General features: G+C 46.7%; 1 protein-coding gene and 1 long non-coding RNA gene across 2 annotated transcripts; both read left to right on the top strand.

Annotated features, from left to right (window-relative positions):
• The first annotated feature begins 16,373 nt into the window (after positions 1-16,373).
• Positions 16,374-23,025, top strand: MED10 (mediator complex subunit 10). Its single transcript, XM_017863348.1, has 4 exons — positions 16,374-16,600; positions 17,730-17,813; positions 20,531-20,633; positions 22,355-23,025. Exons 1-4 carry the CDS (start codon positions 16,479-16,481, stop codon positions 22,451-22,453), a joined length of 408 nt encoding a protein of 135 aa, XP_017718837.1. The 5' UTR covers positions 16,374-16,478; the 3' UTR covers positions 22,454-23,025.
• A 7,183-nt stretch (positions 23,026-30,208) lies between these two features.
• On the top strand, positions 30,209-42,644 carry LOC108522891 (uncharacterized). The gene is made up of 3 exons (XR_001883636.1): positions 30,209-32,034; positions 41,089-41,329; positions 42,172-42,644. It is a non-coding gene; the product is annotated as an uncharacterized LOC108522891 (long non-coding RNA).
• Positions 42,645-71,238: the final 28,594 nt, after the last annotated feature.

Below are 71,238 nucleotides of genomic sequence, written 5' to 3'. Positions count from 1 at the left end.
TTTTCATGGCTTATCCATTTTTCTTTTTCCAGGGTATACTTTTTGTCCATTTTCTTATATGTGTAATGAGGGGTTGACTGACGTCATTTATCATAGCCTCCAGTTCTCCAGTTCTCCATTCTATGTTTCTCACAGATGCCAGTGGGTACAGGTGAAGAAGTAAGTGCCATCCTGTCGATGTCTTCTGGGCGGACCTTGTATCTTTCAGCATTCATTATGAATGTCTAACAACTGGGGTCGTAGAGAGCAATTGAGTGCAAACTAGGTGCTTGGAAACCTTTGGACGCCTTGGACACAGCTCTAGTTACCTGCAGCCCCTTTTATGCCTTGCTGGGGAAGCCTGGACCTCTGCAGAAGACATGGGTGAACATGTGGAAGCCACCTGTGACTCTCAGGCTCTGTTTCCCGACTCTGGTCTGCATCTCCAGTATGGAGGCCACAGGCACCCACCTTTCCCCCACTGGGCTCAATTTCAAGTCAATGTCCTACAGGAGTGCTTCTGACAGGTGGGGCCTCCTCAGCTGCACACTCAGGCAGGCAGGCTGGTAATTGTAAGCTGAGCTTCTGGTCTCTGCATGGGAGAAGGGCTGCACTGGTCTCTGAGTACCTGCACAGGTGTCTGTCTCATTTCTCTTTTTCTCTATATCTCTTCCTCTTACAAGAAGCAAGATAAGGTGGTTTCCCTTTATTTATTTACTTTTCTGGAGGCTACAATTACAGATTTAGAGGGAAACTTGAGATGAAAAGCAAAGCTCCCCTGTCCTTTTATCCCTCACCAGACACAAAGCAACTTAGAGTAGTGGGACTCCAGCTGCATTTCTCAAGAGGGCACTATTGGCATTTGAGGGGGACACTTCATTGTGTAGGAATGTCTCATGGTGTGTGGTGTCCCCAGGGTCCAACCTACCCTGTGCCCACAGAGTTACTGTGGTGGGCAGAAGAATCCCTCCCTACCAGCCAGCAAAGATGTCCTTCTCTTCAGAGCCTGTGAGTGTGTTAGGTTCCATGGCCAGGGCAGTTAAGGCTCTGAGTGGGATTAAGGTTGTAATCAGTTGACTTTACAGTAAGGAGGTGTAGTAGTCTGTTTTCACACCGCTGTAAAGAACTGCCTGAGACTAGGTAATTTATGAAGAAAAGAGGTTTAACGGACTCACAGTTCTGCAGGCTTAAGACGAAGCATGAGTTGGAGGCCTTAGGAAATTTACAGTCATGGTAGAAGGTGAAGGGGATGCAATGACCTTCTTCACATGGTGGCAGGAGAGAGAGAGAGCGAGGGGGAAATGCTACACACTTTTAAACCATCAGATCTTGTGAGAACTCACTCACTACCAATGAGACCAGCAAGGGGAAAATCTGCCCCCTTGATCCAATCACCTCATACCAGATTCTTCCCTTAACACATGGGGGTTAAAATTTGACATGAGATTTGGGTGGGGCCACAGCCAAACCATATCAGGAGGTTATGTTGGATTATGCAGGCAGACACGATGTAACACAACATTCCAAGGGCACTTAGAAAGCAAGGGGGAGGCAGGAGAGGTAAAGTCAGAGAGAAGAGACGTGAGGACAGAAGGAGAGGCTGCAGTGGTGGGATTTCTAGCTTTGTGGATGGAGGAGGGGCCAGGAGCCAAGAAATGCAGCAGCCCCGGAAGCTGGGAAAGGCAGGAAGCCAATTCTCCCCGCAGCCCCCAGAAGGAGTACAGCTTTGCAAACAGCTTGATTTTAGTCCCACGACACTTACTTCAGACTTCTGACCTTCAGAACTTATGGACTGAGTATTTGTTGTTTTAACCACTGCATTTGCAGTAATTTGCTACAGCAGCAAGAGCAAGCTGGAGAACACAGTTATCCAGGTGTTGTGACACCAAAAATACACCCCCTCACCTTTCCTAACGATGCCTGGGTGAGTGGCGATGCCCATGAAGAGACGTTTTGCTCAATGTTGCGAAGGTAAAGGGTGAGGGAAGGATCTGGACAGCAGGGATAGAACGCCTTTGTTTGGCCATGCTGTTAGAGTACCATAGGGATTTGATGGCCAGGGGACACCTCAGAAGCAGCAACAGGTACAGTATTGAGTTTTCAGGTAAACTAACACTAGAGGAGTTATTTATCCAATCAGCCAGTCAATCAGTAAATACGTATTGAGTACCTTCACTGTGCTAATCAATGAAGAACAAAAAGAGAAATGACAGTCCCTATCCTAGTGACATCCCTGAGGGAGACACCCAAACAGATACTGATACGACAACCTGGGACTTTATATAAGGGTGACTACCAACATTGAGTGCTTGATGGGGGCCAGACACAGCACTCAGTACTTCACTCGCATCACCTCCAAGAACCCGAGAAAACAAATGGCACCCAAGTGGTAGATGTGGGAGCCATGATGCAAAGCCAGGTGCATTCATGCAAAGCTAAGATGCTGTAACAGAAACCTCAAGTGTCATCACAGTAGCTAACAAATGGGGATGCCGTATTCTAAGTGTTTTACATTTATTACTTCATTTGATTCTCACAACAAGCCCAGGTGATATGTGGACTCAGTGTCCCCAGTGCAGCGAGGAGAATTCTGGGGCGCACGGAGATGAAGTCACTTGCCCAAGGCCATAGAGTTATTAAGTGGCAGGGCTGGAATTTGAACTCAAAAGGTGAGCCCCAGGTCGCTGATATACCCACTATGTCATACTATTGATATTATCTTCCTAACTGTCCTAAAGCATTGCCTTGTTTTTCTGTCACTCAGTAGTTCTGAGATAAGTGATCCATTTAGGTGGAGAATCTCTGCTTCACTGGGCATTCTAAGATCCATATTCCTTCCAAACCATTGCTCCTCCACCCTCAGGGGCTCTACTGGCTGATACAGTTGCCGCTGGTGACACATAACTATTTTAATTAATTTAAATACATTTAAAGACAACTGAAATTTCAGTTCCTAGTTGCACTAGCCATAGCTCAAGTGTCTAGTGGCTCACATGTTGGACAGCAGACATCTCAGAACACTTCCATTATTTCAGAGTGTTCCACTGCTCTGGGGTACTGTCACCTGCCTGGTGGGACCAGTCACCAGCACATCAGGGGCAGCCTGAAGAAGATGCACCTGATGCCTCATGTTCCCACCCCTGAGCAGGTATCCATCATTCCTGCTCCCATCCCTTAGTCCAACGGCCACAGCTCACTTCAGGGAAGCCTAGGTGTATTAGTCTGTTCTCACACTGCTATAAGGACATACCTGAGACTGGGCAATTTACAAGGGAAAAAGGTTTAATTGACTCACAGTTCCACAGGTCTGGGGAGGTCTTGGGAAACTTATAATCATGGCAGAAGGGGAAGCGAACACATCCTTCTTCACAAGACAGCAGGAGAGAGAAGAATGAGAATCGAGTGACGAGGGAAGCCCCTTATAAAACCATCAGATCTCATGAGAACTTACGATCATGAGACTAGCATGGGGAAAACTGCCCCCATGATTCAGTTACCTCCCACTGAGTCCCTCTCGCGACGTGTGGGGATTATGGGAACTACAATTCAAGATGAGATTGGCAGGGGGACACAACCAAACCATACCACTGGGAAATACGGACAGTGGGCAGCCACGGGTCTGGTTTCACTTCCATTTCTATGACAGAAGGACAGAGCGGGTTTCATTGGGATGCAGGCAGTAACACTAAACACACTCTGTCTAAAGGTGGAGACTGCTCTCAACCTCTAGCAGATCCTCTACCTCTCAGGAGGGAACAGGGCCCAGATTTGTCAGAGCTGACCAGGAAGCTATTAATTCTGCCTAAGGCAGTAAGCAAAAGCTTCACCAACATGCTGACATTTATTTCAGGTTTCCCCAAGTAAAGGAGAAGTATGGAAGAGGACTTTTAAGTGAGAAAAGAAACCACCTAAGGCAAAGAGGCGGGATTGGCGAGGGCCCCATGAGGCTCTAGGACACTGGTCAGTGGGAAGGTGGTATCAGGTCAGGTGGTAAGGATTTAGAACTTGTTCTGAGGACCAGCAATTCTCAAAGGAGAAATGAGGGCTGCAGAGCAGCTTCCTGGAGGTCGACTCTTTTCAGACTACCTGTCCCACCCCTCCGAGAATCCTTTCCCTCTGCCAGGGGCACATGCACCCGCTCCTCTCCTCCTGCCCCACCAAGAGAATTGGGGTAACAGAGTGAGTACATGGCCATGTGGATGGGGCTATGCAGAGAGGGGATTTTAACATCCCTGGTGTAGACAGCTGGGTGATGTCAGGAGGTTTTAGGTTGAGGAATGACATCATCAAATGCATTTTTAGAAGAAAGAGCCAGCTTCCAGCACAAAAAGGAGAGCTTGGCTTTGTGCATTTGGGGTAGAAACTGATAGAAGGAAGCCACATTTACCAAATGCCATCTACATTCCAGGTGCCATGCGAGATGCTCCACATGTCAATAGGCACGTTTCTTCTATTTCCAGGGGGAGAAATCTGATGTAAGGGAATCCAGCTGGGATCTGCTCACTCTTCACAGCGAAGTGAAAACTGATGTTGGGATAGTAGCGAGAGAAAGTAAGGTGTTTACGTAGGGCCCCAAGCAAGGAAAATCAAGCATCTCATGTGTAAGACCCAAACTCCCAGATGGCTCATAGGCAAGGGTTTTTAACAACATGGAGGCAGAGGTTCCAGGTAAAGTCATGAATCCATATATGGAGGCTATACGTTGGTTTGACCTAAAAAGGTAGGACAACTCGAAGTTGGGGGCCCACAGGGTATGGGTGGATTTAAAGATTTCTGATTAGTGATTGGCTAAGGAGGCAAAGGTTTGTCTAAAAATGTGGGATCAGCAGAAAACAATGTTATTAGATTGGTACAAAATTGCAGGTTTTGCCATTGAAAGTAACAGCAACAACAACAAAAAAACAACAAAACTGCAGGTACTTTTGCACCAAACCGATAGCTCTAGCTTGTGGATATGACGTCCCCCAGGCCCCTTAGGAAGAAATTTAGAAAAAAGAACAGTAGCCAGAGTTTAGTTGTTAGTTTCCCTTAATTTGAGGTCTGTGTGTTAGCAAATCTGTTTGGTGGGGGTTCAGGTTTTTGAAAAATAACTCAGGGACATATGTTAAGGTGCCATTTTTAGTTTTTATAGGGAATAACATATCTCCTGACTAGCTTTTTTGGCTACTGTTTTAAGCTACTATTATCTTTTGTTAATTCAGTTGTTTATTTTCAGGGTGAGCTAGGTGCCTAGAATTTTTCAGGAAGGAACTTGTGAGTTTTCTGTATTTCTATGTTGAGCGGGGGATGACCTGCAGGCCCCTAGGAGGAGTCCCTGCTCTATCTCACTGAAGACCAAGGCAATTCTAGAAATGGCCCAAAGTCATATACCAAAGAAGTACTGGGGCTGCGTCCCTTCCTGGCCATACCTGAGCTCCATTTTAGACAGCCAGGAGGACATAAGAAATGCCATTTGGGGTCACTGAGGGCTTGATGTTGTCATGATTTCCTTGGTGGGAAAGTACAATGGCTCTAGTTTCAAACACTGTCACTTATGAATTAAGTAGAATGAATGCTGCATTTATTTATATTGTAAAAAAAAATTATATTGTAAAAACAAACCCCCCTGCCCAAACCCACCACTCAACTTTTTGGCTTAATAAGTTCAGTGAACTCATTATTTCTTACTGCAGAAGCAAAAATTGTCTCATTTGTTTGCTGTGGTAAGAATATGAAGCCTGAAGGATCAGATAGTCACCTCTACACCCTTTCTTGGCAAAATATTTACCCAAGTTTCAATTTATTCATGAGAAGATGGGGAGCAATCATACCCAGCCTGGGGGGGGGGATTGTTCTTGATAATTATGTTTAATATATATAAAATACCTAGTACAATCCTTGGATTTGGATAGGTTGTCAATAAATGGCATCATCATCATCATCATCATCAATCATCATCATCGTCATTGTTGCTTATCCTAATGTGGCACCCACGAGAATGCATCTTTCAGATCTCCGTCGATAAGGGCAGAGTTAACCAAGGGCCCTAGTGCTCTCCTTTGAAATCTATTGTACTTTTTGCCCCCATGGGTTGCTCAGCCAATGACTGAGTGAGTGATGCAGGAAGGCTAAGGTTTGTCTATTCCTAGGGACTCTGCTGGTGAGGGATTTTGGTTTAAGTACTTCTCAGTGGTCTTATCAAACTCTCCTTAGAACTGTACCATGGTCTAAGATGCTTCTAGACTCCCTTTGCTTCCTCCCTCCCTCCCTCTCTCCTTCCTTCCCTCCCTCTCTCCCTCCCTTCTTTTGGGATCAGACCTGCCTTTTGTTCTGATGGTTCTTCCAGCCGTGCTGGTTTCCTTTTTCTTTCACATGCATTTATTCTAAGAAAGTTCTTGTTTAATCCCATCTTGGGATATGCTCCTCAGAGGATGTGGACTAACAAAACTACAGCCACTTTCTATAAAGTGAAGGAGGTGAGCCAGTTCTCTTGTCTTGGGTGTTAATAGCCAGGTCTTTGTTCAAAGCTGTGCAGATGTCAGTCATGTCCCCTCTGAGCTTCCATCCTCCATAATGAAGAATTTTCATATATTTTTACTTAGTTTTCTGAAAAAGCTGCTTTATTTTTGCTTATTTCAGATGCTTTCTGCCAGACAGCCTCCTGGTTATCCATCTTTCTTGATCAGAACTGTAGCAGGTGTTCCAGGCCTGCGTGCACCAGGATTTTCTGCAAGGTAAGACTTTGTTTTCTGGGTCATCCACAATGAGAAGAGCATATTTGAGAAGACAAATTGAGCATAGCTCATTTCTCTTTGGAGTGTTTAAGACAAACTTAGACTTCAGCTGAATGTCATTAATTTTTACAAAACGCTATGAGATAACAGGGCTTACACCGTGTGCCGAAAGACCCAGGAGGGTGAAGTTGCTATGCAGCCTAGAAAAGTTTGTATTTCTATGCTTGTGTGTACAATTTGCTAAGGAGTTAGATGTCTTACCTTATCCCTATTTCTGTAATGCTGTCCTGCCCTCTCTTTTGAGCTTGTGACAATTTGTAAACAAACAAACAAACAAACAAACAAAAAACCCGATAGTGAAAGTCAACTGCATACTGACATTTGCTGATTGAGTCACATGCTAATCTCTATTAGTGTAATTGCATCTTTTTGCTTTTTAAAATTTGATCACATGCATCACACATAATTCCAGGTAGAGCTGCAAATATTCCATAGAAAGGAAAACAGAAAAGAAGAGAAATCTTACTGCTTCTCAATGCTCGTTAGCATAAAAAAAGACACAATTTCTATTTTTTTGTTGCACAAGTCAGACACTCTCATTGGTATGTGAATCTAATAGAGTGAATGGGAAACCTAATTTACTTGAACATTCATGTGTCAATGTGGCTTTTGAGGAAAAACAACGTCAGCATTTTCTATCAGATGAAATTATTCTGTCTCCTAATTCTGTATTTAGGGAAACTTTTTTGGCTTACATTTTACCATGTATGGTTCAAATTATAGTAGCTTCCTTTAGGGTTATGCAGAATAAATGGGACAGTCTATAATCTATAAAATACGTTCCAAAATGGCAGATATTGTCATCAGTATGATCATGACTATCATCATCATCATCACCATCATCATCAAACAACAGAGTTGCAAATCTTCCCTTCTGGTAGAACTACTAATGTGCTGAAAATCTTCAAAGTGAGAAGCAGAAACCAGCTGTTTCTTCCTCTGGGTGGGAGAGCTACATTTTTTTTTTTTTTTTAAACTTAAGCTGAATCTGGCTCTTAGAATAAATTAGAATGAATGGCAAAACATGTTCCAAATGACACCACTAAGGGCTTTGGGGTGCTGATGGAGCAGGAATCGTGTGAATTGAAAAAAAAAAAGGTAAAGAAGAAGGGAAAAAACAGCCTTCAGATTTCAAGGTCACGAAGTATCAGAAGTAAGGAAATTTCCTAGTGGCAGCTCATGTCGACTTTGGAGGGAAAACAAGGTGACAAAATCTATAGTCAGCAATGCTCTGTAGGCTTTCTGCACACGGCTTCCTGGCCGACCTTCTGACTTACTGGAATTTTCCAACCTAATTTCATTTACACTTGGAGCCTGGAGTGTTGAAATGTTAAAACGTTTCTTATAAACAAGCCAACAGTATTTACATTGCTAAATAAAGGGAAAGCAACCATTATCTAGCTGTTTGAGTAAAAGGGAGAATCTCAATGTAGGTTTTTTTTCTTTTTTCTTTTTTGAGACAGAGTCTTGCTCTGTCTCCAGGCTAGAGTGCAGTGGCGCGATCTTGGCTCACTGCAACCTCCGCCTCTTGGGTTCAAGTGATTCTCTTGCTTCAGCTTCCTAAGTAGCTGGAATTACAGGCACCTGCCACCACACCGGCTAATTTTTGTATTTTTAGTAGAGACAGGGTTTCACCATGTTGGCCAGGATGGTCTTGATCTCTTGACCTTGTGATTTGTCTGCCTCGGACTCCCAAAGTGCTGGGATTACAGGCATTAGCCACTGTACCTGGCCTCAAGTAGGTTTAAGTGGGCTTGGGATGCTTTCGGTTTCAGCAGAGAACAATCGTCACTGGAGTAGTCATTGTGGACAACTGGGAGATGAGTGCTTTAGAAACTGGAGCTGATGGTTAATCACAGGGACCAACAACATCATTATGCTCGTTATGACCTGGTCCTGAATTAACCATCCCATGATCACAATACAGACAAGTACTGCTGGTCTTGAGCAGAGAAGGAGGGGTGTTACAGTTGAGTTCTGTCCCCTCAAAAAAAGATATGTTGGAGTCCTGTCCCCCAGTGCCTCCGAACGCAACCTGATTTGGAGATGGCATCTTCACAGAGGTAATTCAGTGAAAAAGTTCAGTCATCAGGGTGGTCTCTAATCCAAACCAACTGGTGTTCTCGTGAAAAGGGGAAATTTGGCCACAGAGATGCACACAGGGAGAACACCACGTGATGCTGGACATGCAGAGGAGGAGGGATGCTTCTGCCAGTCCAGTAACACCAACCACTGCCAGCAACCACCAGCAGCCGGCAGTGAGGCCTGGAACAGGTTCTCCTGCGCGGCCTCGGAAGAAACCAACGTGGCCGACACCTTGCTCTCAGGCTGATGAATTCCTGTTGCGTAAGTCATGGGTTTGTGGTATTTTGTTACCACCCCTACGGAACTAATAATACAAAGGGCCTGATGATCATGGACACAAAGAGAGGTAACCAGGCAGGGTGGAGGAGGGTGAGGGCAGCGGCACTGAAGAGCAACCCGGGGTGGCCTTGCCATGGACTACATCCACCTGTGCAGGAGGCAGCAGAAACAACTCCCCCAGACCCAGAAACACAGAAGCACCTGCTTTTCTACGTGATTTGGCAAGCACAGGGCTGCTAGGCTCCAGCCCACAGAAAAGGACTTCCCAGGTAGTTACATCACGGAAGGAAACAGGCAGCCTTGGGTTTCCTTCTGCCCCTCCCTCTGTCTCCTTTCTCCTCAGCCTTCAGGTAGTCCAAAGCCGTTTATTGAGCTAGTTCCTATGTCTGGGGCTCTAGGGTATCTGTGAGATTAGATGCCTGTCCTGGAATGCTGGAAATATAAAATATAGCCGGGAAGCTAAGGCATAAAATGCCCGGGAATGTTAATGATATTTCAGGAGGCACAAAAATGTTACAAAAGGCAGACAAGAGGGAGGACCGAGACGGCAGCTGAGTGCTACTCCGGGGACTGTGTTTGCACCAGCCAGCGTCTGCTCTGCGGTGACAGCGAAGGTTCCAGTTGTGTCCAGGACTTTAACAAACACGTTCCTGAAGTTTCATTACTGAGTCTGATGCTTTCTCTATGTTCTTAGTAGATAAAACATCTTTCATCAGGTTTAGAAAGTTCTTTTTTATTCTTAGTTTTCTCAAAGGTTTCTATTTAATTTAATTTAATTTTGTTGAGATGGAATCTCGCTCTGTCACCAGGCTGGAGTGCGGTGGTGCGATCTCGGCTCACTGTAGCCTGCACCTCCCGGGTTCAAACGATTCTCCTGCCTCAGCCTCCCAAGTAGCTGGGACTACAGGCGCATGCCACTATGCCCAGCTAATTTTTGTATTTTTAGTAGAGATGGGGTTTCGCTATGTTGGCCAGGATGGTGTTGATCTCTTGACCTCGTGATCCACCTGCCTCGGCCTCCCAAAGTGCTAGGATTACAAACGTGAGCCACCGCGCCCGGCCTCTTTTTTATTTTTACATCATGATTTGGGTTCAATTTTATTAATATCCAGTGTCTACTTAAAAAATCTACCTGAGGTATTTTATGTCCTTTAATCCTTAACAGACTGTTATAATAATGGATGTTATGATATTTCATAATTCATGCAATCCTAGGAAAAGCACAATGGATCATAACTTTTTTCCCAATGTGATGGGCGACAGGTGGTATTTTTCAAAAACAGCTTTGTGAAAGGAAAATAAATCTTGGGACCTCTGGATCACTAAGCCAAAGGAAAAAGCCAAGCTGGGAACTGCTTAGGGCAAACCTGCCTCCCATTCTATTCCTAAAATAGTAGCTACTAAGATTAAAAAGCGACATACCTCCCTCACAAGGAATTTCCCTGTGGACAAAAGACAGACAGAACTCAAAGTTGCCCTCTGGTCACTGAGGTAAATGCATATCTGATTGCCTCCTTTGGAAAGGCTAATCAGAAACTCAAAAGAATGCAGCCTTTTGTCTCTCACCTACCTAAGACCTGGAAGCTGTTTCCTTGCTTCTAGTTGTCCTGGCTTTCCTGGTGGAACCAATTTGATGTCTCATGTCTCCCTAAAAAGTATAAAACCAAACTGTGCCCTTGGGCCCATGTTGTCAGGACCTTCTGAGGCTGTGTCAGAGGCGTGTGTCTTTAACTTTGGCAAAATAAACTTCCTAAATTGACTGAGACCTGTCTGTCTCAGATATATGGTGTTCACAGCTTCAACAAGGTCTCTCATCTCACCTGCTCATCTAGCAATGTGACTTCTCACTTCTTCCACAGGGAGGACAGGTTATGTTCCCTCCCTGGGGATCTAAATGTGCCCTGGCTGTTGGGGGACTTCCCAGGCAAGGTCATAAGAGGTGGTGCTGCTTTCACCTGCTTCTCCTGAGCTCTGTGTTCTTGGCACCTGCCACCATCAGGAAGGAAGCTCCCAAATCCCAGGGACACACCCACGTGGAGGGGAAGTGTGGTCGCCAGCCCACAGCCCAGCTGAATGAGCCATTGTGAAAGTAGGTCCTTCAGCCTCCAGTGAAGCCACCTTGGCCCATGTGACACAGAGCAGAGAGAAGCTGTGAATGCCATGCACGGGCCACATTGCAGATTTGTGGGTAAAATGAAGGACTGAGGTTGTTCTAAGCCATTAAGTTTTGGCGTGGTTGGATATACAGCAATAGATGCCTGATGCGTGACAACTGATCTAATTCTGATAGTATTTAATACTTTTGTTATCTACTTTCATAAGGAAGATTGACCTATATTTTCTTGTATTGTCCTTGATGATTTTCATATAAAAGTTGTAACAGTCTTTCTAAATGAGCTGGGATGTTTCTTCTTTTTCTAGTCTCTGAAAGTATCTGGGTAAGTTTGAAATGATTTGTTCTTTAATGTTTGATTTTTAAAGAATTAGCGTAAAACACTGTCAGCGCTTATGTCTCCTCTATCTTTGAAAGAGATTTTTGCCTACTGGCCAGTTTATTGAAAGACTAGGAATGATTCTAATTGTTTATTTTTCTTAAGTTAATTTTTGGTAGTTTCCTAGAAAATTGTTTATATCTTCCAAGCTTTCAAAATTATGAACACATAGGTTTCACCCTCACTCATTTATAATACTGTATGCTTTTCTCTTTTAGCTCCTTTCTCTTCTTCTTCTCTGATGAGACTTGCCAAAAGTATATCTACTTGACTCATCTTTTCAACAATCAACTTTTCTTCATTTTTATCTTTCCAGCTTCTAATGCAGCTGGACAGAAAACTAATGCAATCGTCTTCATTTTCATCAGTGTGTCTTTGTCACTCCTTTTTCTGTATTTTTTGGTGCCTGTGATTTCCCTTTTGATTCTTTTGATTCCTATTCTTTGAGTTGAAACCCCAGTTTATTATTTCCAGGCTGTTTTCCCTCAAATTATTCCTTCAGGAGCAAAGCAGAAGTTTGACAAGGAATTCCTGTCATTTAATTCCAAATGTTTTATAATTTTCCTTTTAAATAGGATGTCCACGTAATATATCAAGCACGTTTGACAGTGAGTAGAAGAGTGCTATTAACAATCACATGACAACAGACGTAACTGGGTCTTGCCCATGCTCAGATGCATGTACACTCATGAATTATTTAGAGTGTGTTTTGATTTTCAAATATGTATGTATGTGTAGAAAATGAATAAATTCATAAATTTCTACTCTAATTAGATTGAGGTCAGAAAATCTGGTCTATGTGATAGAATTTGAGTTTGCTGAAACTTTCTTTGTGGTCTAGTGAATGGTCAAGTTTTTGTAAGTATTTCAAATATGCTTGGAAACAATCTATTCTACAAGGGTCAATCTATTCTACAAGATTTTTCACCGATCACAATTCTTAATATATTATTTAAATCTTCCATATTCTTCTATGCTTTTTGGCCTGCTTGATTTATTGTTTCCTGATAGAGGAAGTCCAAATCCCCTGTAATCATTACAGATTTTGAATATTTCCTCATATTTTGTCAATTTTTGTGCTAGATATTATGGGACTATGTTGTCAGTTTCTTATAGGTTAATAGTATTCCATCTTTAATGAGTCTTCTCTTTACCATTAAAAGCATCTTTTTTGGCCAGGGGCAGTGGCTCATACCTGTAATCCCAGCACTTTGGGAGGCCAAAGCGGGTGGATCACGAGGTCGGGTGATTGAGACCATCCTGACTAACACGGTGAAACCCCATCTCTACTAAAAATACAAAAAATTCGCCAGGCATGGTGGTGGGAGCCTGTAGTCGCAGCTACTCAGGAGGCTGAGGCAGGAGAATGGCCTGAACCCGGGAGGCGGAGCTTGCAGTGAGCCGAGATCGCACCACTGCACTTCAGCCTGGGCGACAGAGCGAGACTCCATCTCAAAAAAAAAAAAACAAAAATGAATAAATAAATTAATAAAAACATCATTTTAGTGTTTCTTTATTAATTTTTATATGCATTAACAACTTTCTTTTGGTAGCCTGCCATATATTATTCTATCCTACCTCTTTATTTTCAACCTGTCTATAAGTTTGTTTTTGGTGTGCCTTTGAAAAGCAACATAGCTAGATTAAAACAACAACAAAATGCTTCCAATTTGATTCTAATCTGGGTGTGGATCCTTTGAACAAACAGTTAAATCTGTTAACATTTACTGTGTTCACTAACGTTATGTTTTTAGTGGGGAAGACACATATGTAATGACAGGGAACGCAGTTCATGATACACTTTTACTTAATTTTATTTTTAATTAACAAATAATAATTGTCTATTTTTACATGGTACAGATGTCAGTGGCCTTTGACAAATGCCAGAGCAACTCTGTCTTGAATAGGAGCTGGGTAAAATAAGGCTGAAAACTACTGGGCTGCATTCCCAGATGGTTAGGCATTCTAAGTCACAAGATGAGATGGGAGGTCAGTACCAAATACAGGCCATAAAGACCTTGCTGATAAAACAGTCTGCCATAAAGAAGCCAGTCAAACCCCACCAAAACCAACATGGCAACGAGTTCTCACTGCTATACTCCCACTAGTTTACAAATGCCATGGCCTGTCAGGAAGTTACCCTATATGGTCTGAAGAGGGGAGGCATAAATAAGCCACCACTTGTTTAGCATACAATCAAGAAATAACCATAACAGTGTGCAACCAGTAGCCCTAGGGGGTTCCCCGGCCTATGGAGTAGACATTCTTTATTCCTTTATTTTACGAATGCACTTGCTTTTACTTTACTATATGGACTCACCCTGAATTCCTTCTTGCACAAGATCCAAGAACTCTCTCTTGGGGTCTGGATTGGGACCTCTTTCCGGAAACAGAGATATCTCTTTGACACAGTGATTTCAATTCCTTTGCATATTGTAAAATAAATTTTGGGGCTTCCAAATCACTAAGCTAAAGGGAAAAGTCATGCGGGAAAATGCTCAGGGACAACCTGCCTCCCATTTTATTCAAAGTGATCCCTTTGCTCACTGAGATAGGTGCATATTTGATTGCCTCCTTTGGAAAGGCAAATCAGAAACTCAAAATAATATAACTATTTGTCTTTCACCTACCAGTGACCTGGAAGCCCCCTCCCTGCTTTGACTTTTCCCACCTTTCTGGACAGAACCAATGTATACCTTACCTTACATATATTGATTTATGTCTCATGTTTCCCTAAAATGTATAAAACCAAGCTGTGCCCTGACCACCTTGGGCCCATGTCATCCAGACCTCCTGAGGCTGTGTCATGAGTATGCATCCTCAACTTTGGCAAAGTAAACTTTCTAAATTAACTGAGACCTGTCTCAGATATTCGGGGTTCACAGTATATACTCAGAAGTAGGACTGCTGGATCATATGGTAATTCTGTTTTTAGAGTTTTGGGAAACTTCCATACTATTTTCCATAAGGGCTGCACTAATTTACATTCCCATCAACAGTTTACAAGGGTTCCCTTTCCTGCACATTTTCACCAACACCCATTATCTTTGGTCTTTTTGATCATAGCCCTTCTAACAGTGTAAGGTGACATCTCATTATGCTTTTAATTTGTACTTCCCTGATGATATGTGAAGCTGAGCATTTTTGCTGGTCATTTTTATGTCTTCTTTTGAGAAGTATCTGTTCAGGTCCTTTGCCCATTTTAAATTTCTTCTTTTTTTTTTTTTTTTTGCTATTGAGTTGTGTGCCTTTAATTTTTGCACTTTATTTTGTGCATTTTATTTTCCATGCTTGTTCTGTATTTCTTTATTCCCTCCTTTTCTTGCCTTCTATTGAGTTTTGTTTTCTTTATTCCCTTCCTCCTCTCTACTAGTTTGGGAATTATATATACTAGCAAAGAGATACCCTTACGTTTTTAAAATAAATACTTACCAAAGTCTAAGTTTCATTAATTATCTATCTCTTTCTTACTTATGAAATTGAGAAAGGCTATTCACTCCATGTCGCTACCTCTCCCTAATAACTTTAAAAAATTTTTATTTGTCCAGTATTTTATTTCCACCTTTTTTTTTTTTTTGAGTCTTGCTGTTGCCCAGGCTGGAGTGCAGTGGTATGATCTCGGCTTACTGCAACCTCTGCCTCCTGAGTTCAAGCAATTCTCCTGTCTCAGCCTCCTGAGTAGCTGGGACTACAGGTGCACGCCACCACGTCCGACTAATTTTTGTATTTGTAGTAGAGACAGAGTTTCTCCCTATTGGTCAGGCTGGTCTCAAACTCCTCACCTCAGGTGATCCATCTGCCTTGGCCTTCCAAAGTTCTGGGATTACAGGCATGAGCCACTATGCCCAGCCTCCACTCGTTTTATAATTCCCTAAAGTTAATTGTTGTTAAATCAGGAGAGAAGTATTTTATGTAACATTTCTGTGTATCAGCCCAACCTATCATACCAACTGGAGTGCCCTGATTCCATAAGTTTGGCAAGACCCTTACCTTGTCTGGGTTTCCATTTCTGGTCACAGCTGACAGAGGCTCTGGAGATTCATCTAGAAAAGGAGCTCCCTCACTTTGCCTGTTTCTAGGCACTGAAAAGTACAGGCTACAAATACATTCAGTAAAAGAAGAAATCACTTGAGGAACTCAAACAGGCTGGAGAAGGTATCAGCTATCACAGGAGATCGGGCAGGAAAGTTTAGTTTCTTAAACATAAGAGTGAAATGATCTAAATTGAATTTCAGTGAGATGAACAGCAGTTTACTAAAAGCTTTGTGAAGCAGGGGAGGTTATTTTCAGAGACAGGGCAACCCCATAGGGTGCTGTTTGGTCAGAATTGGCCCGAGGAGGTGAGACCCTGACCTAGGAAGGGAGCAGGTGTCCGGGAAGCATGGTTAGCAGCAAGAGGTAGGGGAAGTGGCCGCCGATTACATAGAGGAAAGGAGGCACGCCGGCGCTGATTCGAAGAGTTCTGGTAGAGGGGCAGGGAGACTACCGTCATTGGTCCTTCATGCAAACTTTAGGATTTTCATCCATGTGTGTGTTGCTTGAAGATGCTGCATTGCACGAAGTCTTCAACTTCTCCCATGACCGAGACAGATCTGATGTGAGTGCAAGCAGTTAGTACTCGGCCCGATGCGCGCGGAAACCTCCTCCGAAATCCATACCGCATCCCGGAAAGCCCTCCCCGCCCCGCACTTAGGCCCCGCCCCCAACACGCCCGTCCCGCTAACCAGGCTCCGCCCCCAAGAGCTCGCCCGCGCGCCCCCAGAGGAAACGGAAGTCGTATCTGTCAGGACGGAAGCAGGAAGTGGGAGCGAAGGGCCACGCCTGCTGCGCAGCTGGCTTAGGGTCTGTCGGTGGGGGTCGCGCCGAGGCCATGGCGGAGAAGTTTGACCACCTAGAGGAGCACCTGGAGAAGTTCGTGGAGAACATTCGGCAGCTCGGCATCATAGTCAGTGACTTCCAGCCTAGCAGCCAGGCCGGGCTCAACCAGAAGCTGTGAGTGGCGGCCCGAGGTTGCCGGCGTCTCCCCAGGGCCTGGCCCGGCAGCGTGTGCTCGGGGAGCGGGCATCTAGGGAGCCAGAGCCGAGCCTGACCGCTGCTCCTGCCCCGCCAGCCCTCTGGTCTGGTCTCGGAGCCCGGGGCGCCTTTCCTGGCTGTGATCAGAGGGCGGGGCCCGCGCTGCCGCCTGTTGCCAACCGCCTGTTTCCCAGTTTGCGTTAGAGGAACCTCTTTGAGGCCCCTTTGGAGACGTAATCATGGCCATATGATATATTTTCCGTTTCCCTATGAAGTGAATCATGCTTTCTTTTCTAGCGTCTCCCCTCTCATGTGTAACCCCCTCCCAGCCTTTTCCTCCCGGAGCTCTTCTGGGAATTCAGTCCCTGTCCCTAGAAGGGAGGCAGGCTCCACAGTGAGTGCGCGCCCATTTAAGGCCTCAGAAGGTGAGGCTCCGAAGCCACCTGCTGCATAGGCCTGACAGTGGAGGAACTGGGGGGGAGGTGGTGCTGAGAAAAGTTGCAGACATTTATTATTATTATTTCTTGGCACCCGCCTTGTGCTGCTCATGGTGCTAGGCCCTGGGATGGAGAACAGGCAAATGCAAGTACGGCACTTTCGAGAAGGGCTTTCTGTGGGACGCGGACATAGAAAATGTTGCAGCCGAGGTTCCATACCCAGTACTATGGGAATAGCCAGGCCAGTCTGCCTGTGTAGGAAGGCTCCAGAGAGGAGAGGAAGCTAAACCAGACAGCATGGCTTTGTTTCCCTCAGACTTTCTGAGTATAGTCCGCTGCCCCATGTGTTTGCTGAAACCGCACACACAGTCATACGCAGTCAGGTAGTTGTTTTGGAGAGAAGGTTCATATTTTTCACCAGGTTCCTTCTCCATCCCCCTTACTGGAAATTTCTAGTTGAGAAGGAAAGTAACAAATACGTAAGGGTATTTTGTAACTGTAACTGTGTCCTAGGAATCCTGTAGCTAACCAAAGAGGTGAGAGCTGTGTGTAACCCGCACAGGTGTGAGTAGAACTTGTGTGGAGCCGCAGTTGGCTGGGTAGCTCTGTGGGTGGTGCTTATGCTGCCAAGTGAAATTAACCAGACGCCTGTGTTTCTGCCTTTCCCCCAGGAATTTTATCGTTACTGGCTTACAGGATATTGATAAGTGCAGACAGCAGCTTCATGATATTACTGTGCCGTTAGAAGTTTTTGAGTAAGTAACATTCTTGGTATTAGTCTTGGGTATAAATCTTGTTCAGTTGTGGTGTGGTATCGTGACTTCTTCATCACTGACATTTGAGTGCCTGCTGTGTGGTAGGCACAGCCTGGGTGCTGGGGATGTGCCAGTGGGAAAAAAATCGACAAAAATACCTGCCCTCATGGAAGCGTTCTAATGGGATTACAAAACTAAAAAAAGTATCTCCTTAATATTGTATTGTTGAAAAAAAGTTACATGTAAAAAAAACTTATTAAATATGTGGAAAGCATCATAGGTTCTCAAAGTCCTGCTTAGGCTGAAGAACAGCCACAAAACTTCCTTTTTTCCTTAAGAGGTGAAAATTCTTATGAGGGTTATATTGTACGTTTTTTAAAAATGGCAGCCAGAAGCAACCTGAAAAGCAGTCTTGTTTGATGTTCCCAAACTGCCCATGGAATGCTAGTTCTGAGAGAGGAAAATATCTGTTCTGTTGAAGGAGGAAAGAAGGGTTTTTATTCTAAGCGTGTTTGGGGAGGCTGCTCACTGTTTTCTGTGGGAGAGTTGTGTGCACCTATCTTAGTAATAGTCCTGAGAACACATACAGGAATAAGCTTTTAGGTTTTTGAAATCCAGGTTTTACCACATTGATTTGGTCACATCTTTGATTTCACACGTGAAGGAGCTGATAAGTAACTGCAATAAGTTGTTTACCTAGTAAGTGTCAGAGTTCAGACAAAACCCCCGGACTCATACTTTCTTGACCAGTGCAGAGCAGCCTCTCCTTGATGGTGCTGGCTTGGAACAGCAAGAACATCCTAGTATTTGTTGCAGCAAAACTGCAAATGTAAATCACTAGATTTCCTTGAGCCGTAAAGGGAAAGAGTTATGGTTGTTTTCCATCCCAAAAGGTCAGGTACAAGTTCTAGCTATAGTGCCTACAAAGACAGGCACAGAGGTAGTTTTCTTGGTCTCTGATCTTCTGTTCACCTGCTGATGACTTTGCCACATGTTCCTTACCTGTGCTCAGTGGGCACCACTGAGGTCTCTGACTTCAGGTGGGATGAAGGTCTTGCACCTGAGACAGCTCCAGACTCTTGGCTTTGGCTTTCTGAGTCCAGGAATACAGAGCGCCCTCTTTTGTGCTCTTCTGATTATGAGTGCAGGGGATGCATATAGTGACAAGTGGCAAGTAACTACTGTGTCTTCTGAAGCAGAACAAATGGAGACTGATGTGAACAGATTGCTTAAGGGCAGAGGGAAGTGCTAGGCACAGGTATGGATGAGATTGACCTGGGGTATCAGGAAGAGTATGCCAGTGAGCCCTAATACAGAGCAGATGCTGGGAGTTTAATCTGCAAATCGATGGTCGATGTCTACCCAATGTGGAAGGAATTCCCAGGTCCCAGTGGCCTTTGCAGCATGTACGTTTTCATATACACCAACTGTGTCTTTAGCTAAGATGAAAGGAGCTTGGCCCTTATCTCCAGGACTATGTGTGTGGGCAGGAGTGGGTTCACCCTTGGGTCTCCAAAGAACCAAGTCTGAGCAGGATGTCCATGGTGTTGAAGAAACGATCGTTAGCTGACACGGTTAACCTTATTCTGTGAGCCTGTCAGGTTTTTCTTGAGAAATGGATAGGTTTTGTTTAGAATTAACTGTAATTTTGCCACATTACATTATTTCAAAACAGTGAAATGAAATAGAATTTCCAGAACTTGTGATGTTTTATCTTTTGCTGTCTATCAAGGCTACTTTTATACCATTAGTAATAACTTAATGATATCTTTGTTCTGAAGTGATTATGTATTTTTGGCCTCAATTATAAAAAACGAAAGTAGAGTTAGTTTTCAGTTTTTGTTTTTTGTTTTTTAAATAATGAATGATTCAATTTAGTTGAATTGTAAGGATTTCTTTAGGGTACAGAAATAGGCAGGTGGCCTGCTCTTGGTAAAATATAGATATTGATCTAGGTAGTATGTTTAATTAAATCTTCAGGATACTGAACATAATGTCTGGGGGAAGTGTCAAAAATTCTAAGTAACAGTTTTATACTGTTTAGAAATAATTGGACAGAATGTCTCTGTTATATTTAAGTTACTTAGGTGTATTTAGTAAAGTGGTATATCAAGCCTCCTCTTCTTTTGAAAGCAGTGGAACGGTTTGTAAAATGATCTTGGGGCCGTCAGGGCTGGGGCTGTTGTGCTTGTAGTTCTCCTTTCCTTTTCCCTGAAGCTCCTCCACAGAGGAGGAGGGGCTTTGCCAAGCAGCGGGGCTGACCTAGAGTGGAGGCTGCATCGTAGCAGGGTCCTCCTGTGTCACCCAGGCCCAAACCCCTGGATCTCATTTAGTTTTTTCTTTTATCAAGAGTTGCCTTACCATACAAGCTGCTCTAAGGATCAAAAAGGTAATAAATTGCATGAACGAATTTTGAAAAGTGCAAATGCTAAACAAATGTAAAGTGGTAGGTATGGCTTGTGAAGCGTGCTTGGGTTTGTAAGTGATCATTACTTGATTTTATGAGCTGTTCATGTTATCAGAAGTAATGAAATCAGATTATCTGTACTTGTGTAAATGAGGGAATCTTAATTCCCCTGGTTCCTACACTCAGTTTTGACTAAACAAGGCCATGTGCAGTTATATATACCTGACCTTTTTCCCCCTATATCTTTCAGAAAGCTGTGAGAATAGGTGTCAGGCATGGGAATGCTAACTGAAATGTATCATGTTTCCAGATATATAGATCAAGGTCGAAACCCCCAGCTCTACACCAAAGAGTGCCTGGAGAGGGCTCTAGCTAAAAATGAGCAAGTTAAAGGCAAGATCGACACCATGAAGGTAAGACTCTAAGGAGTGTCAGAAATACACTGGGAAGAGATGCCTTCTCAGTGAAATGTGGTTAAGAGACTCATTTTTTTCCATACTTGCTAGAATATTGACTTTCATAACTTTACACATTGAGATTTCTGAATTGTGTAATAGGCAGCAAGTAAAATTAGATATCAGCTGTGTAATAGCATAAAAAGCATACACTAATCTTACTCTTAAGAAAATCCAGGGTAATTTTTGTGATTGCTAGTTCTCACTGGCTGTGATCATTTTCATTTTTTTAAGATGCACTTTTATTGCATTGATACTTTCTATTTCTGTAGTAATTCCTACTGTTGAAGGCTTTCTCTGTAGTCGTTGTTCTTTGGTTTAGAGGATTCTTGAATACTAATTTTTCTCTTTGTCCAGCTTCTGGCTTCCAAACTTCTTTTTACCATATCCACTGTCATGAAATTCTCCAGATCACTTAGTTTTTCTTTGCCTTGATGAGATATAGAGAACTGTCTGCACTTGGACATTAATGTATAATTTGTTCTTAAATTGACTCAAATGTAATTCAAATTGGTGTTTTGTTTATTTGGACTTAGCGGCCACTCATTTCTGTTGGCGCCGTGCGACTGTTGCCATGTGTGGCAGGGACCCCTGCCTGCCTCTCCTCCCGGCTCACACCATGTGCCCCTTCCTCCTCCCGGCCATCCACGCCGGCCTGGTTTTCGGTTCTGGAATACATCCAACCCTTTCATTTGTGTTCTTTTCTCCTGCCATTTTCTCCACCTGGAGCTCTTCCATGTTCTCTTTGCACAGGCGACTCTATCCTTCCAGTCTCAGATGATTTCAGCTCTTCAAAGAGGCCTTTGGGACCAGCCTTTTCTAAAGCTTCTTTCCTTGAGAATGCTGGTCAAGATTTACCCTTTAATTTTGCTTTTTCTGTTTGTTCTGTCTCCTCTATCAGCTGCTTGAGCTCCAGGATCACAGAGGACGTGAATGTGCTGTTCCCACTGATGCCTGTTGCCAGACTAGGACACATGTGCTCAGCCATGGCTAATGTGCGCAGGCAGGGATGGTCACACAGTGGCCTCTTGGCGCTCTGGCCAAGTGGAGGAGCAAGGGGAGGAGCTGTCAGAAGGAGACCTGTCTAGTCACAGGCAGGTCACAGGCCTTCCAGAATCCCATCCAGGCGATCCCCTCCTGGTGGTAAACAGCACACATCAGAAGTAGTGTTTTGTCATAGTTGTTCTTACGGTGCCCACAGCCTCATCTCTGTTTTGTCCATTTGGGATTGAGGAGTTGTTGAGTCCAGTGTCACCTTCAGAGCCTAGTGCACTCCTTATCAGTAGCAAGGGCCAATGGTTTTGATTGTTCTGTTTCACTTGGCAAAGCCGAGTGAGAATTATATTTGCCAGCAGAAGCGTCTCTCTCCATGTGAACACAGCCACTGGGCCACAAGGGACGTGGATTACAGTTCCAGCAGGCTCTTGTCACACTAGTGCCTTTGGGCAGTACAGAATCATGCTGCTGGTGGTGATGTCTGGGGCTGTGCAGTGTCGCTTCCTTTTGCATATGTCGCCATTGGTGTCATTTCCTCTCTGAGACCAGTGGAAGTCTCAGGTCAGTCCCGTGGCCCTGTATTGCTTAGTGGGCCATGTGTTTAAACTTCCAAAAGGCATATTTTAAATAGTTATTGGAGTGTTGATGTGAAGAGCTCCTTTGATAATGTATTTTCTTTGTAGAAATTTAAAAGCCTGTTGATTCAAGAACTTTCTAAAGTATTTCCGGAAGACATGGCTAAGTATCGAAGCATCCGGGGGGAGGATCACCTGCCTTCTTAACCAGCTCACCCTCCCTGTGTGAAGATCCCCCATGACTGCAATGCGGCGTGAGGCTGGGACTGCGAGCACTGACGCCACCTTTCTGCTGATGTGGGACTGGGTCCTGGGCACACCCCTCAGCCCCTCTGTCCTCATTGTTTGGCCTCATGGGACGGAGGGGCTGGAGGAGAGGCGGAACTGTGCCCCAGCTGTTCCAGCAGCTTGTCCGGTGTCAACTGGCTCTCAGAGTGCTGACCCCTCGTGACTGTGGGGATCATTCTCTCTGCGGGCAGATGAGGCGCAGGAAAATAGGCTTGGAAATGTTCGATATGATGGGTAAATTAAAAGTTTTACAACATTCTACCTAATATTTTTCTTTTAATGTACTCTTTCTGTTCTATTTTATTATGGTGTCAGAAAGCTAAAACGACTAGGAAAATTTTTTTAGAAAAGAAAATTGGTTTAATGTGGGAAAGTACTTAAATTGGTATTATATTTTACGTTTTCAAGTATAGTGCATAAAGAATGTTTTGAATGTAACTTTTTGTGGATTTCAATTAGACATGCGTACATTAAACTAAGTATGTGGCTTATTCCATGTAATTATTTTTGTAATATTTTTATAATATAGTACAATGTGTCTTGTAAACAGTTAATTATTACTTTCCCAGAGGGTTGGTAATATTCATAAGAAAATTTGTTCTCCAGGCATTTAGGAAGAAAAAGCTAAAGCAAAATGCTGAATTCCAGTTTTTTCTACAACCCCTTTCCTAGGGGCCATAGAACACCAATTTATTGATGCTCTCGAAAGGCGCCCTGCAGGGCTGTGTTTCAGCTTCAAAGTGTGCTTACAGATCCCGAGGGGCTTCTGTGAACCTGCAGGTTGGGATTCACAGGTCCGGTGGGCCTTGCAAACTGGATTTCTCATGAACTGCAGGTGGCGCTGTTTCTGTGACCTGTGGACCACCCTTGGAGTTGAGGCCCTAGTGAGGCCTGTGCGGAGGTTGGCCTGTAGACGCCTGTGTCCGAATGGTCTGGGCAGGCTTGTTTGTAAGGTAGGGCCCTACTTCAGACCTATTTAGCCGCAGGCTTTAGGATGGGCCCTAGAAATCTGCATTAGTCTCCTACGAATGATCCTGAACCAGCTTTGATCCTAGCCAGGGCTGCCAGAATAAAATACCACATTCTGGGTGGTTTTAACAACAAACATGTATTTTCCCACAGTTCTGGAGGCTGGAAGTACAAGCTCACAGTGCCTGCAGAGTGGGTTTCCCCGAGGCCTCCCTGGCTTGCAGACCTGCTCGCTTTGTCCTCACGTGGTCGTTCCTCTGTGTGCGTCACGGCCCTGGTGTCCCTCCTGTGTGTCCTAACCTCTTTAGAATCTAAGAACACCAGTGAGATGGTATTAGGACCCGCCCGAAGGACCCATTTTTAACTTAACTTCTTTGAAGACCCTGTCTCCAAATACAGTTGCATTCTCAGGTCCTGAGGTTAGGGCTTTGACTCTGGAGTTTCGGGGGGATGCACCTCAGTCCAGAATTCTCCCCAGGAGGGTTGTATTTACCAAGAGTCAGGGGCCAGGCCCCTTAGGAAGTTGGTCCCTCGTTAGCAGTTCTGTTCTCTCCAAAACAGCACTAGAGAAGGACTCCTACCCCTACCAAGGAGAGGAATATCTGCTAGAGTAGGGGAGTCCCCTGTCTGGCAGATTCGGGTGCCTGCAGTCCCTGTTCCGCCTTGTTTTTCCGGCATCAGGATGCTGACTGTTGGCTGCTGCACGAGGGCCATATGGGCACGCGGCTCACTGGGCTCTTCCCACACACTTCATCTGCATCAACTCACCTGGCCCTCACCAGCCCTGTGCGGTCTGGCTTTCTTTATATTACCGATGTCGACGCTGAGCATCAGGGCTTAAATAATGTGTCCAAAGCCCTGTAGCTTCATTTCCCTCTGTGCTGGTTCCTGCTGGATCCCGCGTGTCCACAGTTCCCTCTTCCTGGGCTCTAAACATGGAGGATGAGCCAGTAGTGGGGGCTGTTCTACATATCCTGGGACTGAGTTATTCGGGTGGCATCAGGCTGTTTTAATACTGACGTCTGAGCCTCGGGAAGAGGGGGTGACTTAGCTAGAGATGCAGCCAGTGATAGCCCCACAGCATGATGAGTCTGCTGACCTAGGCCCAGCGGGGGCGGGTGTAGCTGTCACACATTATTCTGGAATATTCACCAGTCTTTTTGAGTAAAAGTTTGGGTATATGGATGCACTGCCTTGGAACTCCTAACTGTCATCAATGTGTCTGATGACACCACCACAGTGGGTCGCCAGGGAATTAATAGGTGCTGAAGCCTTTCGATCCTGTGACAGGCCACATGCCTCCTAAGTTCACGGGAAGGTCTCCTTTTTCCACCCCACCTACCATTACTGTTAGTCACAAGTGCCCATCACTTTCAAATCCTCTGAATTGCTGAGGAATCTGCTTAACTCACAATTCATGTCAGTGCGAGAGTGCTGGAGGGTTCCAGGCCGCATCTGATACTCGGCGAGGCATGCTGTGACTGTCTCCGGACTTCCTTACAGGGCTGTCCATCCGGAGGAGTTTGGGTTCAGGTGCACACACCTGGCTGGCCCTTCATCCCTTCCTCTCAGAGACCTCGTTTTGGTTAAAAGAATGATTGCGAGAGCCATCCTGGGGCGGTATCAACAATTTGAATCAGCTTCTTCACATCACCCCTGCCCCCCAGTTCGTTCCAATCCCTGCTTTGCTTCTCATCTCTTCCCCACCCCTTTTCCTCCAGACACAGATCAGGCGAACAGCCCCGGGGCCCACTGATTTTTGTTACGCCCAAGGACACCACTGACCACCACGCGGCAGGTACGGATTCAAACAGGGCCTGAACCTGTATCACTGTTCTAGATAATCTGTGCTGCCTCTGTGGGTCAGAATGAAAAAGCAAAAATTAAGCCCCACCTTTACACAGAGCTAGAACATTCTTTACCTTTTTGGGTGTACAGTCAGAAGTGTTCATTACAGAAAACTGAAAAATATAGCTACGAAAATCTCCTTATTTCTGCCCAAATTGTTATGATTGTGATTTTCATCCATCTAGATATCCTCTTGCACAGATGCGCACACACACTGAACAGCTAGATGTGGAATTATTACTATGCACATGAGTTGGTAACCTTTGTTCTTTTAACAGGATGCCATGAAATCTGGGCAACTCAAACTTCCTCCCACATAATTTTAATATTAGCATGCCATTAATATGTTAACAGCAGACGTGTGGTTATTTACATGCTGGACACAGCTTAAAGCACTTTCTATGCATTGCCTCAATTCCCACAGTAAACCAGTGAGGTTTACAGATGAGGGACCTGAGGCGCCTGCTCAGGTCACCCAGCTAACGAGTGGGAGAGCTGGGCCTGTGCCTACCACGTCACAAGACCGTGTGACTCTCCTGGGCTTAGTTCATCAGCTCCAGTTGGGTACCTGTGTGCTTCACAGTTCTTCACTAATAGGAAGTTAATATATTTGACCATACATCTTCCACTTGTTCAATTATTATTTAGGGTAAATTCCTGGAAGTTGAGCTATTGGAGTTACACTTGATTAGGATTGTAATACCTCCTGTCTCTATTGCGCGCAAGTCCTGAAATAACCAGGTGTTAGTTACAAGGGAAAGTGCTCATCTTTGGGGAATATCAGTATTGTCACTGAATAGTTTGTCAGTTTTCTGTGTTCTTTTTTTATTTCCATTTTTTGAATCCTATCAAATATGTATGAATGCCTTATTAAAATATTTCTACAGTCAGTGACAATACAGGCGCTGGCTACAAACAAGGTCACATGCTTGCCCTGTATAGCCAGGTGAGCCTGCTCTGTTTCCTGCCCTCACCTGTACAGAAGTAACCCAACTGTGCAAGCAACAGAGGTGCCATTGCCCTAGGGGGATTTGACAGAATATACAGTCCTTGGTCCTGTTAAGACTCAGGTGACGTTAGGTGGCAGATGTACCACTTATTAAACTTTTAAAATGTACCACAAGCCTAAGAACTTACAAAGGAAAAGATCGATACATTTGGCTATATAGCTGTTAGAAAAAATAAATAACATAAGGCTAAAAACACCATAAACTCAAAAGGCAAAAACTCTTAAGAAAGATCCTTTTTTAAAACATTTTTTTAAATAGAGACAGGGTCTCACTCTGGCCCAGGTTGGAGTGCAGTGGTACAATCATAGCTCACTGTAATGAATTTCTGGGCTCCGGGGATCCTCCCACCTCAGCCTCCTGAGTAGCTAGGACTATAGGTGTGCACTACCATGTCCAGCTAATGTTTGTTATTTTCATTTGTAAAGATGAGGTCTCACTGTATTGCCCAGGCTAGTCTCAATCTCCTGGCCTCAAGTGATCCTCCCTCCTTGGCCTCCCAAAGTGCTGAGATTATAAGTGTGAGCCACTGAGCCCAGTTGTAATACTTATTATTACGTATCACAAGGAACTTAATAACTGCTCTGCAGAGCTCTTTCACAAATAAGAAAAATAACGCAGCAGAAGAATAGGCAGGTGTTAATTTTTGCATCGTTTATAAAGGAAAAAAGGCAATAACTTGAATGTCCGTGAACAATGGCTTAGATAAATCATGCTTTATCCATTTGCTGGATAACTACTGTGTGACTAACATGAACGAATGAATGAATGAATGAATGAATGAAGATCTGTGTCCTTTGATACAGAAAGACGGACGAATATGTAATTACAAAACACGTTTGTTAATCAACATTAGCTGAGGGTCGACCTTGTCCAAGCTCTCTCTGAATGGGTTTCTCCAAGGCAGACTTCTGCCTACCCGTGGCAGAACCAGCATGGAGCTTATTAAAATGTTGAATCTAGGCCCCATTCCAACGAGCACAGCTTCCAGAGAGCCCTCTCTTTCCTTGACTTCTAAACAGCATGTTCCAGCAGAGGTTCAGGGTTGGGTTCCTCGAGGCCTCTTTCCTTACCCACCCTCTCCCTGGGCAAGCTCATCCATCTGCTGGCACCAGTTACCATCCTGTGCTGAGATTCCAGGTTTATAGCCCCGCCTACATGAGTCCTACACTTCTGTAACCCAGCTTCCATTTTTTTAAATTTTTCCTCTCTGCTATTCCCCAGGAACCTCAAACTCAGTGTCTCTAAAATTACACAGATACCTTTCCCACCCAAGTCTCTCTCTGTGTCTGCCTCAGAAAGTGGCATGAACTTTTATCTGGTCATATCATCTTTGCCTCCTTTCTGTCCCTCCCTCTTCCCCTGGCCTGGTATCATTGCCATCGCTAAGTCTCCTAAGTATCCTATTTCCTTGTTTTTATGTATGTATGTGTGTATGTATGTATGTAGGTATGTATGTATTTATTTATTTTCACTCCAGTCATACTCGTATTTCATCCTCCCGGTCCACCACACCTCCACATAGCTCATCTCTTTACCTGGCTCACCTGTGCCCACCTTTCAGGTTGCAGTGTAAAAGTCATTTCTGTTACCTCACCTTCTCTGACACCTCAGACCAGGGCTGGTCAGTTTGTCAAACTCTCCTTTGACATCCAGTAAGTATCAAAGGTAACTCTCAGAGTTACGGAGGAAGTATCTGACCTTCAAGACTATAATCTCCTTAAGAGCCTGGACCACACCAGCCTTGTCCACTACTATACCCTGGACTTCTCACAGTGACTGAGACGTCATGGGTACATATCAATTATTAAACAAATGAATGAGCAAACTGATGGATGCATTTGGCCTCAAATTCCTCAAATTCTATAACACAAGTAAGTCTGGGTGTTTCAAGAATCAGAAGCAGTGTGTGTCTTCTTCATTGTACCAAAAGATTCTCTTCTGTTTCTTGGAAGAAAAATAACTAAATGACACAAAAAGGAAACAAATGGCATGACTTGGTGATAAGGAAGAAATACTGTGGGTGGCAGTGGGAGTCACCCAGCTGAGAAAGCCGGAACTTTTACAGATGGCCCTGGCATGCACACACTTCAGCAGAACTCCGGGAGTGCAGATCCTCCGAGGGTAGGACAAGCTGCAGTGTGCAGGACCACTAGACCATGGGGCAGGAGTGGTGCGTGCATAGGTGGCTGCCAGCAGGAGGCATGGGGGGATTTCTGTGTCCCCAGCAGTGTCACAGGAAGCCCCTGAGGACGCTCTCCCAGAGGAAGACTTGAATTTCCTCATTTCCCAGGTGGAGGTCAGTGCCCCCTTCCTGAGCTGGTAAGTACAGGTTCTCTGCGGAAGACACAGACACAAGCTCCAGCTTGTCATTTATACACATACAGTTTCAAAACCACACACATACTGGGCTGTTTGTTTTTGGTAAGTGCCTGGCAAACACAGAGATGGGGTGCATGTGCCCATGTAATTTTAAATGCATTGGAAATATAGAGGAGGCCAGTTCTAATTTGAGGACTGTCTGGCCGCAGTGATTTATTGTACACAGACCTGAAGCGTCAGCACACTGCCGTGTTGGCACAGATGCAGGTGGCATCATTCTCGCAGGTTTCTTGGAGACTAGAGCCCTCTGAAGTATAATACCCTGCTTACAAGCAGACCGAATGGCACAGCGGTTCCGTCATCAAGCCGATTGCTAATCCAGGTGTTTTGCAGGCAGAACATGATAATTTTGAATAAACTTGATAGCAACTCTTTTTTTTTTTTTTTTGAGACGGAGTCTTGCTCTGCCGCCCAGGCTGGAGTGCAGTGGCCGGCTCTCAGCTCACTGCAAGCTCCGCCTCCTGGGTTCACACCATTCTCCTGTCTCAGCCTCCCGAGTAGCTGGGACTACAGGCGCCCGCCTCGTCGCCCGGCTAGTTTTTTGTATTTTTTAGTAGAGACGGGGTTTCACCGTATTAGCCAGGATGGTCTCGATCTCCTGACCTCGTGATCCGCCCGTCTCGGCCTCCCAAAGTGCTGGGATTACAGGCTTGAGCCACCGCGCCCGGCCGATAGCAACTCTTTAGTATCAACATAAACCCAGCCTTTCGGGGCTGGCTGACTGGCCACGGGCGTGTGGCTGGTCAGGGAGGGGCCGGGTGTCCCGCAGGATCCTGTGACTTACAGCCCTGCGCTCCGTCCACTTTGATACTGGAAGGCTTGCACACACCATGTGTACTCAAATGCTGAAGCTGAGACTTAATAAAACATACCTCCAAAATAGTCATGAAGTCTATGTGGGTTGAGGTCCCCGAGCTGACCCGTCTGGGGGTGTTCTCTTACCTGGGTGGACACAGCTGGGGACCCAGCTCCTCCAGCACTCTCTGGAGCCCTGTCAAAGCCCAGGCCTGCTAGGCAATGTCCCTGTGGTTGCCCTGATGATCCTGCCGTCTGAGGCTTGGCCTCATCACAGGGCTTGGCTCTGGAGGCAGATGGAGCAGCTTCGATGGCGCCACTGCAGAGGGCAGTGCCAGCTGCCATTATCCTCGGGAGCCCAAGATCAGCATCTCCAACTCTGTGGAGAGACCCTGGCGCTGTTCCACAGGAAGGGGTGTTGATCACCGACTCTGGATCGGGCACTGTGCACAGGTTTGAGGGATGGTACCTCGTTTATCCCCAGACCCACCCCACTCACAGAGGGAGCCAGGGTCCCGAACTGGGAAGGGACGTCTCCAGGGTCGGCCAGCTGCAGCCTGGAATTTGCTGGGGTTGGGGGGAGGGGGTTCTGCTGCTCAGACTACCTTGGGTCATTCCATCAGACAGAATGTGCTAGAGGTGGAGGGGAGCGGGGACTGAGGGAGATGGGGAAGGTGACTCGCCTCGTGCTCGGTGATAGATACTAGGTGGGCTGTGCTGTGTGTGCTGGTCTCACCTTCAGCTTGCGGGAGCTTTGAGCACGTCACACCCTGAAGTCACTGGGGCTGTACTCATTGCTGGTTGGGGTGAGCAGTGGAATGTATTGGGATGGTCGTTCAGGCAGAGTGTGAGTGGGAACGCAGGTGCCAAGGTGACCAGTAACCTCTGCATGGAAGATGCCATTTCTCCCAGCTGCCAAAGAGCTGCATTAGGAGCAGGGACCTCATGGAACCCTGTTTTGGTTCCTCTTCCAGTCTCAGATTCCCAGTTTTGTTTAGAAGGCACCTCTAAGTTATAGAGCTAATTCATTTCAATACAACAATGTATATACACACGTATGTGTGTATCCATATGTACGTACTTATAAGCTCCGCGTGCAAGCATCTGTGTGCGTGTGTGTGTGTGTGTGTGTATGTGTGTGTGTGTAGTCATCCAGTCTTTTAGGGACTTAGGGATAAGGCAGGGCAATTGGGAAAGTTTGCAGATGGTAGCCTGAACTGGGTCGAATGGTGCTTCACCCAAATCGTGTCCACCTGAAACCTCAGAATGTGACTTCATTTGGAACTCAAGTTTTTCCTGATGTAGCCAGTTAAGTTAAAACTAGGTCATACTGGATTAGGGTCAACCCTAAGTCTAATGACTTGTGTTCTTATAAGAGAAAATAGAGACACACAGGAGAGCATGCCAGGTGAGGACAGTGGCCGATCAAACTGATGCACCTGCAAGCCAAGGCACCCCAAGGAGCTCCAGGGTCACCGGAAGCTGCAAGAATCCAGGAGGACCCTGCCCTGGAGCCTTCCAAGAGAGCACAGCTCTGCTGACACCTTAGTTTCAGACTTTTCCCCTCCAGAACCACGAGAGACCAAATTTCTGTTCTTTTTAGCCACTAAGCTTGTGAAGATTTTTACAGCATCCCCAGGAAAATGATATAAGCGCCCAAGGATGGATGAGGTGGGGATGGTAAAAGGCACATGCTGTAGAGAGCTGCAGCCTTGGGGAATTTGGGCACCATTGTGGTAAGCAGGTGCTTACTCAAGTCTTCAGCTCAGACACTGCCCGGCCCTGGCAGCCCAGGCGAATGACCTGGGAGGCGGCTCCCAGCAAGCTCCCAGCCCCAGGAGCCCCTTGCTCAGCCCATGGCCAGATAGTGGACCTCTCAGTGATGGGCTGTGCTGCATGCTGAATCACCAGCCACTCTTTCACTTCCCAGCCTGATATGGGGGCTCCCGACGTAGGCCTTACCTGGTTTGGCTGGGTTCCTGAGGCCTGACCTGTCTGCAGCTCAAAGCCATGCCTGATGGTGGAGACCCTGTGCTACAGCCCATGGTCCCGGCCGGGCAGGGGGAACTGGCAGGCATCAGTTTCGGGCCCAGCTTGGCCCCTTCCTTGCTGTATGGCCTGGTGGCTTCTCTCAGCAGGGGGCACTTCTAGAGTAGGGAGAACAACCTCCCAGTGTTGATAGAAGGAAGGCATGTGCTTACACGTTTACTCTCTGTGGTGCCGGGGACATGGTAAGTAATTGATCAGCCAATCAATAGCAATCAGTCAATAAAGGGCCACTTTGGTTATTCCTGTCTTTGTTTTACTGAGTTTGATTGCTAGTCTTGGTTCCCAGAGCAACTGTCTCATTTTTTTTTCTTTTCATTTTTTTTTTTTTTTTTTTTTTTTGCACATTGCATCTTCTAACATGTCTGCCGGACCTTTAGCCCTGGTTCCATGAAGATGGGGATGAGGATGGTGATGCTGAGAAGTCTCCCAGGCACGGAACAGCACGCTTAGGTGAGCTCATGCTCAGGTCAGTTTATTATTTTCTTTCAGACATATAGAGAAAGGAGACAGATTAGCCATTACCTCGATGTGGGTACGGACCAGTTGAGGTCACAAGATCCCCGTAGCTGCGGTCTTCACAGCACAGCCATTATGATCATGAGAGCAGGAAGGAGGTTGGCTTCATCCTGCAGCTGAGCATGAAGAGGAAATTTGGAACAGAGGCTGGGAAAACAAGGGAGACACTGGTGGAATATTTATTTCTAGCTTTATTTATAGCATCCTTTGCTCAGAATCAGAAATCAGCAAAGCAGCAGAGAGGTGGGGCTGCCCCTTGAGTACCGGTTGTGGCTGGGGCTCCTCTGGTGCTCAGGCAGTCACATGTCCCTTTGTTTTCCTTCATGGCCCTGCCCTGTTCTGCTCGGCACTGGGTCTGCTTGCCTCTCCTTGTGCAGTTGGCTTCTTGGGGTTTGTGACCATGTTACATTCTACAAAGCCATTTACTTACCAACAATTCAGGCAGTCATGTAGGAGGAAGGCAGACTGCTAGGATCCTTCTTTCAGGGGGCTTTTCTGCCTTTGCATTTCTGTTGGGGAATCGTATTTCCACTTGGGCTTGTGCTAGGATTTTCATGATGCATTAAAAGCATCTCTGTTTTCCACTATCGTTGAAGTTTTCCAGGTTTTTTTTAGGAGTGAGCAATCTTATGCGAGATAATAACATCCATCATACCTTAAAATTTAAAAAATAATTTTACATAACTTATCTCAATTTAAATATGCACTGAAAATAATTATAAATGTGCATTTATACATTTATTTATACACATATGTATACATATGTGTTGTATTTTATTTTAGTTATGATTGTCCTTTACTGTTTTACGTAGGTTTGCTGCAAATTAGGAAAGGTTCAGGTGAGAGTGAGATGCAAAGACAGAAATTAATTTTTCTCCTGCAACAACAATGCGAAGCTGTCTGCCCGGACAGCAGTAGCTCCTCACAGACATCAACCGGGACCTAAGCTCACCAGTCTGCTCTGCCATCCTCAGCATGGGCTCTGTCCTGACATTACAAGATGGCTGCTGCACCTCCAGGCATCATGTTTGCATTCCAGGCAGGAATAACATAGAAGAGGGAGGGCAAAGGTTGATGGGCAAAAAGATTTCTCCTGTGGAAGCTTTGCCATTTGATTCTGGAAGGGCTGTCTTTCTCAGGGACTTCTGCTCACATCTCATGGGCAAGAATACTGTCGTATGGCCCCCCTGATTACAAGGGAGTCGAGTGATCTTAGGTTTAGCTCTTACAGTCCTTAGAACAGAGGCAGGCAGGGGCAGAGAACAGAGACAGGCAGGGGCAGAGAACAGAGACAGGCAGGGGCAGAGGGCATGGACAGGGAGCAGGAGCTCTCAGGCAGCCGGTGGGGCCTGCTCTGGCACCTTCAGGATGAAGGACGGCCTGGATTTCCATTCACTGGGTGCTCATGTTGGCCCTTTCCTGTAGAAACTTACTTTGTCAGAGTGACTTAAGGCTAAAAATTGAATTTCATGTAAGTAAATTTAAACCCTAGATGCGTCATTGTGGGTTTTCAAGTTTAGTTCATCTGAGGAGCGCAAGGCCCAGCATTGCACCTCACTGTCTAGACAGAGTTTGGAATAAGAAACAGCAGCCATTCACGCAGGGCCATCTGCAGGCTCCCTCTGGGAGTGCTGAGGAGCGGCATGGATGGTGACCGTGCTCACCAGAGGTTTCGTCCGGAAGCTGCAGATGAGCGGCTTTGTCCATGGCCCTGCCCACATCCACGGCTGCTGCCTCCCTGGCTGGCCTCACCTTTGCCCCTGCCTGGAGTAGCCTTAAGTCAGGGCATGGATGCTGGCAGGACCAAGGTACACAATGGAACTGGAAAAGCAAGCAGGAGTCTTCCCGTTTCTCCAGGTGGGAGGATTCCCGAGTCTCCAACTGGAGTCCTGGGAGGCACAGCCATTGTCGGGTGCCACCTGCAGCTGCGGGTGGATGGGTTGGGGAGGCCTCTGTCTGCTGTGGCTGCAGGACTCGCAGGTGTCATCCTCTTCAATGCATCACACCTGGTTTATTTTCACCTTTTCATCGGCCATCATCTGTTCCTAACTTCGTGTTCCTCTTCTCAAGGCTGGGGGAGGTGGCTGGATGCAAAGACGACCCTAGGGCCTGCCGCATCCTGCCTCCTCCTTCCAGCTCTCCCCCTCTCCTTCCTGCCCAGCTTCCTCTTGAAAATGCCCTGAGCCCTTTTCCTGTGCCTTTCTCAGCCACCTGCCTGTGGAGGGGCTGCTGATGAGGAAGAGGTGGTCCCTTCCCTGCCTGCCCTCCCATGCTCACTCTGCGTGTCCATCTCATCAACCCTCCAGAGACCCTTCTTTTTCTCCCGAGATATGTTAGGGGAAGAGGCACATAGTTTAAGGTGCCCTCTGGGCAATCTCTTTTTGCCCAGCGTTTATTAATTTACAGCCACATGCAGCCTAGAGTGTCAGAGTCCCAAAGGGATGTTAACACAGTCGTCCATTGATTTAATCAAAAGCAGCAGCTGGGGCCCGGGGTGTGGTCGAGTTATGAAATTAAGACAATGCAACACACAGGATGGGCCTTTTATGCAAACTGTTGGTCTGACCGCTTAAAAGTTTGGGATGTGAGTGAAAATTGAATGTTTGTCCTCAGATGTGTATCATGCCCCACTGTGAAACTAATTGCATTTCAGTAGCACGTGGAGGCCATTATCATTGCTATTATTAATAACCACTTATTAACTGTGCACAGTGTGCAACCAGAGAGCTTACTCAGCACAGAGCCCTCCCATACAGAAACCGGGCATACACAGGATTGATTTGGACCTGTTTTTTATTGCTGCTCTTGTTAAGCTTAAATAGTCTTTTGTTTGTACAAATGTTATTTTTGTGCAGCAAGCAGAAGCAGATAGCGTATGTAACACTGCTGTTTCGCACACTTGTTTTTCCTGGTGAAAAATGTGAATGGTGCAGAGCATTCCAGACCCAGCCTCAGTGTTTGTAACCACGCACATCTTCCCAGGCAAACCAGATGCCCTCTACGCGTATATTCAGGTGCTCAGAAAAATACATAGAGGATCGCATTATACACACCCTTCAGGGTTTTTCTTTTTTCGCTTGAAATACCTTTGCAAATCTTTGTCAGCAGGGGCAGGGCTGGCAGGTCCGTCAGCGGCGCCCATGGCATGGAGGAGTCGCATGTGCCTAGACTCTATGATGCCAGCAGTGCCATGGGGTACGCCATTGTTCATGGTCCTCAACTGGCATCTGCGGAGTCCCTTGGGATTAATTTCTTAAGATGGAATTATGTGTACTTAAATGTTGCTAATTATTACCAAACTGCTACCCTAAAAAGTGGCACCAGTCAGCCCTCCCAGAAATGGCACGGGGAAGTGTCTGCTTTGGTTCAACGTCATGTTGCTGAGCTCTCAGTTCTGTGGCCCCCTCTGCAGAGATGGACCACTAAGGCTGTTTGTTGAGTGTCCTTCTAGACCTTTTTATGTATGCCACATACATAGGCATGCTTGTTGTGTCTCTCCTAATTCTCCTCAATGGCTGTGACAGCTTCTGCAAACTGGGGCCCAGGAGGGGTGGGATCACCTGTGCGGTGCGGAGCTTGGAGCCATAGTTGCAGGGAGCTCAGGAAACCAGAGACCGGTCCCCTCCAACCTGCCTGGTGGGACCCCTGCTTTCCTATGGGGACACAGCAGCAGCGTCAGTGAACAAATTGAAAAGAAAAGACTTTTCCTTTGTGCAGCCATTAGCAGAGGAAAACAAATGCCAAATGGCTTTAAAATAGGGAGATTCCCCTGGATTATTTGGGTACCCCCATGTAATCACAGGGGTCCTTAGAAGTGGGAGAGGAAGGTGGAAGAGGAGACTCACGGGGAGCCTGAGCACAGAGGCGTGGTCAGAGAGACACAAGGCTGTTGGCTTAAGAGGACCAAAGAATGTGGGTGGCTTCTAGAAGCTGGAAAGGCCAGGGAGCAGAAGTCCCCCCACCCCCGCCAACCCCGTGCCTCCAGGAGGAACCAGCCTTGCTGACACCTTGAGTGTAGCCCAGGGAGACCTGCTTTGGAACTCCTAACCTACAGAATCCCAAGATGATAAACAACTAGTGTTGTTCTAAGCTGCTAAGATTGTGATGACTTGTTACAACAGCAACAGGAAAGGACCACAACAGGTCTGCCTGAAATAGTCTCTTTCGACTCCAAGGCCATTCACTTTCCACCAGCCAGGGGTATCTTGGTTTCAGGAAGAAGATGAGATGTCATCAGATGGTAGCCTGGAGCTCACACAGGGCAGCCACATCCATTTGGGCAGAGAGAACCCTTTCTGGAATGGCTTTCTGTTGGTGATGCCTTCCAGGATGGCCATGGGGCAGACAGGAAAGAAGGGAGAGCTTTCGGTCCAGGGCAGTGGGGTCCCTGCCGTCACAGGGGTTGGTGCTGAGGGTGGGGCATGTAGGCACCAAGGGCAACCTGTTCAGTGAGCAGCCCAGCAAGCAGCAGCAGCATCCAGGAGACCCCAGAGGCACCTGGGGTGAGGGCCTGCCTGGGCGTCATGGCTGCACACAGTGGCTCAGCACCAGCAGAGAACCACCAGGGGAAGAGGGTCTCCCGTGGAGGAACTTGGTGCCTCTTGTGCCTCCCTAGTAGTTGTCACACAATAGGGACCTGGGAATGTCCCAGGGAACGACACACTCCTAGCTCCACTTGGCCAGTTTTTGTATTTAGAAGGGTGAACTCTGGGAGGACCTGCTCTGAAGGATGCAGTGATGTCACATAGACCGAGTCTGTGAACTTTCAGGGGTGAAGGATTGGAAAGCTGCCTTTCTTTGGCTATTTCACAAATATACCCAGATAGTCTAATTCCCATGGCTCAAGAGTGGTGATGTATTACTTTTCAGTGAGCTCTGCAGACCTGGGTGCAGAAAGCACTACTGCATCCTCACCTCTTCTCTGAGTGTCCCCTTCACACAAGTCGGCCATCCTCTGAGTTCTCACAGGGAGGCTGCTCCCTCTCTCACCACTGAGGCATGGCCCTCCCTGCTCCGCTCCCTGCAGCCTTGTCCACACGCTCTCCTTCACCCTCTGCCAGACACACAGCCCGTCTAAGCCCATGTCCCATCGCTCTTATCCCTGACCTACAGGACCACTCCCTCATTCCCTGAGGTTCTGGGCCCTGGTCATGGTGTTCCTTTCATGTTCCAACCTGGCACCGTTTTTAAGTCATTGGTCTCCTTGAGGATAATCTGCCAAATGCCTGGTTTCTGTTATGGGACCTCCTCACAGCACTAACCACCTTTTCCCACAGCTCTAACCATGCCGTGGCCTTCTTCTCCTGTGGCTGGACCCCCAGCCTGTCTCCCCTCAGCCTCTGCCTCCTTCTCCCGAGGCTGAACCTCAGCCTGTCTCCGCCCAGCCTCTGCCTCCTTCTCCCATGTCTAGACCTCAGCCTGTCTTCCTCCAGCCTCTGCCGCCTTCTCTTGAGGCTAAACCTCAGCTTGTCTTCCCCAGCCTCTGCCTCCTTCTCCTGAGGCTGAACCTCAGCCTGTCTCCCCCCAGCCTCTGCCTCCTCCTCCCGAGGCTGAACCTCAGCCTGTCTCCCCCTAACCTCTGCCTCCTTCTCCCATGTCTAGACCTCAGCCTGTCTCCCTCCAGCCTCTGCCTCCTTCTCCTGAGGCTAAACCTCAGCCTGTCTTCCCCAGCCTCTGCCTCCTTCTCCTGAGGCTAAACCTCAGCCTGTCTCCCTCCAGCCTCTGCCTCCTTCTCCCATGTCTGGACCTCAGCCTGTCTCCCTCTGGCCTCTGCCTCCTTCTCCCATGTCCGGTCCCTCTGCCTGTCCCCCTCCAGCCTCTGCCTCCTTCTCCCCAGGCTGAACCTCAGCCTGTCTCCCCCCAGCCTCTGCCTCCTCCTCCCTAGGCTGAACCTCAGCCTGTCTCCCCTAACCTCTGCCTCCTTCCTCCCGAGGCTGAACCTCAGCCTGTCTCCCCCTAACCTCTGCCTCCTTCTCCCATGTCTAGACCTCAGCCTGTCTCCCTCCAGCCTCTGCCTCCTTCTCCTGAGGCTAAACCTCAGCCTGTCTTCCCCAGCCTCTGCCTCCTTCTCCTGAGGCTAAACCTCAGCCTGTCTCCCTCCAGCCTCTGCCTCCTTCTCCCATGTCTGGACCTCAGCCTGTCTCCCTCTGGCCTCTGCCTCCTTCTCCCATGTCCGGTCCCTCTGCCTGTCCCCCTCCAGCCTCTGCCTCCTTCTCCCCAGGCTGAACCTCAGCCTGTCTCCCCCCAGCCTCTGCCTCCTCCTCCCTAGGCTGAACCTCAGCCTGTCTCCCCCTAACCTCTGCCTCCTTCTCCCGTGTCTAGACCTCAGCCTGTCTCCCCCCAGCCTCTGCCTCCTCCTGAGGCTGAACCTCAGCCTGTCTCCCCCCACCTTCTGCCTCCTTCTCCCATGTCTGAACCTCAGCCTGTCTCCCTCCAGCCTCTGCCTCCTTCTCCCATGTCTGGACCTCAGCCTGTCTTCCCCCAGCCTCTGCCTCCCTCTCTGACTGCCTCCACCTGCCCAGCCTCCTGGGTGAGCCCCCACTGCGGTGCTTTCCGGCCCCCATGGAGGCTTCCCATTCATTCTTCTTACTACATTTTTGCTCCCTAGCATTCCCTCCATCCTTAGTGCCTTTCTTACCCAGGTAAGATTCTGTGGCTCTTCATGTCATTCCTTCATTTGAGCATCCTCAGTTCCCTTGCCCTCTTCCCTGTCTTTTAGAATTCACTTGGAAATGTCCCAGCTCTGATTAAACCCATTCATCTACCCTGAGTGAACATCGCGGGAGACAGTTACACAGCTGGCTGAGGCTCACTTACGATTCATGACTGCAAACCTCAGAAGGGTCTCAGTGAGGCCCGGAAACCCGGCCGAGTGGTCCCAGAAACTTTGCTGCCCCCGACCCCACATCTCTGAGGGCCTTTTCGGGGGCCTGAGGCGGCAGGGAGTCTCCCTTCCTGGTGAAGCCTCTTGAGCCCGGGGAACCCTTGGCACCACCCGGGAATGGGAGCTGCCTGACGCTCAGGCCCTCCCCAGCCTGCTCTGACTTACTTGGCCTAAGAGAGGGGTCCAGGCAGAATTCGATTTTACTGTTTAATTTCCTCATTTCATTGAAGTAGAAGAGTGGATCTGTTTCCTGCCGCTGCTTTTACAAATGAACACAGACATGGTCGCTTAAAACAACAGAAATTTATTCTCTCAAACTCCTGAGCCAAGTGATCTGCCCGCCTTAGCCTCCCAGAGTGCTGGGATTACAGGCACGAGCCACCTGGGCCCAGCCTTAAAAATTTACCCTGATAGTTCTGGAAACCAGAAGTCTGAATTCAGTGGGACTGTGCTTACTCTGAAGGCCCCAGGAAAGGATCTTTCCTGCCTCTTCCAGCTCTGGGTGCTCCAGGGGCTCCTTGGCTTGTGCCACGTCCCTTGAAGCTCTGCCTGTATCTTCACACGATCTTCTCCAAGTCGCCGTGTGGCCTTTTCTCTGTCTTACAAGGACGCCCTCATTTTATTAGGTTTCCAGCCCACGTGGATAATCTGGGATAAATTCCTCCTTTCAAGACCCTCACCATAATCACATCTTCTGGCATATCAGGTAGGGCTGACTCTCATTGTAAGAGATTCTGGGAACTAGTTGCAGAACTGTGTTTTATGGGGCCCCCATTCAGCCCACTACAAACAGATAGAAGGGAAGTGAAGATTCTAAATACATTGCTCAGTGAATCGTCACAAATGAAACATATCCAGGCAAACAGGATAGAGGAAGGAGCAGCACCCCTCCCACATCCTGCAAGCCCCTCGTGCCTCCCACCTGTCCTTAACCCCCATTCCGACAGCATGCACCTCCTGCCTCTGAACAGCACGGTTTTGAACCACACATACACCGAGCCACACTGCGTGCGCTTGTGTGTCTGCTTTTTTTGCTCACCATTGTATGTGAGCAAAACCCTTTTGTTGTGTCTAGTTGAAGCTTGTTCATCTTCATTGTTGCGGCATAGCTTTGACTGTGTAAACACGCCACAATTAGGAATCCATTCCATTATAGGTGGGTGCTGGGTTGTTTCTAGTTTTTGGCAACTACGAATCTCGCTGTGGTGATGATGTGTGGATTTCTGTCTTTGGGTGCACACACATACGCGTTGCTGTCGTGTGCATGTCTAGGAGCAGGGTTGCTGGGCCAAAGGGAGATGAGTTCTCAGCATCAGTAGATGCTGCAAACCCTGCTCTGGAATGGATGAGTGAACACTTTCTCAATAGAGATGAGAGCTGGTGTCGCACTCCCTTACACGCTGGGTGCTGCCTTTGTCACGTCAGTGGTTCTCACATGTGCAGGGTGTTGCATGGCCCTGTGGGAGATATCAACCATGTTTTCGTCTATTTACTGGCCACATGGCTATCCTCTTCTGCGTAGTACCTATCCGAGTCATTTTCCCATTTCTTTGAGTTGTCTGGATGTATTGGATTTTTCTTGTTGATTTGCACAAGTCCTTTGCCAAATGCATGTCTTGTGAATGCCTTCTCTGTGGGCTGACTTTTCTCTCTCAGTGGTGCCTTTTGGTAAATAATAGTTCTTGTTTTAATGTGGTTCAATGTATCTTTTTCTTTCCTTTCGTGGTTTTAGTGCTTTTATTTCTTCTCCCACATTTTCTTAAAGTTGTATTATTTCACCTTTCACGGTGAGACTTACAATCTATGCGGAATTAAATTTGTAAATGTGAGGTCAGGATGGGGGATACGTGTGGATTGCCCCTGATATTTAGATGCACATGTGGGACCTCTTGCTGCCTTTTGTCTATCTCTTTCTTTGTTTTGAAGACTCTCCTTTTCCTGAGTGTCCCAGGGCTGATTTTGTATGGGTGGCAGTGGGAGGGCAGGAGGAGGAGGAAGAGGGGCTGCCGGCTCCTGTGTCTTTATTCCCAGCTCCCTCCGGCCCAGCGAACTCTGGTCTGGTGGGCAGCAGACTGGCTCCCTCACTTCCCTTACTTCTCTTCCAGGAAGCCCATCCTGGTCTTCATTCCGCAAAGCTGCTTTCCTGTTTGACTTCAGCCACACCCTCCCGCCACCCTCCTCCTCTGCCTGCCAGCCCCTTGGCTCTCCAGGGAGTGCGGCTCATGGCTTGTCTCCCCATTGATCCTCCTTCACCTCCTGCCTGTGTCTGCTGTGTCTGATGACGAGCTCACCTTCCTGACTCACTGTGAGCGCCCGCCCTACCAGCCCTGCTGATGCCGGAGCACCGTGAGTTTCCTCTGCCCTCCACTGTGCCGCACGGTGCAGCCCATCATCGCACTTTGCTTGCCTGGAGGTCTGCGAGCCTTCTCAGGGGAAGGAGAGGGCTTTTTCCCCTTGGCCTCACTGTATTCATTGAATTGCATGAAATTGGATTACTCTCCAGCATTGCCTGAGTCCAGTGTTGAGAGGAAGTAGGTGAATTCCATCCATGAGGACAAGGGAAACTCTTTGGACATGTGTTTGTAAAGCTACCCTGTCTGGTGTTTTCATTGGTATTTGGTCCAACACGTGCCATAAGCTTGTGTGTTCCCTGCCGCTTTACTGAGAGGAATGCAGTCCCTCCCAAAGTCCCCCACACTGGCCAGCCCAGAAGTGTCATTCCCAATGTGAGTAATGAGCGCTTCCAACCCACCAGAGAAATACTGCCCTCAAGATGAAGGGGGAGCCAGGTGTCCTTGGCTAAAGAGACCCCTCCCTGCCCACAGTACCATTTCCATGGCTGTGGAGGAAAGCGTGGGACCACGGCCTGCTCACAGGCTGGGGAAGGTGCTGGGGGCATGGGTCCTTTGGACCCCTTGGTCTCTGACAATCGAGGGATCTTGACTCCATTCGACACCTGTCCGGAGGAGGCAGTGCCCTGTCTCCTCTTGTCCCTCTCCAGGTGCCACTCGTGGGTACGGCAGGCCCCGTGGGTGATGCCAACCTGCTTGCCATAGGAGGAGTGGAGAAGAGTTATCCTGCAGCTGTGCTGAGGGTGTGCCGGCTCGGTTGCTGTGGGATGACAATTCAGGTCCTGCAGAGGAGCGAGGGGCTGTGCCCAGAGACTCCATGATACTCTTTGTCCTCAGGAACTCCCTGGAACGCGATGGCTCAGGCCGGAAAGTCTTCCCCCAGAGGAGCTGAAGTGATCACCGGCCAGTAGCGGAGCACAGTGCATCAGTGTGTTCGCTGGCCTGGGTGTCCCTGCTGAGAGACCTCCCTGCTGTTGACCCAGTGACACCCTGACATTGATCCTGTAAAACGAAGCCTGGGCAGAATAGCAGCAAGGACAGCAGCAGCAGCAAGGAGCTTCCTTTGCCTCTTTCTCACACGTGTCCTCCGAGTCTGTCTCCTCCCCTTCCCGCCCTCCCTCCCACCAGTTGCTGATATTATTTTAGGGTTCTAGCCATAAAAGGAAAATAATTTGTGAACAACCAAATTCCATGCCTAAAGAATCATGTTTTCACAGTACAATCATTGCTTTTTGGAGTGATGGGTTATATATTAAATGGTCAGGATTATTTTGAGACAAAAATGAAGGTTAATTGAATGAAGCTTAGTATTAAATAGCTTGCAGACGTCTTTTTAACCTATGAAGTGGTGGTCTGCTTTTACTAGAGGGACAGCTTGACCAGTGTAATGATTTTCGAGCCACACAGACAGGCAATATGCCATACATAATTGCATAATATGAAAGAAAAATATCTATTTTCCTAGCACTTTATAAGACAAGTGTGTGCAGGAACCAGATTAATGATATCAGACTGGCTAGTTCTACTTGATTTTTTTTTTTTTTCTTAAAATTTTAACATACATATTTTCTACTTCTCAACTCTCTACCCCCAAATATTAATATAAATGCTAGACAAGATACACGAATTCCCCAGCGGGTCCATTTTGCTGCCTCTGGTTTAGAAAATCAACTTTTCAGCGGGCAAGATGGCAGCGCCACTGTGATATACTGAGGTTTGTGTGCATGCTTCCTGCCTCGCCTTCCTGCAGCAGGTGTGGGAAGTGTGTGGTGTTGAGGTCAAAGGACCCGGCAGGTCCATGTGACTGCTCAGGTGAGGCTGGACCGTCTAACTTAGGGGACTTGGGATCACGTCCACGCCTCCTTTCATGGGTGCGGGACAATACTGTGGTTTCTCACAAGGACGCACCCATCTGCAGATAAAAGTGAGGCAGTGAACGTGGAATTTGCTCATGGATTAGGGCCTGGTTTGCTGGCCCCTCCTGGCGGCTGCCCCCACCCACCTGTTTTCCAGCTTGGCAGTGCTGAGCAAGGTGTCGCTGGGCAAACCCCTTCAGTGCCTGTGGAAGCCAGAGGGAGTCTCCTGTGCTCGGCGCCAACCTTGGAAGCAGCTTTCAGAGTCCTCAGAGGACCCTCTCTGGGGACCACACTGCGACCGCCCCTCCTAGCGCAAGGGCATTTATGAACTGCTTGATAAAAAGGTCAGAGCGATTTAAGCTAAAATGGAAGGCCCTGCTGCAGCTGAAGACCCTTCTGAGGGGGAGATAAGCCCGCTGTGAAATTAGAATGTCAGCGGGAAAATGGGATTCAGAATGCTTTAAAGCTGAAAAGCTCCTTAGAGACTTTGCACCAGAAGCCCTCATTTTCTAGTTAAGAAGACTGGAGCCCGGTGAGACGGAACAGGCCCCGCAGGGCAGAGCTGGGGTGGACTCTTACACCCCTGAGTCCTGACTCTCGGGTCTTCCCACGACATCGGTCTGCATCAGGAGGCAGAGACTGGTTAGATGTTCAGCTTTCTGTTCTGGGTACGCCTTTTGGCAACCTGTCCCCTGGGAAAGAAGCAAACGGTTTCCCCCAGTTAGGAGTGGATCCAGCCTCCTGAAGCTGAGGACGGGGAACCCCTGCCCCCATAGCATGCTTCTGAGGTTCAGATGGGGGCAGCCAGAGATTTGGAGGAACATAAGGAAGAAGTGGCAGCAACTAAAACCTCGGCAGGTGGCAGAGGCCTCTCTGCCTGGAGCCCACTGCAGCAGGAAGCCCCAAAGCCACACGGAACAGTACCTCCTGCCCTCGGCCCCTTCCAGGGAATCGAACCAGCTTCCCCGCCAACCTGGCCCTTGGCTGGAGCCCTGCTCTGCCCTGCCTCCTGCAGCCCCCCTCCCCCCACCAAGCACCAGGCCTGCTACGGGTGGTACTGTGTCCCCCACAAAGACATGTCGAAGCCCTAACCCGTGGTACCTGTGAATGTGGCCTTATTTGGAAATGGGATGTTTGCAGATGTCATCAAGGTAAGACGAGGTTATACTGGTTTAAGGTGGGCCCTAAGCCCATGAATGTTGTCCTTACAAGAGGAGAAGAGACCCAGAGACAGCACAGGCGGAGGGAGACGTGAACACACACAGCGAGAAAGCCACGGACGGCAGAGGCAGAGATCCATGGGATGCGTCCACAGCCAAAGGGCTGCAGGGCTCCCAGCACCCCCGGGAGCTGGCAGAGAGACCGGGAGCAGATTCCGGATTCTCCCCCAGGGCCTCCAGCCCTAGCACGGCCCTGTCAACACCTGGATTTTTGACATGAGCCCTCCAGAATTGTGGGGAATACATTTCTGTTGTTTTAAGCTGCCTGGCTTGGGGTAGTTTGTACCGCAGCTGAGGAGATGAACACAATGGCCTTCAGAGTCCTCACTGAGAGGCCCCTGGCGATGGCTCCTGCTGTCCAGGACTCGACCGCAGCAACTGCCTGATCCGCCCTCATCCCTCCCTCATCTCATTCCCACTCGCATCCACATCTATCCTTCTCACCCTGCTGCAGTGGCCTTGTGGAAACACACCACTGATCATGGCCCCTGTGCTCAACGATGCTTGGAGGCCAACTTGGCCACCCAATTACAATTGCGCAGCGTGGCCACGTGCCCTCCCTGGGTCTGCCTCATTCCCTGGGCCTCCCCAGGCCCTCACGTGGCCATGCTCTCCCTTCGTTCCGCAGGGGCCACTGTGGGGTCAGGTCTCAGCATCCCCCCGCCTCTGTTTCTATTATCAGGAAGTCACTTATTCCCTGTGTTGCTAGCAAATATCTGCCCATGTTTTCACATTCGAGCTGGCCCCCTTCCTGCTCTGTGAAGGTGTGTCTGCCCTCTTTCTGACCCTGGAGGGACAGGGTCCTCTTGTCTCCAACCTCCCGCCATGGACATAGATGTGTGAGCCCCTGTGCAGGCTCGCTGCCCCTCAGTGGGCCGCATGCCCTGTGGTTCCCCGGAGAACGTTTGTGTCTGAATGTCTGCTCAGTCTTGCTGTTTAATCACCTGCCAGGAGAGCGGGCCGACAAGACGCAGACCGCAGGAGCATCAGAATGCTGTGTTGTTAATGGATTTCATAAACAGAAATCAGCAACCTTTATGCTAAGCTTTTTTTTGAAGGCGTGCTGGTTATCATTTGAGGGAAATAAACTGCTGCAGCATACTTGTGCTTACATGAGAAACCATTACCAAAAAATATTATAAAGGTGCCAAATTGTCCTACCCCTGGCTAGAAATCCCATCGAAATGATATTAAACTTAATTTTAGCAATATTTCTATTAGAATTAGAATAATTACAGAGAACACTATCAAAATATACCTTCATATTAATATATATGCTACATTCTTTTGTTACCAGTGATGCAGTTAATGTTCTGGGTAGAAAAATCAACAAGCACATATTTTGAGATGGTTTATCTAGCTTGTGAGGTGATACACGGTAGATTTAGCAAAGCGAGCAGAATGTATTTTCCCAGACATTAGAGAGTGTTATTTGCAGTTTCATCTCCATATTTTCTGGGACTTACTTTTCTGCAGTAGGAGCAAAGTTAGCATTGAAAGCTGGGAACCTTTCTTCTGATGGTTTAGGAGAAGTTCATAATTTGGTTCGTTTATTCATTTTTTTTTTTTTTTTTCTGAGACAGAGTCTCACTCTGTTGCCCAGGCTGGAGTACAGAGGTGCAGTCTTGGCTCACTGCAACCTCTGCCTCCCAGGTTCAAGCAATTCCCCTGCCTCAGCCTCCCAAGTAACCGGGACTACAGGTCGGGCCTGGTTGGTACTCGGATGGGAGACCATGTATTCATTTTATAAGCAATCATAATAAAGACACATGGGGATGTGCAGTGACCTGGTTCTGCCCCGCAGAACTACTCAGCATGTTTGGGAAGGAAGATGCATTCAGAAACTGCCCTCCAACTTCTCCTTGGCCACTGTGCGAGTGTCTTGATGTCACTCCAAATCAGCATGGAAAGGCCAGCAGTGGAGTCCGGGTGGGAAGACTGCACCTTGTGCTGGACACTGGAGGATGTGGAGGCTGGAGCTGCTGCAGCAGAGAGGGATGGCACCGAGCAAGCCACGGCAGGTGGGCAGATGGGGGCAGGCGGGTCAGTGGGTCTCCTTGAGATGCCATATTTGCAGGCTTGAGAAGTTGAACTTGAAATCCATACTTGGAAAATCATCTTGCAAATAGGTACTAAAGAAATAATTATCCTGCCCTTGGGGGGGCCCTGAGGGATGAGGAAAGGGAACCTGGAGGAAGGATTTTGTAGAAAACTTTAGCTCATGCAGTTGTATAAAATCCAATGGAAATGGAGGGGAAGAGGAGACATTCGTTCTTACAACTGCTTTTTCAAAAAGCTCTTTGACATCGTTTAGGTCATTTCAGAGATGCGCGAGCCCAAGCCCGCTCCATCACTACTGAACATGGAGTGGGTGGAGTGAAGGGCACAGAGGTAAAACATGACTTCGAGATGTTTGGACTGGAACCCAAGGACAGTGTTGGTGTCACTGACTGGTGAGGACATCGGTGGGAGAAACGATGAGGCGTGAATCTGGACACCTGCCACACTCAAGCTCTTCATGAGTTCAACTGGGAAAAATGCAGTAGATAACGTGGTAGCGTAAAGGAAGTTTCCGGGGACTTCGTGTAGGGATTTGGTGGTAGAAGATCAGAAGTTTTGTCTAATTTATCTAAACCAAATTTTAAAAGGCAAAGATAAAGCCTATAGAAAGATGCAGTTTAATTTCACAATTGGGAAACTGAAGTTATTGTAAGTTTTGGGTTCAGTTAGATTGAAAAGTTTACTATACAGAGTATCTTTCCCTTTCCTGCCTCCCTCCTTCCCTCCCTCCCTCCCACCTTTTCTCCTTCCTTCCCTCCTCTCACCCTTCCTTTCATCCATCCATCCATCCATCCATCCATCCATCCATCCATCCACTTTTGTACTTACTGGAAAATGAGCCTATACATTTAGAGTGTTTGCATGTATCTCCTGTAGTTTCTGAAGTGAAAAAAAAAAAAAAGACTCAGGGGAAATAGCGTGCTGCCTGGCAGAACTGGCAGCTTCTGTTCAGAAGGCAGAAGGGCAAAGTAACTGAGGTTCCTGGGTGGTGTTTCCTTTCTCCGTGTGCAGCCACCCCTCTATATTCTTCATCTCTAGGGGCTTCACATAGCTGGGGCAGCCCCATCCTTCAGAAGTGTCATCTTGGCTATAACTGATCCATGTAACATGCACGCCAAGCACCGATAGGACTACAAAGAGCCATGGTCCTGCTTGTGGATTTGCCAATTGGGTAACTGGTCAAAAAAGAAGGCATGAGAGATATTCCAAGAGGCCTGCAAGGCAAGCAGCCCCGGCTCATCCCCTCCTGTGTACCCACAGATTCACCATCATGACCTGTGTCTTGTGTCACTTTCAGAGCATGGGATTTGGGACTCCTCCCCGGTACAGGCTATCATCTGGAGTTCTGTAGTGTTTCTTTATTTCACATGGAGTGATGAATATGCTGGAGATGCGGGCTCTATGGAGAGCACTGGGCTTCTTCCAGTTGTCACAACTGTTGTCCCCAAGAACCAGTGTCCTCTACAATTTCACAAAACCTCTTTTCCCTGTTTCTCCATGCCTTAGCCTACAACCCTTCCTAAAATCTGTCCCTTGGAGCATCCATCTTCCATATAGCTCTATATTGCCACCTCCTGAAACCACATCTGCTCTCCCTTGTCCGACAGACTACTGGGTTTCCTCCTGGAGGTCCACGCAAGACCTTGGCTCAGCAGAGTGGAGGTGCCTCCCTCCTCCTCCGTTCTCTGCTGCTCCTCCCCCATTCCTGGTGGAGGGTCATCTCTGTCTGCCACCTCACTCCTTGGGTACCAGGTCAGTCATGATGGCCTGTTAATTTTTCCCTTGTCATATCTTTCTTATTTGTGATTTTACAATATTCCCAGGCTCCAGTGCTAGGTCAGGGCTCCCTGATGTCACTCCTGGGACCATGTTGCTGCTTATCGCCCCGGCTTCATTCTGTTCTGCAGATAAGTGACAGGTAGTGGAGGCAGTGGTGAATGTGCACACCCTGCTGAAAGCTCAGAATGACTGCTGTTTCCAGCCCTCCAAGACCTGAGGTTGGTCACTCACAATCACCTGGGCACTTTCCATGCTGCTGGCACCTTGGAAATGATTTGCAGATAGCAGCTCATTGAGTTCTCAAAATAACCTAACAAAGAACATCATCCCCATTTTACAGAGGCAAACTGAGGCCCAGAGAGCTGAAGTGACTGAGTCACCCAGCTTGCAAGTGCTGCAGCCCAGGTTTGAAACTGGGCAGCGTGTCACTCTTGGATAGCTGCCCATGCTCTACTCCTCTCCCTTCGGTTGAAGCCCTCCAGGGCCCTCCCAACAAGACCATCTCTGCAATATGTCCCTCCTCCTCTCTCCCTCCTTCATCCACCCTGCCTTTCCCTAGTCATCTTCCCTTGTTTTATCTTATGAGTTTCCTTCTCCTAAGAATATGTGTGGAGCAGACTGTGAGCTTCTGAAGGCAGGCCACTTGCGTGTGCTTACTTAGGACTTTTGTTTACAATTCCTCATCACACCAATCATGCTGCCTCGTACATATGATAATAGCTCAATATGTGTGGAATGCAGATTATCAACTTGCTTCATGCTGACCATGCAAAGGAGAGGTGAGGCTATAGTGCATATGCAAAACCAAGTGAAAACTAAGGCAATTATGTCGATAATTCACAAAGAAAATAACACTTTTTGGGGGGCTTAATTATCTGGATTTATCCAGTGGGCGTTTTTGAAAAAGCAATTACCCAGACAACAGCCCGAGTGTTCCCTTTCACTTTGCGTGGGTCACAGCGAGCCTGAGTCAGGAGCTTTGTGTTCTGAGCTTGGCCCAGAAGCCCAGTCATTGTTGGATTCCGGGAAAACTGAGTGGCTTCCCCATGCTCTAGTTTGTCTTTCTGTTACTGAGTGAGGCCAAGATCTTCACAGAGGTGGTTCATGTTGCATCATCAACCTCCTGTTTTTTGTCTTGTCTCACTTGCTGATTCTCTTAATTCCAACTTTTAGCATTCATTTTATGCTGAGTTTTTCTCTAATTGTTTCATTGGAGCTTTTTCTTTCCGATGAGGTTGCAAACTGTGATGCCGACGTCCATCCCCTGGCTTTCTTGGTGGACCTGCCCAACTCCTGGAACCCAGAAGTGGAGCCTACAGGGCCCGAATCCACAAAGTACTGATGGCTGGGAGGGGTGACGTCACCTCAGACCCCGTGCCCCAACGCAGTGACTCTCCCCTGGCTGCTGGCTTCTGCTGCCTGCAGACTCCTGAGGCGGCGGCCCTGGGTGTGGCTCCAGCATCCGTATTTCACTAAAAGAGCCCCTGATGACTGTGGTAGGGCTGAGAGCCACTGCAGGGCTTCCAAAGACACCTCTGTCATGAGCTCTGGACACCACTCAAAAAGGTTCTGATTGGAGAACATTTTGGATTTCAAATTGTCGAATTAGTGATGCTCAACCTGTATTGACTTCAAGTGTTAAGGCCCCAAATAGAAGATCCATTTTTTGAATCAACCTTAAATGGGATTTCTTTTTTAAGCAGCGATTCACAAATCTACTTCAGTCTATGAGAGACTGTCGAGCTAAAAGAAAACAGCAGAGCCTCAGGGCTAGGCAGCCTGGCAGGCACACACTGACAGTACGCTATCCTGAATGTGACCTGGCTTGGAGATTCCATCAGCATAGATGGAGCGGTGGCCCTATGCCAAAATGAGCACTCCACTTAGTTATTCAGGGGAAACTCCGGGATATACTCAGGCCTTGAAATGAGGCAGAAGCTTGCAAGGTTTCAGGCTGTGTTCAAACTTCCCCTGCCAGCCAGCCATGTTGGAAGCATCAAGCATCAAAGCCTGATGAGTCAGCATTTGGAGAGGGAGATCAGCCAGGCTAAATTTGGAGATTTTTGACTCAGCCATCAGTGAAATTCAGCAGTTCCTCCTGAAGCTTTTGGTGACCTTTTGGTTTCATCCAAGCTCAAATACCAAAGGCACCGTGAAAGTGGATGGAATTATAAACCCTTGCGTGAAGATTGTGCAGCTGGCGTTCTGAGATCAGTTCATCCACCACAGAGCTAAACACATCTCTGTGCCTCTAACTTTTCCTTTCCTGTGAAGGGGGAGGGACAAGAGGTGGAGGCAAACAAACAGGAGGTGGCAAGGAGTGCCCCTCGCCATGCCTGGTGCAGAATGTAGGAGGCACCCATCTGGACCTCACCAGCGCCGGCGCCCAGTAGCTGTCTCCCACCAGCTCTCCACGAAGCTCAGAAGGGCCCACGTCCATGCGTCCTCCAACACAGCCTTGTGTATTGCCAACTGAGCCTTTAAGCGAGTGTTCAGTTGACACTAAGTGCTTTTTGCTCTCAGCACAATTATGTATTTCTGAATAACACTCGAAGCATCCTTTGAATGTGAAAATGGGTTAGATCAAAACGTCAAAGTGCACCTCTGTCCGCAATGATCCTTTTCAATGCATCTGTGGTTTCTCACATTAAGAGAAAATGTGAATTTCGCTGTGTGCTTTTATGTGTCTACTCTGTGACTTGTTTTTCCAGGCTATACTTATAAACAGAAACAATAGAAGAACATAAAATATGAGTACAGTATCCATATTAAAGTATAATAAGCATTAGGAAGTGTGTGTTAAGCTGTCAGGAGCTCTGCCGGACTGGAAGACGTAAGCTGGGGCTGGGTTCTTCATTGTTCTGTGGACTAAAAGCCTCGCTAATGATGCCACTCTCTTCCAGCCCTATTTCAATATGTTTTAGCTACAGTACTTTAGCGTCAGATCTTTTCCTCAAGCCTTTCTGGAATGAATCATTTCTTCTATTACTTATTGGTAAATATCTTGTTTTTGTTGCTTTTTAGTTACAGAATTACTATACGCTCATCATAAATAATTTAAATGATGTAGAAATTCGCAACTAAAGTAATAATTTCTATAGACTCACCTCACTTATAATTTAGCATTAATCTGTCCAGAATGAATATAAATATATTCATACACAAAATTTATTGTCTGTAATCTTAACCCATTTATGGCTAGTGTCCGTTATTGGAGCTCGAAGCTTGTGGGAGTTATTTGTATCCTACTGCTCAAGGTCATCACCATGGTCTGATTTTTCACAAAAAAATTTGCAACCTCCAGCATAAATGAGTTAATGACATAATGCAAAGGATATTATCCAGCATGTCTTGTTTTCCTCACCTAACAATGTATATTTAACAACTTTTCATGAATGTCTATTTTTTGGTAGAAAAAATTAAGTTACAAAAAAAGATAAATTAAAAATACACAGCCAGGTGCAGTGGCTCACGCCTGTAATCTCAGCACTTTGGGAGGCAGAAGTAAGTGGATCACAAGGTTAGGAGCTCGAGACCAGCCTAGCCAACATGATGAAACCCCGTCTCTACTAAAAATACAAAAATTAGCCGGGCGTGGTGGCAGGTGCCTGTAATCCCAGCTACTTGAGTGGTTGAGGCAGGGAAATCACCTGAACCTGGGAAGTGGAGGTTGCAGTGAGCCAAGATCGTGCCACTGTACTCCAGCCTGGGCGAAAGAGTGAGACTCCGTCTGAGAAAACAAACAAACAAATAAAAAACCCCCAACATTATGATATAGCTATTCATTGGGCAGCCATTAAAATTCTAGTTATGAAGATTATATCATTACATGGGAAATATGGTAGACAGTGAATGAAATATGATATAAAATATTAATATGATATATTATTAATAACCAAATATCCAGTTAGGGTTTTCAAACAAAACCTGTTCCTCTACTCGGTTGAAGTGGCTTTATCTTGATGAAAAAGAGAGAAAGAAAAAAAACCCTTCTGCTTTTTTTGCAAAGTTTCCCTTAGCTGTCTTTAGAGTGTGCCGTCCACGTGGATCTCATTTCTCCTGATGATCCAGGTGTGATGATGAGGACTCTCTTCCCTACTTAGAGCTCCTAGGCTCGCTCCCCCACTGACCTCACTCAGCTAAGTCATTAATGGGTTTCATCCTGGCATAATCTCATTTCTATTTGAAAGCTGTTTAGATCCTCTTGGGTAAAACTAGTTTTAACTCCAAATGCACTTTCTTTTTGAATAAATGTAAATTAGGCAATTTCAGGGAACAAAATGTTTGACAATGAACAGGTTGAGTGTAAAGGACATGAACGTTTATTTGGGATATTAAATTCCAAATACGAATAATTGTATTGTTCTCCAAATGCAAGGAGTATGAAAGTTGTGTCTCATATCTTATCCTTCATAATATAGGTGGTGTTGCTATTTGCTAAGTGTATTCTAAAATGAAATCTTAATTTCCACCTTCCCACCCCACTTGCTGCAACTCAAATTAGCAAGTTGCACCGTCATCCTCACTGTTGCTTAGGCCAGAAATTGACGTGTTCTTGTAGTAGTTAGCTTCTGCCACAGTAGCAAGTGGTCCAGACATCTCTGTAGCTTGCAACTGCAAATGTGTTTCTCACTCCGGGGTCTGAGGCTGGCTGCAGCTTCTAAGCTCTGTTCCTCTTGGCTGGACTCCTTTGGGTCACCCTTCTTATCACCCAGGACCCAGGCTGGCAGAGAAGTTACACCCTGGGGCATGCTTTCCTCAGGGTGCAAGGGAGAAGTCAGGAAGGACAGCAGAAGCAAATGATGCCTTTTAAAGCCTCTGCTTGTATCTGGCACACTGTCACTTTATGTGCATCCCATTGCTTGGAACAAATCATGTGGTCAAGTCCAAAGTGAAGGTGCAAGGACATGCATTCTCCCCTCAGGATAGCCATGGTCTGGGTGGGATGGCATCACGGCGAAGAAGTGACTCGGTTTACCACAGCCCTTGCCCAGTTCATCAAGTCCTGTTATCTGTGTCTCCAAAACACACCCCACACTTGCCCTCTTCTCTCCACCTCCACCATGGTGCTCCTGGGACAAGCCACCATCCTCTCTCTCTGGGAGAGATGATTCTCTCTACTTCCACTGTTCCCCTGAGCTCCCACCGCAGATGAGGGTGGCCTGCAAGGAACATAACAACGCGCAGAACAGTTAATACCAACACTGGATTCTCATTACCCTTCGGATAAAATCCATTCCGCTGCCCTTGGCTATAAAGCCTGATGGGATCTGGCTTCTGCCAGCCTTCTGATGGCACCTGGGGCAGCTCCCTGCCTGCCTCTGATGTCATCTTGGCAGCTCCCCTCTCCCACACTCTCCAGCCACACTGCCTTCTTGCAGTTTCCTGGTATGTAAGCTCATTCTTGCCTTACAGTCTTTACATCTCCTGTTCCCTCTGCTCCAGGTCTTCACAGGGCTGGCTCTTTTTAATAAAGCTCACTTCCACAAAGAGGCTTTCACTGGACATCAGTCAAAAGATTCTCCACACTGCACTTAGTACAGCTTGATATTTTCTCTTTTCATTTCCTGATTGCTCAATGTCTATTTTCTCTTTTCTCCTGTAATGTCAGCTTCAGCATGTTGGACTGTTGGCATCCTCAGTTCCTAGACGAGCTCCCGGGCAGTGCAGGGGCTTGGTGAGTATTGCTGAACCAACTTTAGTGTTTCCCAGCACAGTCTATGCACAATATTTTCTCCTATTATTAATCTGCTTTTTCATTCAACAAGTACGCATTTGACCTCCTATGGACCAAGTCCTACCTGTAATAAATATTATATTACTAAGATGTTGCTTGTAGGTATTGGGAATATTTGATTTAAAAATAACTCTCTGGCTGGGTGCAGTGGCTCACGCCTATAATCCCAGCACCTTGGGAGGCTGAGGTAGGCGGAACGCCTGAGGCCAGGATTTTGAGAGCAGCCTGGTCAACATGGTGAAACCCTGTTTCTACTAAAAATACAAAAAGTAGCTGGGTGTGATGGTGCATGTCTGTAATCCTAGCTACTCCAGAGGCCGAGGAAGGAGAATTACTTGAACCTGGGAGGCAGAGATTGCAGTGAGCTGAGATCCTGCCACTGCACTCCAGCCTAGGCGACAGAGCAAGACTTCATCTCAAAAATAAATAAATAAATAAATAAATAAATAAATAAATAAATAATCTCCCAAACAGTAACTAAGAGCTAATTACTGATGCAGATTATTTAAAGCTAATCTGAATATAGTTTGAATGCCGTTTATCTGTGCTGTTCTTGTTCCCCACCTAAGAGATTACCACATTAGTGTGGGAATCTACTTGGACTCTCACACTTGGTATACACATTTGAGCTACAGAAGATGCAGAAAGAAATCTCATCTGAACATTCCCTTATCTGACCAAGCAGAACCATCCGAAAATACAGTCACTGTTAACCTTCTCCAAGAGTCCTTCAAATTCAGCTGCCATGGAGGTAGATTGCCTGTTCCCAATAGCATCAAAAAACACAAAAAACCATGCCCTCCCATGGGAGCCCTAAAAACCACCCTTTTGTTAAGTAGATATATATAAACCTTTACTTCACATTATTCTGCAAGTTACCCATGGCTGAGCAACTCCCACGTGTACATGTAAATAAACCTTGCCTTTTCTCCTGTTAATCTATCTTCAGTTAATTTGCAGGCCCCCAAGCATAGCACCCAAGCGGTAGGGGTGAAGTTTTTTTCTCCTAACAATAGCATCTTTTTACCTAGTGATTCATGATAACTATAAGTTATTAACAATGCAGTAGAATCATTCCAAGTTATACTTAACATTTAAAACTTTCATCAATGATTATGAATGATGACATATCCCAGGGACACAATGTTTAACACCACCTGGCTTAAATAGTGACTGATCCACTTATTAGGAGTGTAACCATGAGCAAGCAAGTTCATGTCCTGTGCCTCAGTTTTCTTATGCTTAAAATGGGCATAAATAGTACTTATCTTATGGGAAGGCTTTGAGGATCAGATGCATGGATACACGTAAAGCCCTTAGCACTGGGGTGGGTTGGCGGTAGGGCTCAGGCAGATCTTATTCCCAGAGGTAGGGAGCGGGTTCTTGGCCACATCCCATGCTGACACTCTCTAAACACATTATCCACTGGCTTCAAATTATCTGAAGTTACTTCATGGCCTAAGGGAACATTTCTGCGTTAATGTTAGTATTGCAACATAAAGTGTTCTTTTTTTTTTTTCAGGACACTGACTTGCATTTCTCCATGTTGCTTTTATTTGTATATATTTTTCCTTTTATTTTTAGCTGACACATAATAATAGTACATATTTGTGGGATATGGTGTAATATTTTGATACATGTATACAGTGTATATCTTTGCAAATGCAAATGTATATCAAATACAAATCAGGGTAATTAACATATCCATAAACTTAAACATTTATTATTTCTTTGCGTTGGGAACATCCAGGATCCTCTCTTCTAGGTTTCTGAAAATACACTCTAAATTATCATTCACCATATTCATAACAGACGGTACTACAACATGTATTCCTCCCAGCGAGCTCTAACTTTCTATTCGTTAACCAATGCATTAGTCTGTTCTCATGGTGCTAATAAAGACATACCGAGCCTGGATAATTTATAAAGGAAAGAGATTCAGTGGACTCACAGTTCCACATGGCTGGGGAGGCCTCACAATCATGGCAGAAGGCAAATGAGGAGCAAAGACACGTGTTACATGGCAGCAGGCAGGAGAGCTTGTGCGGGGGAACTCCCATTTATAAAATCATCAGATCTCGTGAGGCTTACTACCATGAGAACAGTATGGGAGAAACTGCCTCTATGATTAAATTATCTCCCACAGGGTCCCTCCCATATGACACGTGGGAATTATGGGAGCTACAATTCAAGATGAGATTTGGGTGGGGACACAGCCAAACCATATCACCAACCTCTTCCTAGCCTCCCCTCCTTCCTACTCTTCCCAGCCTCCAGTGACTGTAATTCGACTCTACTTCCATGAGCTCATTTGTTTTTTAGCTCTCACATATGAGTGAGAAGATGCAGTATTTATTTTCTATTAATGCACTTTTAAAATGCACCTTTTTGGGTGAATGTGTAAGTGGGGAGTAGAGTATTGGTTTAGTGTTTGATACCCTATGGGATTAAAAGCCAGGTCACGGCAGGGAATGAGAAATAAAGTCAGAGCGAGGGAAGATCTAGCCCACCATAAGGAGGGGCAGTAACTGTGGGGGAATTAAGTGCATGAGGATGGGAACTAGGAAGGTGGTGGGATGATTCCAGTTCTGTTTCTTCCTACCTGTGCATCCTTGGTTACATTATTTTGTTTCATTTAACTTAATCCCTTGCAGCCTCATGAAGTAGGTTTTATAACTATTTCGTGAAGGGAGGAGTTGAGTGTGAGAGACTGTGTATCATCCATTTCAGCCCCAGCATAGATATTCAGTAAATGCTGATCTTCCACAAAAACAATTTCAAGTTCTGCTGTATTTTGCCTTTGTAAAAACGGACTGTTTTAAAATTCTAAAACACTACAACTAGAAATAAAAATGTAATTTCTAGGCTGGGGCAGTGGCTCATGCCTGTAATCCCAGCACTTTGGGAGGCTGAGGCGGGCAGATCACTTGAGGTCAGGAGTTCGAGACCTGCCTGGCCAACATGGTGAAACCTGTGTCTAATGAAATTCAAAAATTAGCTGGGCATGGTGGTGAGTACCTGTAATCTCAGCTACTTGGGAGGCTGAGGCAGAAGAATTGCTTGAATCTGGGAGGTGGAGGTTGGAGTGAGCTGAGATTGCGTCACTGCACTCCAGTCTGGGCAATAGAGTGAGACTCCATCTAAAAAAAAAAAAAAAAAAAAAACGTAATTTCTGGAATCATAAAAATGCTTCTCCATGGAGGAAGTCACGTGAGGGAATCTGTAATTATGCCGCTACCGACTACATTTTAATGTGGCCTTAATTGCAAGAAGGCAGACAAACATCACCTCCACTCACTGTTCCACAGCCCCAGAGTGAGGAGCAGGTTCTCACGCCTCGTTTCTCACGATTCCCAGCCTGTGCCTGGGCTGAGGGAGGCCAGTGGGGCGATTGTCTTCCTGACCCAAAGCTCAGATGGATCGAGGGTTTTGACTTGGGCAGCTCTGCCCGGGATTGCCCAGTTACCCCACGCTAGAATCCTCACTGGCTTCCTGACCACCTCCCAAGGGGGTTCCTCATATAAACTGAAAGCCTTGTGTGGGTTTATTGAAAAGAAAAGTAAATGGTTACGGATAGTGAAGTGTTTTTTGTTTTGTTTTTCACTAGGAATGGGAGAAACTGGTTGTTGACAGTTAGCAATTTCTGTCTCAGATTCAAAAAAATGGTAATGATTCCCTTCAGGCCCCTTGTAAATCAATAAAATATTCCATGCCTTTCTTGGTGTTTGCAGTTAATTAACTTGACTTCTTGTAGCACTAACAATAGTCCCGGAGGCATGAATGCACACATTTTAGAAATGGAAAATATGGTGACTCAGAGAGGTCAAGAAAGTTGCCCAGGTCACACAGCTTTCAGGTGGCTGTATGCCTGCAGGTCTTTGGGCTCAGACCATGGTGCTTCCTTTGCCACAATAGTGCCCCAGTTTCCTAGGGCTGCTGTAACAGATCACCTCTGTTTTAGCAGCTTAAAAATACAATTTTATTTTTTAAAAATTATTTATTTATTTATTTATTTATTTGAGACAGGGTCTTGCTCTGTCGCCCAGGCTGGAGTGCAATAGTGATATCTTGGCTCATTACAGCCTCTACTTCCTGGGCTCAAGCAATCCTCCCACCTCAGCCCCTTGAGTAGCCAAGATCACAGGTATGTGCCACCACACACGGCTAATTTTTTCCTTTTTGTAGAGATAAGGGTCTCACTATGTTGCCCAGGTTGGTTTCAGACCCCTGAGCTCAAGTGATCTGCCTGCCTTGGCCTCCCAAAGTGCTGAGATTATAGGCATGAGCCACCACCCTGGCCCACAATTTTATTGTTTTACAGTCCCGAAGTCAGAAGCCGGCAGTGTCCTCCTGGGTTAAAGTGGAGGTGTCGATAGGGTGGATCCCTTCTGGAGCTCCAGGGGAACATCTGGCCCTGGCCTTTCCCAGCTTCTAGAGGCTCCTGCATTCCTTGGCTAGTGGCTTGTGGACGCTTCTGTCTTCAGAGCCAGCAGTGTGTGTTTCTCTGTGCCTTTCTCCGTAGTCATATCTTCCTCTGACCCTGACCCTCTTTTCACTTTTGAGGAGTTGTGATTACATTGAGGACGTGAAGACCATCCAGGACAAGTGCCCTCTTTCAAGGCCAGCTGATTCCATCTGCAAGCTCAGTGCCACCTTGCTGTGTTACCTAACATAGGCACAGGTCTGGGGATCAGGACTTGGATGTTTTTGGTTTTTTGGAAGCAGTGTTCTGCCTCTCGCACTGTCTGTTGTGTTACTGGTGGATGCTGCGTCAGAGGTAAGGAGATGCTGCCCTCACCACCCACCACTACCCACCCACACACCAGGCTGTAAGGTTAGGTTAAGGTTCTGATGCAACTAGGCAATGTGACCCCACGAAAGGGGCAGAGGGGGCACCTGTCACGCGTGGGCACAGGCTCTGGGGCCAGCTGGCTGGGCTCACATCCTGGCTGCACCTCTCATGAGCTCTGTAACCTCCCTGGGCCTCCCTTTCCTCACCTGTGAAATTGGCACAGCATGCACACCTGCCCTCTGTGCCATGTGGGACTTGGGGGAACATCTCTAAAGCCCTTTGCCAAAGCCCGGTCAGGTAGCAAATGCTGTGTGAGGGTTTGCAACATAAACGCACACTGGCAGCATGCCTGAGCGAGGCCTCCGTGGCCTTCTGAGTGCCTAGCTGGGTCGTTCTGGGAGCTGTCAAATATACCTGGCTGTCTTCCTTTTCTGGTCACATGGTTCTGGACCCTTCATCCTTTGCTGGGGCCACTGGCTTGTTCTGGAAGCAGCGCTGAGAGCGCAGGTGATGTTGAACACCCCAGGTCAGAGTGTTACGATGCCAGAAGGCCCCAAACACAGATGCTCACTAGATGCATTTTGCCGTTGGCTCCCTGGCCTACATTCCAGCCAGGGCTCTGCCTAAGGAACCTCTGGACTCCTTCCGAGCTTGTGAAGAGTGGTCTGAAGAAAGCTTGTGATTGCTGAGTATGGGGGCTGGAGCACTCAGCACCTGTCGCTCACATCTTATTTGAATTTCAGAAAAACAGGAAAAGTAAATGCATGAGATTTTCTATTCAATTTCAACCTTTTCTTAAAAGTGACTTTTGAGAACTGTCATTAAAAGGAAATAGACACAGTATGAATAAAAGCAAAATCTTATAATATAAAATTACTTGATTTGCTCTGCTTTGCCACTGGTTTAATAATAAAAAAAAAAACTCCTTTTCTACTTCAAGCTGGCATGATCATTGCCAGCTTACGTAGCTGCTGGTCTTCATGCTTAATATATACAGTGACTCATTCTACTTAATGGCATCAAAAACAGACACAGAGAAAACGCTTCACGAGCCCAAAGATTGTAGTTGGCAAACACTGTGCAATGGGAACAATCCCTTACCAGCCTTAATTGAGGGCAGCTACTTCTTGTGCTTGTCTGTGACAGTTTTTTTTAATTTTTTTATTTTTTTCTCTCTGGCTCTCCCTTTATTTCTCCCTTTCTCCTCCTCTCCTTACATGTCCACCCAGGTTCTGCAACTCATAGACAGTGGTCTGTGCAGACCAGCAGCCACAGTCTGCCTTTGCCTCTGATGCCCTTGTCCTCAACGTATTTTCTCCTCCTGTACCCCTACCTGCAACCCCTCTGTTCTCCCCCTCCTCAGGGCTACTTCCCACCTGAGGGAAGATCAGCCGGAGGGGGCTGGTGATCAGGACCCAGGGCAGGGGCTCCAGGGAGAGTGAGCTCACATTTGCTGAGAACCTGGGAGCACATGGTGCTGGGGTACCTGCCACCCCCCAACTCAAATGTGAACGCAGATCTGAATTTCAATTTCAGCATCACTCAGGTCCTTTGTAATATTTATTTTGTTCTTTTTGTTCTTTTTTTTTTTTTTTTTTTTGAGATGGAGTCTCATTCTCTCGCCCAGGCTGGAGTTCAATGGTGTGATCTCTGCTCACTGCAACCTCCGCCTCCCTGGTTCAAGTGATTCTCCTGCCTCAGCCTCCTGAGTAGCTGGGATTACAGGCGTGCACCACCATGCCTAGCTTAGTTTTGTATTTTTAGTAGAGACGGGGTTTCACCACATTGGCCAGGCTGGTCTCAAATTCCTGACCTCAAGTGATCCATCCGCCTCGGCCTCCCAAATGTTGGAATTACAGGCAGGAGCCACCATGCCCGGCCTATTTTGTGCATTTTAAGACAATATTTTATAAAAAGATTAGGAACTTTTCCAGGCGGTTGAAGAGAGCTCTATTAGAACAAAAGAGGTTGAGAATTCCTGGTGGAGAGAAAGTACAGGGAGAGAGAAGAGTTAGAGGACACACTCCCTGTCCCAGGACGTCAGGGTGGCAGGGCTCTGAGGCTCTGAGAGCAGCCCAGACTTTGCCCTTATTCTCTGTGTTTCAAGGCCTTGCTACCTTTTCCAAGACAATACCCTTCTTGGAGCACCTGCTGAAGTGCTCTCTGCTGGGGGACCGCAAGTGAGCACCGAAAAAGCTGTAAAAGTACCCCCACTTCTCTCCAGGGACTCAGAGCATGGACGGCGCCTGCACTCAGAGAAGATGGCAATGGTATCATGATGGAGAGTCTGCTACCGCTGTATAGAGAAATGGGGAGGCAGAACTCAATTCCATCTTGGGAAGAATATCATCTTGGAGGAGGTGGAGCCTTTCTGTCTTGAAGGTTGGGTCTACCTCCTGGTGTGAGGGATGGACATTTCATACACAGGGGAAAGAGGTTTAAAGTACAGAGCGGGGATGTGTGTGTGTGTGTGTGTGTGTGTGTATTTGCATGTGGAAGCATGAGCGTGTGTGCATGTGTGTCTGTGGGCACAGATGTTTGTGTGCTCATGTGTGCATGTACCTCTTTGTGCGTGCATGTGTGTGTGGCCTATCTGTGAAACGAAACCAAGAGCCAGGTGAGGACACTCTATGGGAAGCGAAGGCTGAAGACAGATGGGGCCCAGGCTGCAGACATCTGGAGGGCCAGACTGTGAGGGCAGGGCTTCGGCTGTGTGTGGGGCTGTGGGAGGCCTGGTGGAGTAGGAAGGGGCACTTTGAGATGGTGCAGTGGTGACCGGAGAACACGATGACTGAGGCTAAGAGCTCAGTTAATATTTCAAGTGGGATGTTGTGAGGCTTGAAATAAGGCTGACATGGAGTAGGTGGGGAGGGGGATCTGCATCATGGGACTCCTTATCTGGAAGCTGCTTGGCAGCTGCCCATCAATCACTGAGTAGGCACCTGTGGAGGTTCCTGCTTCCTGCTCTGCACCGCTGCTAAGTAGCAGCAGTACAGAGCATCTCAGTCACCTCCATGGTACTCAGACCCTCTCCCAATGCTGTCACACATCACTAACAACAGTGCTGCCAAAGGAACAGCTGGGCACTACGTGTGTGGGTGGTGCTAACTCGTGCATTTGGGCTGTACCAGGTGTGTGCCCAGCACTTCCTCAGAAGGCATTAAGCAGCAAGCTTCCAGATACCCGCTTCTCAGCCCAGCTCCGGCTGTTGAGTTGCTCTTTCTCCCTGTGGGATGCTGCAGCTTCCTTACTCCTGCAGTTTTCAAAGTGTCCAAATCTGACCTAGAGAAGCAAGGCCACGAGCCCCAGATGGACCCATAGCTGTTGGGTTCAAAGGCTTCAACAAGCCACGATTATGTGTAAATGCAGAAACACATGTGTGCATGCAAACATAGCAATGCATGGGAAGCACTGACATGTTTTGCACTGAGTGATTGAGTGAGTAAAACGGCTGTGTCCAAACTAAGTAAGGAAGTTCTGAACGAGAGAAAGAGCACACATCCCTTTCCGACGGGAAGCGCTGTACAAACGCTCCTGTGTATCTCCAGGGTGTGTATCTCCAAGGTTTAGCTGGAGGAAGTTTCCGTGAGCTCTTTCTAGCCAAGATGTGCATAATTATTCTGTGGTCCTGTAATAACCACGTGTTTGTAAATGTTGACCCTGCAGGGTGACAGGTAGATAAAAATGCCTATGGTTCTGATAAATGGTCACTGAATATTTTTGTCATCCAAGGGTCGTAGCTTTGGAGTGTGGAGGGTGTGCAACTTCTCAGGCTCCTCCATAGTGGGGTGCCCGAGGCCTGTCACAACCTACCTAATTCCAGCTTATTTAAAAGAAGGATAAAAAAGCTGAGCTCTGTTTAAGAGGCTGAAGTGCTGAGAAACTGCGAAAGAACTGTTAGTAAAATATCGGAGGGGAGATCAGATAGGCCAGCAGGCTGAAAGGAAACTCCCCTGTGCCCTAGGAGGATGGAGATTGAGGAGGAGACGGAAGGAGGGCCACATGTCACAAGAGAAAATGAAAGTTCCAGGCCCAAAGGATCCATCCCTGCGGGAAGTGGGGAAGTGCAGACAGTGGGAACCATGGCTCAGCTGTGCGCTCTGCCCCCGCTGGGATGCTGAACGGGACTCTCTTTCTGTCTTATTTTTCAAAAGAAGAAATTATTTTTTATAGATTTGATTTTCTCTCAATGACCACTCATAAGCTACAGGAACAGGCTTTTGAGAGAATTTTCATCTGTCTTCTGATGCATAGCTCTGGATTGCTCGTGATAATAGTCTGAGATGAATGAGATTTTTAATTATGCTCAAAATAACTTTCAAAGAATAAGTAAGTGAATGAATAAATAAACAATGTGACAAATAAATAACTGGTGTTAACAACTCTAGAAGTTTGAGGGAAAAAAGTTTCTAAAACTCCTTGACCCTCCTTCCATAGAGAGACAGAGTCTATGCCCTTCTTTGAATCTGGGCTCCATATTTCTTGGCCAATGGAACACAATGGGAAAGACTAATATTTCAGCCCAGGCTTTAAGAAACTGGTGGCTTTGACTTTCTGTCTCTTGGGACAGTTATTCTGGGAGCCCAGCAACCATTCTGTGAGGAAGCTTAAACCACCTTGTGGCAAGGCCCATACAGAGGGGACCAAATGGTTAGCACACACTTGCCACTTGCCAGCTCTGTGCAGGCCCCGTCTTGGAAGTGAGACTATTGAGCTGCCCCAGTGTTACCATGCAGAGCTGAACCCCGCTTCTCTGCTGAGTGCAGTTCAAACTACAGAATAGTAAATCAAAAAGTGTTGTTTTGAGCCACTATACTTTGAGGTCACCTGTCATGCAGCAACAGACAACTGGATCTGATGCATGAATAAGTGTTATGTTATAGAACTCTGTAAGCCCTCGCTATTTCCAGATGTTTAGTTATGGGAGTGAAGGCTGTATGGCCTTAAGCAGTTGAGACAGTTCAAAACTAGAACCTCAGGTTCCCTGTGTTGTAAGAAAGGCATTAAACCTGTAAAGTGGATAACAAAGACCCAGCATAGGGGCTCCTCAGCAATGGTCAGTTCCTTTTTCCTTCCCTAACCCCTCTTCCAGGAGATAAGTTGATTTATTTTTGTCTTCAAGAGTGACCTAAAACACACAAGAACTTGGGGAGACTCATGGTTTCACATGAGAGGAAAGTGGGGTTCTTTCATAAGGTTTTAACATTTTTCAAAAGTAATTTCCAGGTGCCACCTTTCAACAAAAGGGAACAAAAATAAAAAATATTTTACCAAAAGTGACTTAGAGGCAGAATGGGCAAAGGCACTTCCCCAAACTGAATGAGCTCCTGAGAAGGGCAGGTGTCATGAGAAAGCACAGGTGTGAAGTCACTTGTTTTCCCACGAGTGTTCTGTAAAGGGGGCCTTAGAGAATGGAACCCCGCGTCTGATGACTGAAGTGAGCTGAGGCCTCCCTGGCTGGCTACCAGGGCCTTCCTGTGTGCTGGCTCTGGGAGGTTTGTGTCCTGAGCTCACCCAGCCCTCAGGCTGGGCACACACCTCACGCCCGTGGGCAGCAGCCATGTGATGCTGGCAGTTTGGTGGGCACAGCAGGCATGGCCATGAATCTCATGCCTGATAATGACAGGTCTTGGAGCATGTGTCTTTAGCAAGCTGGACAAGGTGTGCATCGGCCAGCAGAAAGGAGACAAGGATGAACCTGCTGCCCATCTCCACTCAGCTCCTGTCTTTGTCTTCCTCAGCCAGTGGCGAGGTGATCTATAGTGGTTCTGGGACAGTGTGTTATGGCAGAATCAGGTCCTGGGAGGTGAGCGTGGCTTCCTGCCATGAACTGTCACAGCTCAGATGCTTAAATATTTAGTGCACATTCTGTTCATCTTCCTGTAGATTGGGCATTCAGAGCACAAAATGCTGTTGCAATTCTTCCTCCCATAGGAGGGCATCTTGAATGTGCCAGGGCTGGATTCCAACCTCTCCCATCCTGCCAATGGGCTGCCGCTTTCCGTGAATTGCTGTGTGATGTTCACACGGAGGTACGGTGTCAACGGGGTTTGTCCAGTCTGTAAAGGGAGTGTGTAGGTTGGTGCAGCATTCTGCAAAGGGCAACCTCATGAATACCAGGGCCTGGATGGAAATGGCAGGTACTAGGTGGAAAGGCCCTGTGGACCGACGGGTTTGGGAAACCCTGAGCTTAATGCAGGACTTCTCAGAGCCTTTAAAATCCAGTGTGACTCTCCAGAAGGCTTTTCACACTCACATGGTTCCAAACTTCCATGACCAATTTCTGGGAGTATCTTGGAAGTCTGAGACCTCGCTGAGTATCAGTTGGGAAGCCCTGAACTCTAGTGTCTCAGATGTTACGGAAATTCAAGACAAGATCAAGTTCTTAGCTTCTCTTTGGCTTCTCTGTGGTTCTCCTAGTTGTTGCTGGGGGCTCCTGCTCCTTTCTTTCCACCCGATGCAGGTATGGGTACTGCTTCTCCTCTGCTGAGGGCTTCTCCTACACTAGGAAAAGTTCCTCCATCTGCCCCTTCATCAAAATTATTCTTCCTTTATCTCATTGCTTTAGAGTCTGGCTCTATCAACCAATTACTCCCTGAGACTATGAGCTGTCACTCACCATTGTGAAGAGGGGGCTTCAGTATCTCCATGCCTGTTCCTGTCTTTCTCAAGTCCCCGCCAGGTATGCTACTGAAGATCTGTATCCTGATGACTCATTTTTTCTTAGAAGTCTGGTCTCTAGAGTAGGAGTTGGCCACTTTTCCTGGAAGGGGCCAGGGAGTAAATATTTGCCAGCCATGCGGTCCTGTTGCAGCTACTCAGCTCTGCTATTGAAATGTGAAAGCAGCCACAGAAGATGGGTCAGTGAGTGGGAGTGGCCACATTTGGCCCGTGGGTGATGGTTTGTCCACCCCTGACCTAGATAGAATGTATCATGGGTTCCCTTGGAGCACTTGCCACTTGCTGAATTATTGTCTTCCCTCCAGCCAGTTCCACCCATAGAACTTAACTTACCCTTAATTTCAACCAAGGAGTGGAACCTGACCATGAATCCTCACTCCAGTGCCTAAGGCTTTGATTCTTGGCTGGCTGGGCAAAGCCAGTGATGGGGAGAAGAACTGATGCTGTTACTCTATCATTTAGGACTGTCTGTCTGTGAATGAGGGGTGAGTACCCTGACACTGGGGGTCACCAAGAAATGGCTTTGGGTTACTTTGTTGTGGAATTTACAAATAGGCTTTGATGGGCTCTGAAGGAAGTTTCAGACTCTGACCTTTAAGCTGCTTCTGACTGAGATTCAGTGCCTGGCTTCTCTCCTTCTATCTGCCATCCTCCAGCTCCCGCTGCTGGGCATGTGGTTGCTGCAGCTCGCAGTGTCCCATGCTAGCATGCCTTATCCAATTTCCTCTGCACAGTTCAAATATAATAGAAACAGATGCCTGCTAGAAAGATGAATTGGAACTAGGACTATGCCATTGAGTTATTGAATTGTTTTGATGGCTTCCACAGGCTGATACAGTCACACAGGGCAGCTATAGCTTCAGTTTTGTCTGGCTGTTTATTAGCTTTGGATTGAGCTGTAACAGAATTCCTTCCTGCACTGTGGACTGCTCCTCGGCTGTGAGAGCCCTGCCACCATCCAGATCCCCAGCAAATGTGATATGTGAGGCTGGGTGGGTGGATGTACCCTGGACACAAAGCTCTTTTCTTGTTTTTCTCCTGCTCACCCAGCTGGTAGCCTTGTCGTGCTATAGTTGCTCTTTTAACACATCTAGGTATCCCAGGTTGTGGACATCAACAGATCAGATCCAATAGGCAGCAGCTGTCTGTAGAGGGATGTTGGGAACTGTGCAGGTCTGAGTTTTTATCCTACTTGCAAGTGCACACCTCAGCTGGTCCCAGTTTCCACAACACTCATGGCTCAGAGACAAAGGCTTTTATTAAAAAGGCTGCATTTCAGTTGTCTTTGTACTGAAGTCCCATGAGCCTGAGGCAGACACGCCAAGACGCTAATTTTGTGTAAAGGTTTCTCAATCTAGGCACCATGTAAATTTTGGGTCAGAATTCTCTGTTGCAGCAGTGTGTGTGTATGAGGGGGTACTCTTCTGTGCATTGTAGGATGTTTGGCAACATCCCTGGCCTCTACTCAATGGTTATTGTTTTCACAACATCTACGTCCAGTATGAACTGCTGCTCTATTCTATGTATAAGTGTGCACACTATTTAAACATTCTTGGGAAAAAGGGCCTCCTTGGAACAAAGGTAGATGAGTGCCCTGTTCCCTGGGTGGCACTGGACACAACAATGCTTGACCTCTGGTCTGTGGCCCAGAGGTGGACAGTAGGCAGCCACATGAGCTGGATGCCCATCCCCAAACATGGGACATTTCTTTGCCATTATCAGTGACAGGAAGGCCACTTGGTAGACTCATTTTTTTCATGTGATTAATGCCTCCTTACTAGCACGCTACTAGGTTATTAGGGACCAATAAAATTTGTCATTTAAATCAGAGATGCACTCAATGACAACATACCAAATGCTAAAAATCAACCATCAACTGCATGTTACCTTCATAGGATAAATTTTTAGAATAAAAGAATAAATATGAATTTTGTTAAAAAATGTGATCATTGCATTTTCTGGTGGTGGAGTGTAAGTCTGATTGATTGCTTCTGTGATCATCCTAGTGTATATGCTAGTAATGCAAAATGCTTGCCCCCTTTCCACTGGTAGGGCTTGAGCATGGCCAGTGTGGGGTGGTGTTAATGCAGTTCTCATGGTGAAGGTGGTTGGGTGGCCCTACTACTGAAGGTAATGCTGCCAGCATTATATTTTGTGATAATAAATGCAAATTTAGACCTCAATGGGTTAAAATAATTTTAATATATAAAACATATTAGGAGACTTTCACTCCAAGCCATATCTGTAATACTTACATGATTTTGAAAATCAACATTTAGATATTGACAATAAATCCAAGTAACGTGTTTTGTCCACATTATTGGAATTTTTATGCTGATTGGATATGATGGCAGTCTCTGAAGCATGTGAATGCTCAACACTCACAAGTTTAGTGATCCAGCCGTGACACTGATACAGGTATGTGTCTAGTTTCCTTCTGAAGGCCAAACATGAATCAAATGTCAGACTTTACCCAAATACTGAGGCTTCTGCCTAGTTCATTCAGGACTAATTAAAGCTTCTCTAAAATGTCTGCTCAGCATGGTGGTTCACACCTGCAATCCCAATGACCTGGGAGGCCAAGATAGAAGAACCACTTGAGGCCAGGGTTTGAGACCAGCCTGGGCAACATAGTGATATTCTGTCTCTAAAAAAATAAAAATAAATTAGCCAGGTGTGGTGGTGCCTGTATGGGTGATACCTCCTATAGTTCCAGCTACTCAGGAGGCTGAGGCAGAGGGATCCACTGAGCCCAGAAGTTGGCAGCTGCAGTGAGCTATGATTGTGCCACTGCACTCCAGCCTGGGCAACAGAGTGAGACTCCATCTCAAAAATAAATTAAATAAATAAGTAAGTAAGTAAGTAAATAAATAAATAAATAAATAAATTTATTCTCCTGAGAAGTCTGACATCCCCCTGGGCAGCATGGTCAGGATCCTACTGCAGAAGAAATAATCAAAGTGGATGCTGCTTGTATTAGTTTGTTCTCCCATTGCTATAAAGAACTACCTGAGACAGTAAGTTATGAAGAAAAGAGGTTTAATTGGCACATAGCTTTGCAGGCTGTACAGGAAGCATGGCTGGGGAGGCCTCAGGAAACTTACAATCATGGTGGAAGGTGAAAAGAAAGGAGTCACATCTTACATAGCTGGAATGGAAGGAAAAGAGCAAAGCAGGAGGTGCTACAAACTTTTAAACAAACAACTCTCATGAGAACCTATTATCATGAGAACAACAAGAGAGAGATCTGCCCCCATGATCCAATCACCTCCCACCAGTCCCCTCCTCCAACACTGGGGATTACAATTCAAGATGAGATTTGGGTGGGTTCACAGAACTGAATCCCATTATTCTTTCCCTGGCCCCTCCCACATATCATGTCCTTCTTACATTTCAAAATACAATCATGCCTTCCCAACAGTCCCTCAAAGTCTTAACTCATTCCAGCATTAACTCAAAAATCCAAGTCCAAAGTCTCATTTGAGACAAGCAATCCTCTTCTGCCTGTGAGCCTATTAAGTAAAAAACAAGTTAGTTATTTCCAATATACAATGGGAAATGGGGGTACAGGCATTGGATAAGTGCTCACATTTCAAATGTGAGAAATTGGCCAAAACAAAGAGGTTACAGGCCCCATGCAAGTCTGAAACCCAGCAGGGCAGTCATTAAACCTCAAAGCTCCAAAACAATCTCCTTTGACTCCATGTCTTATACGCAGGCCACACTGATACAAGGGGTGGGCTCTCAAGGCCTTGGGAAGCTCTGCTTCTGTGGCTCTGCAGGGTACAGCCCCCAAGGCTGCTTTCATGGGTTGGTGTTGAGTGCCTGCAGCTATTCCAAGGGCACAAGTAAGTTGTTGCTCTACCATTCTGGGGTCTAGAGGACATTGGCTGTCTTTTCACAGCTCCACTAGGCAGTGCCCCAGTGGGGACTCTGTGTGGGGTCTTCAACCCCACAATTCCCCTTCACACTGCCCTAGTAGGGGTTCTCCATGAGGGCTCTGCCCCTGCAGCAGACTTCTGCAGCAGACTTCAAGCCCTACCAGTGGAAAGGGGGCAAGCATTTTGCATTACTAGCATATACACTAGGATGATCACAGAAGCAATCAATCAGACTTACACTCCACCACCAGAAAACACAATGATCACATTTTTTAACAAAATTCATATTTATTCTTTTATTCTATGGACATCCACGTATTTCCATACATCCTCTGAAATCTAGGTGGAGGTTCCCAAACCTCAATTCTTGCCTTTTGTACACCTGGAGGCTTAATGCCAGGTGGAAACCTTTTTGGCTTCTTGATTGCACCTTCTGGAGCAGAGCAGCACCTCTGAAACATATCTGAGGCCCTTTTAGCCACAGCTGGAGCTGGAGCAGCTGGGATGCAAGGAGCAGTGTCCTGAGGTTGTGCAGGGCAGCAGGGCTCTGGGTCTGGCCCATGAAACCATTCTTCCTTCCTAGGCCTCCAGGCCTGTGATGAGAGGGGCTGCTGTGAAGGTCTCTGAAGCACCTTCCAGGTATTTTCTCTATTGTCTTGTCTGTTAACATTAGGCTCCTCTTTACTTATGCAAATTTCTGCAGATGACTTGAATTCCTTCCCTGAAATGGGTTTTTCTTTTCTACCATGTTGTCAGGCTGCAAATCTGTAACACTACGTGATTTTGAATATCAATATTCAGATATTGGCAATAAATTCAAGTGACATGGTTTACCCACATTATTGGAAACTTTTATACTCTGCTTCCCTTTTAAATTTAAGTTTCAGTTTCAGATTATTTCTTTGCTCATGCATACAAGCTTACGCTGTTAGAAGCAGCCAGGCCACATCTTGAGTTCTTTGCTGCTTAGAAATTTCTTATGCCAGATACACTAAATCATCTCTGTCAAGTTCAAAGTTCCACAGATCCCTAGAGTAGGGGCACAATGTCGCCGTTCTCTTTGTTAAAGCATACCAAAAGTGACCTATATTCCAATTCCCAATAAGTTCCTCATCTCCATCTGAGACCACCTCAACCTGGACTTTATTATCCATATCACTATCAGCATTTTGGTCACAACCATTCAGCAAGTCTGTAGGAAGTTCCAAACGTTCCCTCATCTTCTTGTCTTCTTATAAGACCTACAGGCTGTTCTAACCTCCGCCCATTACCCAGTTCCAAAGCTGCGTCCACATTTTCAGGTAACTTTATAGCAATGTCCCACTTCTTGGCACCAATTTTCTGTATTAGTCTGTTCTTGCATTCCTATAAAGAACTACCTGAGACTGGGTAATTTATAAAGAAAATAGTTTTAGTTGACTCAGCTCCACAGGTTGTACAGGTAGCACGGCTGGGGAGGTCTCAGGATGTGACTCCTTCCTCTTTGCCTGCCACCTTTCAATCATGGTGGAAGTTGAAGAGGAAGGATTTACATCTTACATGACTGGACAGGAGGAAGAGAATGAAGAAGGAGGTGCTACACTCTTTTAAGCAACCAGATCTTGTGAGAACTCATTCACTATCACGAGAACAGCAAGGGGGAGATCTGCTTCCATGATCCAATCACTTCCCACTAGGCCCCTCCTCCAACATTAGGGATTACAATTAGAGCTGAGATTTGGGTGGAGGCACAAAGCCAAACCATATTACTGCATTCTTTCATGTTTCTCAGGCTGTTCTATATTTTTATTGGCTGTTCTTCTCAAATTTAATGATAAACTGCTATTGATTCAGCTTCATAGTTACTAATATAGTTTCTCTAACAATTAATGTTAATCCTTCAGCGGGTGTTGTCACA

Source organism: Rhinopithecus bieti, unplaced genomic scaffold, assembly GCF_001698545.2.
Source record: "Rhinopithecus bieti isolate Rb0 unplaced genomic scaffold, ASM169854v2 scaffold_68553, whole genome shotgun sequence".
Taxonomy (NCBI): domain Eukaryota; kingdom Metazoa; phylum Chordata; class Mammalia; order Primates; family Cercopithecidae; genus Rhinopithecus; species Rhinopithecus bieti.
This window is presented reverse-complemented; position numbering and strand designations above follow the sequence as displayed.

Excerpts from the sequence above, each read along its gene's own strand:
- MED10 (XM_017863348.1), top strand. The coding sequence starts at position 16,479 with ATGGCGGAGAAGTTTGACCACCTAGAGGAGCACCTGGAGAAGTTCGTG. Across the intron at positions 17,814-20,530 it reads GTGCCGTTAGAAGTTTTTGA|ATATATAGATCAAGGTCGAA; the intron begins GTAAGTAACATT and ends TCATGTTTCCAG. Across the intron at positions 20,634-22,354 it reads GCAAGATCGACACCATGAAG|AAATTTAAAAGCCTGTTGAT; the intron begins GTAAGACTCTAA and ends TTTTCTTTGTAG.